Source organism: Oryctolagus cuniculus, chromosome 3, assembly GCF_964237555.1.
Source record: "Oryctolagus cuniculus chromosome 3, mOryCun1.1, whole genome shotgun sequence".
Classification (NCBI taxonomy): domain Eukaryota; kingdom Metazoa; phylum Chordata; class Mammalia; order Lagomorpha; family Leporidae; genus Oryctolagus; species Oryctolagus cuniculus.
Window position 1 is genome coordinate 7769175 of NC_091434.1, and position 68945 is coordinate 7838119.

The 68945-nt window shown below is 54.8% G+C and overlaps 1 protein-coding gene, 1 long non-coding RNA gene and 3 other non-coding genes across 7 annotated transcripts; all 5 read left to right on the forward strand.

The window, feature by feature from the left end:
* The first annotated feature begins 5137 nt into the window (after positions 1-5137).
* Positions 5138-29131, forward strand: LOC108176898 (uncharacterized). 3 transcript variants are annotated; one of them, XR_011387556.1, is made up of 6 exons: positions 5138-5548; positions 11070-11166; positions 11382-11456; positions 20365-20459; positions 22848-22934; positions 23035-29131. It is a non-coding gene; the product is annotated as an uncharacterized lncRNA (long non-coding RNA). The 3 variants fall into 3 exon arrangements; XR_011387557.1 differs by lacking the exon at positions 11070-11166 and having other exon boundaries at positions 23035-28671; positions 28836-29131; XR_011387555.1 differs by lacking the exon at positions 11070-11166.
* Positions 29132-49280: 20149 nt separating this feature from the next.
* On the forward strand, positions 49281-58653 carry NCL (nucleolin). Its single transcript, XM_017343189.3, has 14 exons — positions 49281-49509; positions 50429-50545; positions 51539-52043; positions 52242-52454; positions 52545-52631; positions 52816-52957; positions 53760-53884; positions 54733-54856; positions 55257-55414; positions 56637-56760; positions 56926-57059; positions 57346-57472; positions 57817-58040; positions 58177-58653. The coding sequence occupies exons 1-14, from the start codon at positions 49492-49494 to the stop codon at positions 58251-58253; spliced, it is 2175 nt and encodes a 724-aa protein (XP_017198678.3). The 5' UTR covers positions 49281-49491; the 3' UTR covers positions 58254-58653.
* On the forward strand, positions 52674-52742 carry LOC127491905 (small nucleolar RNA SNORD82). Its single transcript, XR_007920833.2, has one exon. It is a non-coding gene; the product is annotated as a small nucleolar RNA SNORD82 (small nucleolar RNA).
* On the forward strand, positions 57126-57204 carry LOC127491907 (small nucleolar RNA SNORD20). The gene has a single exon (XR_007920835.1). It is a non-coding gene; the product is annotated as a small nucleolar RNA SNORD20 (small nucleolar RNA).
* LOC127491901 (small nucleolar RNA SNORA75) lies at positions 57547-57682 on the forward strand. The gene has a single exon (XR_007920829.1). It is a non-coding gene; the product is annotated as a small nucleolar RNA SNORA75 (small nucleolar RNA).
* Positions 58654-68945: the final 10292 nt, after the last annotated feature.

Genomic DNA, 68945 nt, shown 5'->3' on the forward strand with positions numbered 1-68945 from the left:
GCAGCCAGGACTCAAACTGGTGCTCACGTGGGATGCCAGCATCGCAGGCAGTGGCTTAACCTGCTGGCCACAGCGCCAGCCCTAGGACTGGACTTTGTAAGGGACGCACGTGCAATGCCCCTGCACCCTGAGCCGCTGCAGTTCCCTCAACAGTGTCCAGGTTCCTGAGTCTGAAGATGGATCTGGCTCTCTAACGCAAATGTCCCTTAGTTTGGCCTCTTTAAGGCAACACCCAGCCTCAAGGTCTTTCAGGCTTCTGCACAGGGCTGGGCAGGAAGAGAGGGTGAGGCCCAGTGGAGGACAGTGGGGACGCAAGGAAGGCTGCACCTGCTGGGTGACGGTGCTCCTGGGAGCTGCATCCAAGCTATGTGCGGCATCTACGAGAGGCTCTGGGGCCTTTTACTCTAACGCTCAAGTCCCTTTGTGGGCAGCAGGCAGCATGGGCATGGCTCAGCTAACATCTGTCACACACCAACCACGCGGCAGGCACTGTACCAGGCAGGGGGTGGGGGCATGAGTGCTCTGACAGCTGGAACTCAGGCACCAGGAGAGGCAGTGCTGCTTACAGCCCACCAAGTCCTCAGCAAGGGCTCTGATTGGCCTCCGCGCTTTGGTGGGGGGAGCCTGGAGGTCTCTAACGACAGTTCCACTGAAATGGAATCCAGGGTGGGAGAGGGGAGACCCTCAGGAGAGTGGGGGGGGTTGCAGGAGGCGGAACGGACACTGGGCAGAGAAAAACAGCAGCAAAGCCAACTGCGGCCCACGTGCACTGCCGCCACCCTGCGTCCCCTTAGCTGACCCTCCTGGAGCCTGGACCCGGAACCTTCCTTCTAGTCTGTCTCCCTGTTAGACATGAACAGGCAGGATTTCTTTTGTTTCCATTTTGGGAAATTTGGGGAGGTGGGGGGAGGGAGAGGAAGAAAAAGTACAAGCAATGGAGAGAACTACTTCTGTTTCTAACACCCAAAAGACCACTGTTAAATTTTGGTCATTTGATGCCTCCCATTTGCCACTTAGCAACAAGCAGGCTGTTCCCACGTGCTGCGGTTCGCATACGCTCATCCCTTCCAAAACCATGGGATGTGACTGGGGCCGCTGCCTGCGACATCAGGATCCCCTGTGGGCACCAGTTCGAGTTCCAGCTGCTCTACTTCCCATCCAGCTCCCTGCTACTGCGCCTAGGAGAGCAGTGGAAGAGGGCCCAGGTGCTTGGGCCCCTGCACCCATGTGGGAGACCTAGAGGGAATTCCAGGCTACTGGCTTGGGCCTGGCCTAGTCCTGGCTGATGCAGCCATTGGGGAATGAGCCAGCAGATGAAACCTCTCTCTCTCTCCCTCCCTCTCTCTCTCCCTCTCTGTCACTCTGTGCCTCAAATAAATCAACCTTTAAAAAAGTATATAAAAAAGGCAATGTGATTGCCACTGACAGTGATGGGCGGGGCCTTTAAGAGATGATTAGATCTCTCAGAGGGCTCAAAACCTTCCCCCAGAGCAGGCTCAATCCCCGTGGGACTCAATCCCCGTGGGACTCAATCCCCGTGGGACTGAATCAGCTACAGGGGACAGTGGTTTAGTCTAAAGTGAGGCTGCCCTGGTGTTTTAATTTCTTTTTTTTTTTAAGATTTATTTCATGTATTTGAAAGGCAGAGTTACAGGAGAGGTGGAGAGAAAGAGTGAGAGATCTTTCTTCCATTGGCTCGTTCGCTCCCCAAACGGCTGCAATGGCTGGGGCTGGGCCAGGCTGAAGCCAGGATCCTGGAACTCCCTCCAGGTCTCCCACGTGTGTGCAGGGGCCCAAGGATTTGGCACTCATATGGGATGCCAGAGTCGCAGGTGGTGACAACCCGCTGTGCCACGATGCCTGCCCTGCCCTTGTGTTTGTCTCTCGCACAGGTACAGCACTCCCCACGAGCTGAAGCAGCCCAAGGCCTGCATCAGAAGCTGAGCCGACGGCAGCGCCAGGCTCTCTCGGCCTTCCCAACCTCCAGGACAGTGAGCTAAACAAACTCCATTCCTGTCTTAATTACCCAGTCTCGGGGCTGCTGTTACAGCAACAGAAAACAGACTAAAACCCAGCCATTCGCTTCATATTAAACAACACTGTCTACAACCATCCCGGTAGACGGTTGACGGCTACAGCGGTGACACCCAAACTGTCTGATTACAGTTTCCACATCACTGAGAGTGGCACAACCGGTTGGTGAGTGGTTTTGCGCCTCCTAGAGGGATGCAACAGAAATACACAGCACCAACCACGGAGCCTTGCCAAATAAAAGAACCTGAATTTAACCAAGCCTCCAGATCTACCAGTTACCAGAACACAGGATGCAGGAATTTGCCAAACACACCAGCAGGTGTCAGTCAACTCCAGAATAAGGACAAATTCCACAGGACAAACACCCTGGGTCTCTGTTACATATTTAAAAGGGCTCAAGAGGAACAGGTGGTTGGCCTAGCAGTCAAGACGCTGGTTAGGAAACATGTGTCCCCGTTTGGAGTGCCTGGTCTAACGGCCAGCTCCAGCTCCTGACGCTCCTGACGCCAGTGTCCTGCCAAGTGCATTCTAGGAGGCAGCCAGCACAGCAGAGAGACTGGGGTCCTTCCCCCAACGTGGGAGACTTGTACAGAGTTCCCAGGTCCTGGCTCCCAGCTCTGCCCAACCCTGGCTGTCAGGGATTGAGTCAGTACATGAGAGCTTTCTCTCTCTCTTTCTGTCATAAATATATATTTTTAAAAAGTCATGTACTGTGGGCAAGCACTGTAGAGTAGCGGGTAAAATCAACACCTGCAGTGCTGGCATCCCATATGGGTGCTGGCTCAAGTCCCAGCTGCTCCACTTCCAATCGGCTCTTTGCTGTGGCCTGGGAAAGCAGTAGAGGATGGTCCAAGTCCTTGGGCCCCTGCACCTGCATGGGAGCTTCTGGCTTCAGATCAGCCCAGCTCTGGCCGCTGCAGCCATTCAGGGAGTGAACCAGTGGATGAAAGAGCACTCTCTCTCTCTCTGTCAATCTGATGGATAAAAAATTCTTATTAAATTGCATCTCCCTGATGGTTGTATTGTCAGGTAACTCTTTACATGTTAGCAACATAATTTCATCTGAACATTGCTTTGACCTTTGTTTATTGATTTGTATTTTTGTATTTTTACAAAGTATTTGATCGCTTCTCAGCCTTTTGGCTAAGATCATGTGTGTGTAAAAAGTATTTGAGGGGCTGGTGCTGTGGCCCAGCAGGTAAGGCTGCTGCCTGCAGTGCTGGCATCCCACATGAGTGCCGGTTCGAGTCCTGGCTGCTCCACTTCCATTCCAGCTCTCTGCTGTGGCCTGGGAAAACAGCAGAGGATGGTCCAGGCATCCACTTGGGAGACCCAGAGGAAGCTCCTGGCTCCTGGCTTCGGGTTTTCGTAGCTCCGGCTGTTGTGGCCAGTTTGGGAGAGAACCAGCGGATGGAAGACTCTCTGCCTTTCCTTCTCTCTCTGTGTAACTTTTTTTTTTTTTTTAAGATTTATTTATTTTTTACTTGAGAGTCAAGAGTTACACAGAGAGAGGAGAGGCAGAGAGAGAGGTCTTCCATTCAATGGTTCACTCCCCAGTTGGCCGCAATGGCTGGAGCTGAGCTGATCCGAAGCCAGGAGCTTCTTCCGGGTCTCCCATGCGGGTCCAGGGGCCCAAAGAACTGGCCCATCTTCTACTGCCTTCCCAGGCCACAGCAGAGCTGGATCGGAAGTGGAGCAGCTGGGATTCGAACCACATGGGATACAGGCACTGCGGGCAGCAGCTTTACCTGCTACACCACAGCGCCGGCCCTGCCTCGCGTGTCTTAAGAATCACATTGTTTTTAATATTTATTTATTTTCATCCACTTGAAAGGCAGAGCAAAAAGAATCCAGATGAGGAGTGGAGGGGCTGGGGCCTGAACCAGGCACCCTGATCTGGATCTGAATCTCCAGTCAGTGGCTTTACTACTGCAACATTCTTGGGGCCACTTAAGTTGCTGCCTGCGACATCGAATTCCACGTGAGTGCTGGCTTGAGTCCGGCTGCTCCACTTGCCGTCCAGCTCCCGGCTAACACACCCAGGAAAAGCAGCAAGACGGCCCAAGTGCCGGACTCCTGCCATCCATGCCGGAGACCTACCCGAGTCCCAGGCTCCCGGCTTCCATCTGGCCCAGACCCCACAGCCGCCGTGGCCACGCAGGGAGCGAAACAGTGACTCGAGGATCCCTCTCCCTGTAACTCTGCCTTTCAGATAAATAGGATATGAAAATTATTATATTTTTTTTTAAAGAATGGCATTCTTGGGGCCAACGTTGTGTAAAGCCGCCACCTGCGCCACTGGCACCCCACATGAGCACCGGTTCGAGTCCCAGCTGCTCCACTTCAGATCCAGCTGCTGGCTAATGGCCTGGGAAAAGCAGCAGAAAATGGCCCAAGCCGGCCATCTGGAGAGTGAACCAGCAGATGGGAGCTCTCTCTCTTTGTGCCTTCCAAACAGAGTGAGAATTTTAAAAATTTAAGGAAAAAACAAACCAGGACACCAGTATTCAGTAACCGAGGAGGCAAGTCAATGAGCCTATTTCCTCCCACGTAAAATGAAAATTATACATGACATTTAAGTCCCGAGTTTGAGGAATCCAGTCAAAACCCTCGCACGCGACAACGCCAGCAGCACACCCCGCCGCTGGGTGTTCGGCCCGGGGCCCAGGCCCCGCTCAACCTCGCCTTGTTCCTGTGACCCTCGGCGGTCACCCGGGGTCTCCTCACCCAAAAATGGGGTCACAGGAACTCACCCCGAAACCTGGCAAGAGCGCAGCGCCGGGCGCCGGCCCTGGCACGGGAGCCCTCAGGGAGATGGCAGCTTGGATGGCCGCTGTTCACTCTCCGGCGGCTCAGCAGGCCCACGGGCAACCTGGCGGGTACACCCGGCCCGGCGCGGACCGGCACCAGGAGACCCGTGTCGCCGCTCCCCCGGTTCCGAGACGTACCCTCGGCGCGCATGCGCAGCCCGAGCTCCGCGCCGCGCCTCCGGGACTCCGCCCACAGGCTCGCGCAGGGCCCGCCCACCGCGGGGCCGCGGCTCCGGATTGGTCCAGGGGCGGCTTCCGGGCGGTCTTCCGGGCGGTCTTCCGAGCGCCCTGGGCGCTCCGGCCGGGCAGTAGAGGCGGACCGCTCCTGGCCCTCAGGAGCTTGGCTTCGCCCTGGTGCTACCGCTGGCGCCACTACGGCTCGAGTAGCCGGCAGTGGGGCTGCTTCTGAAACGCCACATTTACCGAAAACAATGATTAAGGGAGCCAGCAGTTCTGGAAATTTGCCTTTCTTTAGAATTCTGAGGACTGTCCGGTTTCTAGGCTGTGGCGAGAGAAGGGACCAGGGACCTAGGCTGAGCATCGGCTCGTGTTTCCGCGTCTTTTGGTGTTCGCTGCTGTGAGTGCAGCATTTCAGATGGAAACAGCGAGGCCGGCCGTGCCCAGCGGCAACAGGGCTCCTGCGGTGCTGACCCTTGTCCCGTTCGGGCGGGAGAGAAGTCCAGGTGGACGAAGAAATGGAGGAGGTAGGGGATGGACGAGGGCGGGAGATGAGGACAGTGGCGATGCAGTAACTGTACAGCCATCAGCACGCGGGGTAGGGGCGCAGGGGTGAAAGCCCCCTCCTGCGGCGCCGGCATCCCATTGGGCGCCTGTTCTGGTCCCGGCTGCTCCACTTCTGATCCAGCTCTCGGCTATGGCCTGGGAGGGCAGTGGAAGATGCCCAAGTTCTTGGGCCCCTGCACCCACGTGGGAGACCCGGAGAAGCTCCTGGCTCCTGGCTTCAGATCAGCGCAGCTCCAACCGTTACAGTCAATTGGGGAGTGAACCGGCGGATGGAAGACCCCTCTCTGTCTCTACCTCTCTCTGTAACTCTGTGTTTCAAATAAATAAAATAAATCTTTTTTAAAAATCCAGGGTACAATAGTTCAACTGCATCGTTTATTCTCAGTGATGTCATGAACACTTTCCAACTAGTTTTACAAGTCCACCGTAAACTTGATACCCAAATCTGACAAGATTCCTTTTTGAGAAAGGAATTCAAAGGTCCCTGGCTTTCAGCATAGATGGCAAAAATTGCAAGCAAAATCTTAGCGAGCTGAATGCCGAGGTTTTGTGAAGTAGTACATCCTGATACAGCATGACCAGGAGAGGTATACCCTGGGGATGCAAAGATGTTTTATGCTTGAAAAGTGGCATCAGCTGTTCAGAAATACTAGGTTCAGAGGAAATTTCTTCATTTTTTTTTTTTAAGATTTTATTTATTTGAGAGGTAGAGTCACAGAGGGTGAGAGGTGGAGACAGAGAGAAAGGTCTTCCTTCCATTGGTTCACCCCCGAAATGACTGCAGTGGCCGGAGCTGCGCCGATCCATAGCCAGGAGCTTCCTCCAGGTCTCCCACGCGGGTGCAGGGGCCCAAGGACTTGGGCCATCTTCCACTGCTTTCCCAGGCCACAGCAGAGAGCTGGACCGGAAGAGAGGCAGCTGGGATTCGAACTGACGCCCACATGGGATGCCCACTCTGCAGACAGATGATTAATCTGCGCCACAGCGCTGGCCCCAATCTCTTCATTCTTAAAATCACTTTATTCATTTGCCCCCAAAATGTGTTTCTGTATTTAGTTTTTTGACAAATATTTAAACCCCTAGAGGCTGGCGCCGCGGCTCACTAGGCTAATCCTCCGCCTTGCGACGCTGGCACACCGGGTTCTAGTCGCGGTCGGGGAGCCGGATTCTGTCCCGGTTGCCCCTCTTCCAGGCCAGCTCTCTGCTGTGGCCAGGGAGTGCAGTGGAGGATGGCCCAAGTGCTTGGGCCCTGCACCCCATGGGAGACCAGGATAAGTACCTGGCTCCTGCCATCGGATCGGCGGTGTGCCAGCCGTAGCACACCGGCCGCGGCGGCCATTGGAGGGTGAACCAACGGCAAAGGAAGACCTTTCTCTCTGTCTCTCTCTCACTGTCCACTCTGCCTGTCAAAAAAATAAAAAAAACCCTAGTGTGTTCCACTTTTGTCTAGGAGTCCAGCATTGATATTTGAATATAAATATAAGTAGATTTGGTATTTGAATATAAATATAAGTAGATTTAAGTAGAGAAACAAAAGGATTGAGGAGGATGAGTGGTTACACAGCTGATGAACACTGGGCGCTTCCTACCCGCGCTCTTACCTCATCCTCACGGCAGCCGTGTCCTGTAGCCGTCATTTAAAGCAGGAAAGCAGATGCAGCCATTATAGAACTTGTTCATGGTTTCAGAACCAGGATCAACATGGAGCTGCTGAGTCCAACACCCCTACTCCTTCCACTCACTTTTCAGTTTTCTTCCAAACAACTCATTAAAAACATTCTTTTTTTTTTTAATGTGATGTATTTGAAAGGCAGAATGACAGAGAGAGAGCTCTTCCATCTGCTGGTTCACTTCCCAAATGCCTGCAACAGCCAGGCCCGGGCCAGGCTGAAGCGAGGAACCATGAACTTCTTTCTGGGTGTCCCGTGTGGGTGGCAGGGACACAAGTACGTGAGCCATTGTCACCTACACATCAGCAGGAAGCTGGCTTGGAAGAGGAGGTGGGACCTGACCCAGGCTCTGGTAAGAGATGTCGGAGTCCCAAACAGCATTTTTTTTTTTAAAGATGTATTTATTTATTTGAAAGAGTTACACAGAAAGAGGAGAGGCAGAGAGAGAGAGGTCTTCCATCTGCTGGTTCACTCCCCAATTGGCTGCAATAGCCAGAGCTGTGCCGATCTGAAGCCAGGAGCTTCCTCCGGGTCTCCCACGTGGGTGCAGGGGCCCAAGGACTTGAGTCATCTTCGACTGCTTTCCCAGGCCATAGCAGAGAGCTGGGTCGGAAGAGGAGCAGCTGGGACTAGAACTGGTGCCCATATGGGATGCTGGCGCTTCAGGCCAGGGCGTCAACCCGCTGCGCCACAGCGCCGGCCCCCTAAACAGCACCCTAACCTGCTGCACCACAACACCCACCCCTCGAACAACTCATTTTGAGAGGCAGACGGCTTCTATTTATTGTCCACTTTGAACAGCTAATTATATTATGGAAGCTTTTTTCTTTTTAAGATTTATTTATTTATTTGAAAGAGTTACACAGAGAGAAGGAGAGGCAGAGAGAGAGAGAGAGAGAGAGAGGTCTTCCATCCGCCAGTTCACTCTGGAACAACCAGAGCTGTGCAGATGCGAAGCTAGAAGCCAGGAGCTTCTTGGGGTCTCCCATGAGGGTGCTGGGGCTTGGGCCATCCTCTGCTGCTTTCCTAGGCCATAGCAGAGTGCTGGATCAGCAGTGGAGCAGCCGGGACTCGAATCGGCGCCCACATTGAATGCCGGCACCGCAGGGGGTGGCTTTCCCCGCTATTCCATGGCACCAGCCCCATGACTACATTCTTTCAAGCTTTATTATTTCCAAAGTATTCAACTTTGTTTTCATAGACTTGAAATATTTGCAGTGATTTTCTTACTTTCTATGCTGTTCACTTAATTATGTAACTGAAACTGCAGATACAGAGGTTTGTGTACAATGCAGATGATTCTTTTTAAGGCTGTAATTCAGCTTGAGGGAACAGAAGTGCTGAGGTTACTGGGAGTGTGTGAAATAGCCCACCAGCCACTCACGCCTGACATTTTGTGAGCATCAAGTTGGTAAGCACTGTTTGAAACTGAGGCTGTCTTCTATTTTTGTTTTAATTTATTTATTTACTTATTTATTCAAAAGGCGGAGCAACTAGGAGGAAGAGACAAAGGGGTATCTTCCAACTGCTGGGTCACTCCCCAGGTGCCTGCAACAGCCAGGGCTGAGCTAGGCCAAAGCCAGGAACCAGGAGCTCCATCTGGGTCTCCCAGATGGGTGGCAAGGACCCAAGAACTTGGGCCATCTTCCACTGCCTCCCCAGGGGCTGACTGCTCCCATATGGGGTGGTCACGGTGCTCGTGGTGTCAGCCCCCGGAGCCCCAGCGCTGACCCTCCACTGCAGTGGTTTCCCATACCACTAACATTCTTAGTGACTGTAACTCTTGGTTTTGAACCCAAACTGTGTTGGCTTGGAGGGAGAAAGTATGGACAGTATATTTTCCTTAAGCTGAGAGGCATGTGATGTGGTTCTAGGTTGTTGACACTGGTAACTCTTGGTCATTCCTCTTTAAAATGTGGTGCCTAACATGGTTTACTCTGACTGCTACCTTTACAGAGAGATTGACTCTTAGGGTAACCATATGCAAGTGTTGACTCGTTGAAACTACTTAATTCAGACCCCCGTCTCCCTCTTGATCCCACATCACTCCCATGCCCGATGAGCTGCTCCCTCCTCTGTCTGCCTGTAACCCAGGCGCGCTAACCACTGCCTGTTACAGTTCCTGACCTCCTGCTGCGGCGTGTGTGCACTGCGCTGTGGATGCCAGCTGTGTGAGTCTGCGTGGATGACGGCTCAGGGTGATGGCTGGAGCAGCAGGCATGGCTCCCAGCCCTGGAGGCGGCAAGTCCAGTTGTTGGCAGCTTTGGTTTCTTCTGAGGCCTCTCTCCCTGGCTCTCCGGCCGTCACGTGGCTGTCCCTCCAGTCCACGTCCTAATCTCCTCTTAGAAGAGCCGCAGTGACACTGGATTAGGGCTCATCCTGACAGCAGCCCCGTTTAACTTAATCACCTCTTTATTGACCCTGTCTCCAAGCAGTCACATTCTGAGGTGCTGGGGGTTAGAACTTATTTTGGGGGACACAACTCAGCTCACAGTGCCAATGGCACCTTCCCTCCAAGGTGACCTTGAACCTTGTCAACGCTGGCAATGAAGACTCCCTCTCTGTTCATTTCTGCAGTTCTCGGCTAGTGGCTGTAAGAAAGCAGGAGCAAGCCTGTGAGCCGCCCACCTCCCATGTGACTGTGCCCTCCCCTTGTGTGGCCCCAGCCCTGGCTCGCTCTGCGGGCTGGGCCTCCCCTCATTGGTGGGGAGATTCAGGCAACGTCCGACCTCTGCTGACCACATGACCCACGTCAGAGGTTTTCTCTGGGTATTATACATTAATGCGTTCTGTCCATGCTTATGATCCAGGCAGGTAGGCTGTCCCGTAAACTTAATCCTCAGATTTGTTTTTGTCTTAAGGAATCTGTATAACATTTTAAATGATATTACTTCCAAAGCAGGAATTCTTCTCCGTTGTTATTCAAATGCAGCACCAACGCATTTCAAATTTTTTCAAAATAAAGCTAAATGATAGGGCAAACATTGGGGCACAGTGGGTTACACTTCTTAGGGTACCCACTTCCCATATCAGAGCGCTGGTTCAAATCCTGACCGCTCCAATTTCAGTCCAGCTTCCTGCTAATGCTCCTGGGAAGGCAGCAGATGATGGCCAAGTGCGTGGGTCCCTGACACCCACGTGGGAGACCTGGATGAAGGTCCTGGCTCCTGAATTTGGCACATTGGACCAGCTGCGGGAAGATCTCTTCCTCTCTCTCTCCCTCTTTATCATCACTCTGCCTTTCAAAGAAATAAATCTTTTTTAAAAAAAGAAAAACACTGCCGGCGCCGTGGCTCAATAGGCTAATCCTCCACCTTGCGGCGCCGGCACACCGGGTTCTAGTCCCGGTCGGGGCACCGGATTCTGTCCCGGTTGCCCCTCTTCCAGGCCAGCTCTCTGCTATGGCCAGGGAGTGCAGTGGAGGATGGCCCAGGTGCTTGGGCCCTGCACCCCATGGGAGACCAGGAAAAGCACCTGGCTCCTGGCTCCTGCCATCGGATCAGCGCGGTGCGCCGGCTGCAGCGGCGGCCATTGGAGGGTGAACCAACGGCAAAGGAAGACCTTTCTCTCTGTCTCTCTCTCTCACTGTCCACTCTGCCTGTCAAAAAAAAAAAAAAAAAGAAAAAAAAAAAAAAGAAAAACACTAAGTGACAGTAAATTTTTCTTAGGTGTTTTTATACATGGCCAGCATTGAGAGCAGTTCCTCTGAAGAGTGGTCCATGCTTCCTGTCCTGTCCCCAAAACACGTGACAGCAACTGATGAGGCGGGCTCTTGTTTAATGCTGAATGCAACCAACCGTGTGTCCTACAGGAACCAGAGAGGAGCCCTTCCCGCTGAGGGCTGGGGAAGACGAACAGGATGGCAGCAGCGATGGTGGAGACTGGGACGTGAGGAAGAGGGCAGGCAGGTCAGACAGTGCATTCCTTTATGAATGTGAAGGGCTGTGTAACGCATTCATAATGCCTTTAATTCACAACACCGTGACCAGCCCCAGCTCGGATTCCTGTGAAGGGCAGGCAGAGGGAAGGTGTGATGTTTGTGGGTGGTGTGCCAGCTTCCTGTTCCCTCGTCGGTGGGCACCGCGGATCATTAATGATGTGTGGTCCTGGCTTTTACCCGCAGGGCCTGCCAGGACAACAGAAGCAGGAAATGGCCAAACTGGAAGCTTCCCCTGGAGCCAGAAGACAGAGTTAGGAGGTAACGTCTCTGCTGTGTTCCGAGCACAGGACACACAAGAATGTCGTGTTGGCAAACTCGGAGCCTCTGCTAGCCCAGAGCAGCACTGGCTGACACTGGACGCTCCCCTGAGTATGACAACCCAGCATGTCTCCGGGCATTGATCCACCTGGGTGGGAAGCCCTGCTCTGTGGTTACTTGCTAGTACTGCCTGCCGGTTGGTGGAGCCTTGGTTTTACTGAATTGTTGGTCTTTTTTCTTTTTTTAAGAATTCTAAATTTATTTGAAAGAGCAACAGAGAAAGAGGAAGAGAGAGAAAGGGAAACCTTCCATGCACTGGTTCATTCCCCAGGTGGCCACAATGGCCCAGTGTGGGCCAAGCGGAAGCCAGGAGCCAAGAACTCCAACTGGGCCTCTCGCATGGTGGCCAGGGCCCAAGTATTTGGGCCTTCATCCTCTGTTTTCCCAGGTGTATTAGGTGGGAGCTGGATTGGGAACAGAGCAGATGGGGCTTCAACTGGTGCTCTGTTATGGCATGCTGGCATCACAGGCGGTGACTTAACCCTGTAGCCGAAGGCCTTGGTTTTAATTTGTAAATTGGGCAGCTGGTCTGACTTGGTGCTAATTGCCACTTATGTCCAGGGTAACGGACCAGACAGGCAAACGCTGTTAATCTTACCCATGCATGCATTTTCCTTTTCTCCTGCATCTCTGCAGGAGGTGTGATTATGAGATTTTTTTTTTTTTTTTTTTTGACAGGCAGAGTGGACAGTGAGAGAGAGAGAGAGAGAGAGAGAAAGGTCTTCCTTTGCCATTGGTTCACCCTCCAATGGCCGCCGCAGCTGGCGCGCTGCGGCCTGCGCACCACGCTGATCCGATGGCAGGAGCCAGGTACTTCTCCTGGTCTCCCATGGGGTGCAGGGCCCAAGCACCTGGGCCATCCTCCACTGCACTCCCTGGCCACAGCAGAGAGCTGGCCTGGAAGAGGGGCAACCGGGACAGAATCCGGCGCCCCGACCGGGACTAGAACCCGGTGTGCCAGCGCCGCAAGGCGGAGGATTAGCCTAGTGAGCCGCGGCGCCGGCCTGATTATGAGAATTTTAAAAATGCTGAGCTCTAGAACTTAGTGATGCCATGAAATTAAATTGAGGGACTGTCATTGTGGCAAAGCTGGTTAAACGGCTGCCTGTGATGCTGGCATCACATATGAACACCAATTTGAGTCCTGGTTGCTCCACTTCTGATCGGGTCCCTGCCTGGGAAAGCAGTGGAAGATGGCCCAAGTGCTTGGGCCCCTGCACCCACGTGGGAGACATGGAAGAAGCTCCTGGCTTTGGATCAGCACAGCTCCAGCCGTTGTGGCCATTAGAGAAGTAAACCAGCAGATAGAAGACCTCTCTCTCTCTCTCTCTCTCTCTGCCTCTGCTTCTCTATAACTCTGCCTTTCAAATAAATAAATAAATCTTTAAAAAAAGAAAAGCATATGGTGAACTCTGTGTGTTGGCCTGGGCAGCCATGGTAAATACAGGACAGCAAATGTGAAGGGATGCGTCCCCAGTATTCAGTGGGCTTTGCCGGGAGCAGATGGGCATTCTGCCGCGCATCCAGTAGGTGCTGTGGTGCAGCAGGTTAAGCCACTGCCTGCAGTGCTGGCGCTGCTCCGCTCTTGTTTTGTTTAAGATTTACTTATTTATTTTTAAAAGATTCATTTTATTTATTTGAAAGAGTTACACAGAGAGAGAAAGAGAGGCAGAGAGAGAGAGGTTTTCCATCCACTGGTTCACTCCCCAGTTGGTCACAATGGCCCGAGCTACACTGATCCAAAACCAGGAGCCAGGAGCTTCCTCCAGGTCTCCCATGTGGGTGCAGGGCCCAAGGACGTGGACCATCTTGCACTGCTTTCCCAGGCCATAGCAGACAGCTGGATGGGAAGTGGAGCTGCCGGGACTCAAACCAGTGCCCATATGGGATGCCGGCACTGCAGGCAGCGACTTTACCTGCTATGCCACAGTGCCAGCCCCTTAAGATTTATTTTATTTAACCCATTGCACCACAGCGCTGGCCCTCCCTCCCTATCCCTGCTGCTCCATTTCTGATCCAGCTTCCTGTTAATGTAGCTGGGAAAGCAACAGAAGATGGCCTAACTCCTTGGGCCCCTACACCCACATGGGAGACCAAGATGAACTGCCTGGCTCCTGGCTTCAGCCTGGCCCAGCCTTGGCCATTGCGGCCATTTGGGGAGTGAACCAGTAGATAGAAGATCTCGCTCTGTCTCTCCCTCCCTCTCTGTAACTCTGCCTTTTAAATTATAAAAAAAAAAAAATCTTAAAAAAAAAAAAAAAAAGAAACTCCCACCAAAAGCTATATAACGCCTCAAACTTTACCTCGTTAAGTTTTAATTAAGTACACTTAATCTTCAGACTTACTCCTTTCCATGAAGAATGGTTGCAAATGGGGCTGAGAGGATCCAGGGGAGCCGGGGCCCCGTGAGAGAAAGCACAGAAGGGAGGGGGTGCATTATCGGCAGGAACTGTCGAAGCCCACGGGTCTTCACGCCATGCCTTTCACCAAAATACGTTACAGGTTCATGAGTGATTTCATGTGAAGTCAAAACCATAAAGTCCTAGAGAGCGATGCAGAGCTGGCCCTGTTTTTGTCTTTAATCTGCAAGAGAGGAGATCCTTTCTAAGTTGGACACAAACCCAGGAAGTCCTAAAAGAAAGGTAGATAAATGACTGTGTAAATAACATCTTTTATGGGGGAAAGAATCAAATAAGCAAAGTCAAAAAACAAGTGACAAACCAGGAAAAAATATTAGTAATTCTTATCAAGACCGAAGGCTTATTTCACTAATATGTAAAGTGTACCTCACAAATCAATAAAAGACCAACAATATAGGGATTGGCATTGTGGCACAACAGGCTAATTTGCGATGCTGACTTCCTATTGAAGTGGGGGGGGGGGGGTGGGCAGCAGCTAATGGCCCAGTAGTTGGGTTCCTGCCAGTCATGTGGAAGACCTGGGTGGAGTTCTAGAAGACCTGGGCGGAGTTCTAGGCTCCTGGCTTCAGCCTGGCCCAGCCCTGGCTATGGCAGGCATTTGAGGAGTGAACCAGCAGGTGAGAGATCTCTGCCTGTCTCTATCTCTCTCTCTCCCTCTCCTCCCTCCCCTTTTCTCTCTGTCACTCTTCCTTCCAAGGAGATGAAACTAAATGAACATTAAAAAAAAAAAAACACTGGCCGGCGCCGCGGCTCACTAGGCTAATCCTCCGCCTTGCGGCGCCGGCACACCGGGTTCTAGTCCCGGTCGGGGCGCCGGATTCTGTCCCAGTTGCCCCTCTTCCAGGCCAGCTCTCTGCTGTGGCCAGGGAGTGCAGTGGAGGATGGCCCAGGTGCTTGGGCCCTGCACCCCATGGGAGACCAGAAGAAGTACCTGGCTCCTGCCTTCGGATCAGCGCGGTGCGCCGGCTGCAGCGGCGGCCATTGGAGGGTGAACCATCGGCAAAAGGAAGACCTTTCTCTCTGTCTCTCTCTCTCACTGTCCACTCTGCCTGTCAAAAAAAAAAAAAAAAAAAAAAAAAAAAACCACGTGATACATTAGAGTGGCTAGTGGCTGTAACAAAGAAGACAGAACAATCGGTGAAGATGCCGAGAAATCAGAAGCCTCGTGCACTGCTGGTGGGAATATACGATAGTGCAGTCAATTAGGAAAGCCGTTTAGCAGTTTCTTAAAATGTTAAACGGAGTTGCCATATGGTTCGGCAATTCCATTCCTCGGTAGCTACCCGATAGAAATGAGAGCATGTGTCTGGTGCCAGCACTGTGGTGGGTTAACCCACCATGTGGGCGCTGTTTCCAGTCCCAGGAGCTCCACTTCCTATCCAGCTCCCTGCAAATGCTCAGGGAAAGCAGCGGAAGATGGCCCAAGTACGTGGGCCCCTGCACCCATGAGGGAGACCCTGGTGAAGCACCTGGCTCCTGGTTTTCACCTGGCCCAGGCCCAGCGTTGTGGCCATTTGGGAGGTGAACAAGCAGATGGAAGATCAATCAACCGATTGATCTCTCTCTCTCTCTCTGTCCCCTTCTCCTTCTCTCTCTCTCTCTCTGTCTCTCCCTCTCATTGTAACTCTTTCAAATAAAATACATTAATTTTTAAAAAGCACAAACAAAAACAGAATGTATCTAGACATTTTTTTTTTTTTGACAGGCAGAGTGGATAGTGAGAGAAAGAGACAGAGAGAAAGGTCTTCCTTTGCCGTTGGTTCACCCCCCAATGGCCGCCACGGCCAGCGCGCTGAGGCCGGTGCACCGCGCTGATCCGATGGCAGGAGCCAGGTGCTTCTCCTGGTCTCCCATGGGGTGCAGGGCCCAAGGACTTGGGCCATCCTCCACTGCACTCCCTGGCCACAGCAGAGAGCTGGCCTGGAAGAGGGGCAACTGGGACAGAATCCGGCGCCCCGACCGGGACTAGAACCTGGTGTGCCAGAGCCACAAGGTGGAGGATTAGCCTGTTGAGCCACGGTGCCGGCCATATCTAGACATTTCTATAAACGTTCATGTCAGCATCATTCATAATAGTCAAAAAAGTGGAAGTAATCCCAAGCACCATCAGCTGAAGCATGGTGTGTCCCACATACACGAAGGGTCCAGAATGGGCACAGATGCAGGGCCAGGAGAGTTGGGGCTGCGAGGGCTGGCAGTGGGAGCGGGTTAGAGCATGGGGAGTGACTGTTGTGTTTGTGGCACTGATGAAAATTTTCTAAAATTAGATAACAGAGAAGGTTGTATAGTTCCACGCATGATAAGAACCCTTATAAGCGTTAGATGGGTGAATTTTGTGATAAATAAATTTTACCCCACTAAGGCTAAATGTGTACATGTGCTTGCTCTTGTGTGTACGGAATGTTGCCTCTGAGGTTAGAGGTTGGGTGGCCTGGGTAGGAGTAGAAGGAAGCCATCCCTGGATCCTTCTCTGCCTCCTGGATTCTTGTTTGTATAGTGCCGGCTCGAAACAGGGTTGATGAGCACCAGAAGATGTTACCAATAAAAGCACCCGGCTCTCAGGGCTGACTGCTCTTCCTTCTCTCGCCTGCCCCATGCCCACAAGTGCAGAACTGCCTGTATCGAATTCAGGTCACAAGCCGATGCGGGGAGAGCCTCGGAAGAGGAGCAGTGGGCAGAGATTGATGGGCTCGCCATAAATCTGGACTATAGTGGAGACACAAGCCAGGGCCGGGAAAGTAGGGCTGGGAAGGAGGGCACCCAGACAGGTAGGGGCCAGCCTCTGTATTGACAGTGTCGGCACCAGCGGGGTCAGCAGGGCCCCTGCGGGAGGTGAGGCTGGGGACACCGGACACCTCCAACTGCAGTTTTCCCTGCGTCAAAGTTGTAAATCATTCCTCACGTTTTCAAGCTATTGGGCATTGTCCTCGCTAACTGTAACCTTGATGTAACCTTGATGCATTTGAAATCCATCTTTTCCTTTCTGGGTACCCATTAGGATTCTATCGAACAAGCTCTTTTTTTAAGATTGATTTGTTTATTTTGAAAGAGAGAGGGAGAGACAGAGAGGTCTTCCGTCCTCTGGTTCCTCCCCAAACGGCCTCAACATCCAGGGCTGGGCCAGGCTGAAGCCGGGAGCCACCCTCATGGGTAACCGGGGACCAAACACTTGGGCCATCTCTTGGTGCTTTTCCCAGGTGCATTAGCAGGGAGCTGGAGAGGAAGTGGAGCAGCCAGGACATGAACCAGCGCCCATATGGGATGCCGGCATGGCAGGTGCTGTGCCCTGAACAAGCTCTTATACCCATAATTTCAGAATGCGATATTTCATTCTCCTCAGGCATTCATTCTCTCTCATAGTGTTCTTTGTTTGTTTGCTTTTAATTCGTATTCATTTTGTTTGAAAGGCAAAGAGCCAAAGGGAGAGAAACAGACAGAGACGTTTCCCATCCACAGTCCATTCCCCAAATGCCCACCACAGTCAGCACTGAGCCAAGCTGAAGCCAGGAGCTGGGAACTCAGTCCAGATCTCCTGTGTGGGTGGCGGGGGCGCAGCCAGATCTCCTGCGTGGGTGGCAGAGACCCAGCCAGATCTCCTGTGTGGGTGGCGGGAGCCCAGCCAGATCTCCTGCGTGGGTGGCGGAGGTGCAGCCAGATCTCCTGCGTGGGTGGTGGGGGCCCTGCCAGATCTCCTGCTTGGGTGGCGGGGGCCCAGCCAGATCTCCTGCGTGGGTGGTGGGGGCCCTGCCAGATCTCCTGCTTGGGTGGCGGGGGCCCAGCCAGATCTCCTGCATGGGTGGCGGAGGCCCAGCCAGATCTCCTGTGTGGGTGGTGGGGGCCCAGCCAGATCACCTGCGTGGGTGGTGGGGGCCCTGCCAGATCTCCTGCGTGGGTGGCGGGGGCCCAGCCAGATCTCCTGTGTTTTTGCAAGAGTGGGTTATTATAAAGGAGAAAAACTGGCTCTGCCCACTCTGGCTTCCTGTCTCACTGGGTACTCTTCCCTCTCACACAACACAGGATGCCAGTGTCCCCAGCGGCACCTTAACCACTGCACCAAGCGCCCGCCCCTTTAACAGTGCTGTTGTCAGGTTCCAGCCAACAGCCTCAAACCAGTGTTCTCCATCTGTCTAATCCAAGGGGCAGGCATGTTGGCTGACACAACAAAATACAGTTGAATTTGTTATGAAAATTTCAGAAAATTAAGAAATTTCATATAAAAGTTTGGATTTTCTTTTCTCTTTTTTTCTTTTTTTTTTTTAAAGAATTATTTTTATTTCTTTGAAAGACAGTTACAGAGAGAGGTAGAGCCAAAGAGAGAGAAGTCTTCCATCCGCTGGTTCATTCCCCAGATAACCGCAACGGTCAGAGCTGAGCTGATCCAAAGCCAGGAGCTTCCTTCTGGTCTCCCACGTGGGTGCAGGGGCCCAAGGACTTGGGCCATCTTCTACTGCTTTCCCAGGCCAAGGAGAGAGCTGGATCGGAAGAGGAGCAGCCAGGACTAGAACCGGTGCCCATATGGGATGCTGACGCTTTAGGCCAGGGCATTAACCCACTGCACCACAGCGCCGGCCCCATTTTCTTTTCTTTTCTTTTTTTTTTTTAAGCCTGGATTCTCTCTCTCTTTCTTTCTCTCAATATTTATTTATTTATTCGAAAGGCAGAGGGGCCATCTCTCTCTCTCTCTCTCTCTGTGCCTCTCTGTAACTCTGCCTTTTGAATAAATAAATAAATCTTACAAAAAAAAAAAAAAGAAGAAGAAGAAGAAGAAGAAGAAGAAGAAGAAAGAAAGGAAGAGAGAGAGAGAAGTCTTCCATCTGCTGCTTCACTCCCCAAATGGACACAATGGCCAAAGCTGGATCGATCTGAAGCCAGGAGCCAGGAACTTCTTCCTGGTCTGCCACACGGGTGCAAGGGCCCAAGGACTTGGGCCATCCTCTACTGCTTTCCCAGGCCACAGCAGAGAGCTGGATCAGAAGTAGAGAAGCTGGGTCTCGAACTGGTGCCCATATGAGATGCCGGCACTGCAAGCGGTGACTTTACTCGCTACGGCACAATGCCAGCCCCTAAAGCCTGGATTTGCAACTTCTCCTGATACCTCAGTCTGATGGCGCCAGGGCCACACCCTCGTGTGTCAGCAGTGGTAGAGGTGAGAGGTGGCCACTGCCTTTTAGGTGCGCATTGCTCTTGGCCGCTAGGATCCCGCCACCCCGAGGGCCTCCCTAGCACTTTTTAATAATAGAGTGAATACTTTTATTTCTTACAAAGTAATATGTTCATGGCAAATGTGTGCTGTGAGAAAAACCAGGCATAGATTTCCAATTGTTTTGGATCAAAATAAGCTTGTCTTTTAGTTTCATTTTTCTGTTAACTTGTTGAAGTACTCTGGTACTTTTTCCATATAGTGAAAGTGACATTTTAATATTTCTTACACATTTGTCTCAAAGGAAAGAACAAGAAAGCCACACTGTTCTAGAAAAATGGGAGAGAGTGTGTTCTTGACTTGCTTCCGAGCGGGAATAAAATAAATGCGTGAGGCTGCTATGAGGCGTCCTTGGGAATTAAGTGAGAAAAGTGCCTTTTATAGGTGGGAGTTTACTGAGGACGTCTGTCGAGTGTGGCGGCATTCACATGCGCTGGGCAAACACCGGACTCGCGGCGGCACTGCTGCCCAGCCTCATGTCTATGCTATGGCTGGGAACTTACCGGGACAATTTCAAGAAAAAGGCAACTCGGGGGCCGGTGTTGGGGTGCAGCCGGTAAAGCCGCCGCTTGTGACACGGACCTCCCATCTCAGAGCACCAAGCTGAGTCCTGGATGCTCTGCTTCCAGTCCAGCTCCCTGTCAATGCACCTGGGAAGGCGGCAGAAGGTGGCCCACGTCCTTGGAACCCTGCCGCAACGTGGGAGACCCAGATGGTGTTCCAGGCTCTTGGTTTCAGCCTCACCCAGCCCTAGCTGTTGTAAGCATTTAGGGGCTGAACCTCTAGATGAAACATTCTCTCTCTCTCTCTTTCTCTCTCCTTCTCTCTGTGTCACTTTGCCTTTCAAATAAATAAATCTTTAACAAAAAAATAAGGAAAGGAAGCAAAATTGTGTGTGGCCTTCTGTGTCCCAGCTCACGAACGCACTGACAGCAGTAATGCCCCAGCCTGCTGTGTTTATTTGTGCTGTAGAGGAACCCTTCGATGTGACTGAAGAATTTTTGGATGTCATACCCATGGCAGGCACAACTTCAGGAAATGACTTATTTCTATGTGTTGAGAAAAGTCTTAAAAATTTTCATGCAGACTGGTCGAAATTAGCAAGTGTTAGCACAGATGGTAGTTCTGTCGCGGTTGGTGTTAAACAGCTTGTTACAAAACTAAAATCTAAGCTGGCAGGTCTTTGCAAAGACGCCAGCATAAGTCTGTGCATGGCCTCATTCTCCAGGAATCCGTGTGTGCTGAGAAGTTAAAAATGGGTCCTGTCCTGGACGTAGACTGCATCGTGACTGGACACGTTCCCATGGCTGCAGCCACAGGAAGGTCAGTGCTTTGTCCCATGAATCAGGTGCACAGGGTGGAGGCCTGGGATGTCAGCAGCTGGGGTGTGGGATGGTGGGACGGTGCTAAAGCAGCTCTCTGTGCCAGTGGGAGGGGCTGACTTGTTCATTCTTCCAGGGCTGAGTGTGTGCCTCAGCTTTCTGGGGTTGTTTGTTTATTTGTTTATTTTTAAGATTTGTTTATTTATTTGAAAGGCAGAGCTAGAGAGAGGCAGAGGCAGAGAGAGACAGAGGTCTTCTGTCTACTGCTTCACTCCCTCAATGGCCGTTGAGTTGAGCCAATCCAAAGCCAGGAGCCAGGAGCTTCTTCTGGGTCTCCCACTTAGGTGCAGGGGCCCAAGGACTTGGACCATCTTCTACTGCTGTCCCAGGCCACAGCAGAGAGCTGGACCGGGGGTGGAGCAGCCGGGATTTGAACCGGTGCCCATATGGGATGCTGGCACTGCAGATGGCAGCTTTATCCACTATGCCACAGCACCTGCCCCCTTTTAAAGATTTATTTATTTAAAAGGCAGAATTACAGAGAGACAGAGGGAGAGCGAGATCTTCCATCTGCTGCTTCACTCCCTAAATGGCAGCCACATCCAGGGCTGAGCCAAGCTGAAGCCAGGAGCCTGGAGCGTCCTCCAGGTCTCCCATGTGGGTGCAGGGGCCCAAGGACTTGGGCCATCTTCTGCTGCTTTCCCAGGCCACAGCAGAGAGCTGGATCAGAGGTGGAGCAGCTGGGACTTGAACCAGTGCCCATAAGGGATGCCAGTGCAGTACCTTACTGCGCCACAGCGCCGGCCCCTGTGCCTCAGCCTTCTAGCAAAGTCTGGATCAAATACTGAGCCCTTTGGCTGACGTTACAACCCCTCTCGAATCACATTGGACAGTTCTCTGCCAGGACGTTCACAATGGATACAGGAATGTATGGTTTGATTCGCTCATTCCTTGCAAAATCATGTTTTTGGGAACCATTCACTTGATGGAGAACAGGCTGGCCCCCTTCCCTGCACTGAAATTAGTTTCTGAAAATGAAAGTGACAGCCTGAACTACATTCCGAAAGTTAAAGGATTGAAAGCTGAATTCCCAAAACACACTGATTTCAAACGAATGTGCAGTTCACCTGCACGCGTCATCACGTGCGCGGAGCAGCAGGGCCGCACCACACTGCGAGTCCAGTAGACCGCGCTGGAATCCCAGGATCCTGCAGATGCTTTGGGGACGGCTACCCTAAATAGAAAAGCCGTTGCGCAACGGCCCATGTTTGGAACTGCTTGTGCTTGTGAGCAGCTATTTTCTGTTGTAAAAATAAATACTCCCGAGGCCGGCGCTGTGGCGCAGCAGGTTAAGCCGCTGTCTGCAGCGCCAGCATCCCACGTGGGCGTTGGTTCAAGTCCAACTGCCCCATTTCCGGTCCAGCTCCCTGCTAATGCACCTGGGAAAGCAGCAAAGGATGGCCCAGGTCCCTGGGCCCCTGCACCCATGTAGGAGATCCCATGAATCTCCTGGCTCCTGGCTTTGATCTGGCCCAGCCCTGGCCACTGCAGCCATTTGGAGAGTGGACCAGCAGATGGAAGACCTCTCTCTCTCTCTGCCTCTGTCTCTCCCTCTCTTTAACTGTGCCTTTCAAATAAATAAATCAATCTTTAATAAACAAACAAAAACTCCCAGCTAAAGCTTTCTAGGGTGACTCCTCTGCCGCCTGTTGCTATACAAGATTCGCAGCCTAACACTGACTGACACCTTGGGGCACAAGAAAGAAGTGTCTGATTTTGAACTTGAGCAGTAATACAAATTAGGGAACTTCGAATAGTTACTTTAGTTATTCCTATTTTCTTTCTTTTTTTTTTTTTTTTTATTTTTTGACAGGCAGAGTGGACAGTGAGAGAGAGAGAGAGAGAGAAAGGTCTTCCTTTGCCGTTGGTTCACCCTCCAATGGCCGCCGCTGCAGCCGGTGCACCGCGCTGATCCGATGGCAGGAGCCAGGAGCCAAGTGCTTCTCCTGGTCTCCCATGGGGTGCAGGGCCCAAGCACTTGGGCCATCCTCCACTGCACTCCCTGGCCACAGCAGAGGGTTGGCCTGGAAGAGGGGCAACCGGGACAGAATCCGGCGCCCCGACCGGGACTAGAACCCGGTGTGCCGGCGCCGCAAGGCGGAGGATTAGCTTAGTGAGCCGCGGCGCCGGCCTTTATTCCTATTTTCTAATCAGATTTTTTCAGTGTCAAATTGGGAGTACTGTGGCATCATATGTGTTGCACTGCATACCATATAAAGTTTGATTATACTCGTGGCGGGTGTTTTCTTTCTATACAGTGTCTTTCTGACCTTTGGAGATCTCAGGTTTGTAAACCTCTGTCCTAAAAGAGACCACATTTTCCTTCAAGGCATTTGTGAGCCTGGGACGGGATCTGAGGAGTCAGCTGGGTGGATCAACGCTCAGGCACCTCGTGGGACCCCATCCCCTCACCAGGGTAACCAGCTCCCTCCCTGGGCAGGGCTGGGCAGCACAGCCAGCACTGGCCTCTGCGCTGCTTTTCTGGGGCTTCCGTTTTGAGTTCACTCATTTCTTAGGAAAATGTAGCCGTGGCTGGTCGGCGTGGCTGGCCCAGGAGCACTGCACTCTTCCGGGCAGGATGGGTGTTGCCTGGCGCCCAGCACGCCCCCGGGGAATGCAGAACGGAGTCCTTTCCCAGGGAGAAGCCTGGGGACAACAGGAGGCTTTGCTCTACCACCTGGACCTGGACCTGACCGCTGCACTGCAGACCGCGGACCTTACAGAGTCAGCCTGAGGGCACAAGTCACTCATGCTCGGTGTAGGACACTGGAAATTGTAAAAATATCGGGGAAGGAGAGACCCTGTAATCTTGGGGTAGGGGGAAGAGAGGCACAAAGAGATGGATCTTCCATCCACTGCTTCACTCCCCAAATGACCACAACAGCCAGGTCTGGGCCAAGCCAAAGCCAGGAGCCCAGAATTCCATGCAGGTGTCCCACATGGGTGGCAGGGGCCCAGGACTCGGGCCATCCTCTGCTGCCTTCTCAGGCACATGAGCAGGGAGCTGCACCAGACGGAAACAGCCAGGGCTCAAACTGCGGGCCGGCGCCACAAGCTATGGCTTAACCTGCTGAAACATGGTCCCCAAACCTGCAGTCTTTCTTTAAAGATTTTTTATTTATTTGAAAGCTGGAGTGACAGAGAGAGGGATCTTCCATCCACTAGTTCACTCCCCAAATGGCCTCAAAGGCCAGGGCTCAGCCAGGCCAAAGCCAGGAGTCAGGAGCTGCTTCCGGGTCTCCCGCGTGGGTGCAGGGGCCCAAGCCCTTGCACCACCCTCTGCTGCTTTCCCAGGTTGTATTAACAGGGAGCTGGATCGGAAGTGGAACAGCAGGGACTGGAACTGGCGGCCATATGGGATGCCAGCATCGCAGGCAGTGGCTTAACCCAGTACACCACAATGCCAGCTCCAAAACCTGTCATCTTGACAAGCCGAGGCGACTCCTATAAACAAATACAAGGGGCTTCAAAACGTTCCTGGGAAACGCAGGTTATCTTCGAGTTCCACTTGTGCGTGAATGTGTTGACGCCCCTCACGTGCGGGTATGTGTTCTTTCCGTCGGCGTTCCCGGATGATCCACGGCATCGTGTACGGTCCACTTTGTATCCGTTCCCCTCCCCCAAAGGCCCCACTCAACAATAGGTCCTCAGTGCCCCAGTCTTCCAGGCTCAGGTTGTGTTTATTTGGTTGTCAGGGGCACCCCCGTGGGCCTTTGCCTGCCATTCCCTAGGTGTGGCCAGGACCGCGGCTGGGGTTTTTCCCAGGTGTGGGACCCTCTTCCTCTCTGCCGGTGTTGAGGGGTTGGAGAGAAACGCTGGCGGCAAGGGGAAGGAGAGGCGATGGTCTCTGATGCTCCGGGCCCTGGGGGTGAGCAGGGAGAAGCCAGCCAGAACTTGGGCAGCAGAGAGCAAGGTATGCGGCAGAACCAGGGAGGCTGGGGGCTGTGGCACTGGGACCAGGAAGAACAAGCCCAGCCAGCAAACCCAGGGGCAGTTCCCTTGGCTAGCAAGACGGAGACTCCACGGGAAGGGTAGGGTGGGGAGGGTCACGAGGGGAGAAATGAGGGAGGTTGGGGAGGGGTGACCGTGCCAGGCTGCTCTGTCCCAGGTGACCAGAGATGCAGAGGCCAGGCCAGGGTGTGAGAGGCAGGGCTGCGAACCAGGGCCCAGGAACAGAGGTTAAGGCAGGGGAGACTGCTGGGCAGATGGCAGGTCACTGCATGGAGCCTCCTCCCAAGGCCCAGGGGAGCAAGGGGAGGCCCCAGCTCTGCTTTCAGCCTCCGTTTGTCCTTGAGCGTGGGCAGCCGCGGTTCCAAGGGCTGCACCTGGCCCAGCTGACGCTGGACTCCCCTGGGGGCCGTGCCCTCTACTCCACCCCCTGCCTGGACCTGTGACTTGGGTCTTCTCTCGTCCCCTGGCTCCTGGGACCTTCACCTCTGGGCTGATCCCCGGACTTGGGCCCCACATCCTGCAGGTGGCCCTCCACCTGGGAAATGTGGCCTGAACGCCAGCTCATGTCTCAGCAGCATCCCCGCCCCTAAGTCCTCCACTTTCTCCCAGATCTACCCATCCCTTTCCAGAGCTGCTTTGCTTTCTGATGCGTCCTGTCCCACGTGGGCCCACCTAACAGTCTCACCGGCACCCCTAAAGCTTCGTCTCTCCAAAGCCTGGTCACCTGCTCCCCAGAAACTTCTACCTTGGGCCAGTTCACCCGTCTTGTGCCCCTCACTTTACCTGGGTTCCGGAGAAACCCCTGGCGTGGTTCTCCCGACAGGCTCCTCTGGCCCTGGTCCTCCCCAGGGTCAAGTCCACCTCCTCTCATTCTCATTGGGAAATGCCAGCTCCTGATAACTGCCACTCAGGAAGCATGCCCCTTGACCCTTCCTTCTCCCAGAGGCACAGCCTGCACGCTGGCCTGGTCCCACACGCCGGAGCTCCCTCCCCCGCTCCCTCTGCACCCCCCGCCCCCACCAGGGCTTCCCTCCATCCCCTCTCTGCTCTCTCCCTGAGGGTCCGCCATTTCTGTTTCACTTGGCTCTCCCATCACTGTTCAAAAACGCTGTGTCTCTGGCTTGTTCCCTTAGATTTTCTATTGTAAAAGAATTCACCAGGAAATGCATCCACTCTCCAAAACTCAACAGATAGAAGCAGGCGTCTCTCGTTCATCCCTTGGCCACCCAGCGCCTTTGTGTGGATGTAACCTGTATCATCGCTATTATTATTTTGTTCTTGAATGTCTTCCGCTGTTGTGTCACACAAGGAATTATGTATACACTCTTTCTACTGATTTTTTACACAAAATGTAGCGAGCTGCATGCACACTCCTGTACCTTGCTGTTTTTCATGTAAGGTGCAGTTAAGTGTAGCATAATAACGTTTTGGGGGTTAGGGGGTTGGCACTATGATGTAGTGAGTAAAGCCGCTGCCTGTGAAGCCGGCATCTCGTATGGGCACCGGTTCCAGTCCTGGCTGCTCCACTGCCCATCCAACTCCTTGTTGGTGGTCTGGGAACAGCAGTGGAGGGTGGCCCAGGTGCTTGGACCCCTGCCACCCAGCGGCCATCTGGGGAGTGAACCAGCAAATAGAAAATCTCTCTCTTTCTCTTTCTCTCTCTGTAACTCTTGACTTCCAAATAAATAAACAAATGTTTTATTTAAAAAAAAAAAGGGGGAGGGGGGAGGACAGCATTGTGGCTTAGTTTGTAAAGCTGCCGCACCCCGTATGGGTACTAGTTCCTGTTCCGGCTGCTCTGCTTCCAGTCAGAAGATGGCCCAACCAGCCCTCTGCTGTGGCCAGGGAGTGCAGTGGAGGATGGCCCAGGTGCTTGGGCCCTGCACCCCATGGGAGACCAGGAAAAGCACCTGGCTCCTGGCTCCTGCCATCAGATCAGCGCGGTGCGCCGGCCGCAGCGCGCCGGCCGCGGCGGCCATTGGAGGGTGAACCAACGGCAAAAGGAAGACCTTTCTCTCTGTCTCTCTCTCTCTCTCACTGTCCACTCTGCCTGTCAAAAAAAAAAAAAAAAAAAAAAAAGATGGCCCAAGTGGTTCAGTCCCTGCCACCCATGTGGGAGACCTGTATAAAGCTCCCGGCTCCTGGCTGCAGTTGGCCCAGCCCCAGAAGTGGGGCCATTTGGAGAGTGAACCAGCAAATGGAAGATTCTCTCTCTGTAACTCCGCCTTTCAAATAAATAAATCTTAAAAAAAAAAAATGATTGATTTGAAGGGTAGAGTTACAGAGTGAGAGGGAGAGACAGAGATCTTCCATCTGCTGGTTCACTCTCTAAATGGCTGCAATGGCCAGACCTGAACTGGTCTGAAGCCAGGAGTCAGGAGCTGCTTCCGGGTCTCCCATGTGGGTGCAGGGGCCCAAGGACTTGGGCCATCTTCCACTGCTTTCCCAGGTACATTAGCTGGGAGCTGGGTTGGAAGTGGAGCAGCCGGAACTTGAACCAGTGCCCATATGGGATGCTGGCATGTAGACAGTAGCTTTATCCGCTATGCCACAGTGCCGGCCCCTATATCTTTTTTTAAAAAATCAGAATTAACAATGGACCGCATGTATGATGGTGATTCCAGTGATGTGACAGCCATCCTAGTTTGTGTAGTACACTCGGTGGCATTTGCACGATGATGAAATCACCCGAAGACGAAGCTCTCAGAACACATCCCTGTTGTTGAGGGTGATCATGTCCTGGAGGTCATTCCATATTTGTCACAAAAGAGCTGCCTCTGGGCAGTGGGTTAACCTCCTGGCCTGAAGGGCCGGCATCCCATATGGGCGCCGGTTCGAGACGTGGCAGCTCCTCTTCCTATCCAGCTCTCTGCTGTGGCCTGGGAAAGCAGGAGAAGATGGCCCAAGTGCTTGGGCCCCTGCACCCACGTGGGAGACCCAGAAGAAGCTCCTGGCTCCTGGCTTCGGATCGGCGCATCTCCGGCCATTGCAGCCAACGGGGGAGTGAACCAGTGGATGGAAGACCTCTCTCTCTCGCTCTCTCTCTCTCTCTCTCTCTCTCTGCCTCTCCTTCTATGTAACTCTTTCTGCCCCTGCTTGTTTTAACAGCTGTAGTGTTGCACTGGTTGGATGCACATGGATTTCCTTAGCCAGGGCAAGAGGTGGACTCCTGCTGCTATCACGGGTGACCGCCCCTTCTTAGAAGCTCAGCACACCAAGCATTTGTCTCCCACTCAGGCCACTGTCCAGGGGGAGTTCCTTCTGTGTGATGACTCAGGGGTCCAGGATCCCTCCATTTTGTGCGTTTATCCTGTTCTGGGTCACTAGAAATCTCCTTATTTGGGACCGGCGTTGTGGCATAGCCAGGAAAGCCACTGCTTGTGACACCAGCATAGCATAAGGGTGCCGGTTCGTGTCCCAGATGCTCCACTTCCATCCAGCTCCCTGCTAACGACCTGGGAAAAGCTCCTGGCTTTGGCCTGGCCCAGCCCCAGCCATTGCAGCCACTTGGGAAGTAAACCGGCAGATGGAAGATCTCTCTCCCTCTCTAACTCTGTCTTTGAAAAAAATAAATAAGTCTTGTGAGGAAGGAAGGTCCCCACTTAGCACGTAGGTAGGAAAGAGCCAGGGAGACCCCATCAACCAGGCCCAGGTACACTCACTAATCCCTTTGGCTAGGCCTCGGCCACACAACCACTCCTGCAGTCCCACGGGGGACTGACGGATGCACCAGGGAGAAGGAATGGGCCGAGGAGCGGCCAGCAGCTCTCCACGGCCGCTCGGCCACTGTCTGTAGAAGAATCCAGAAGAGAGTCTTGCCCTCAGCCCAAGTCTCCCTTCAAATCCTGCTTACTGTCACAGCCAAGCGCCGCCCAGGCACTCTCTCCCTCTGCTGTCTGTGGTCCTGGTGGGACTGCTCTGCGCCCGCCCCGCTCCACCTCGGGGGTCCTTCTCCCAAGGATGGGGTTCAGCTCTGCTCTTCACCTCCCCCACACCTGACACGCCGCCCACCGCTCCCCTTGGACCTTCCCTCACCCCCCAGCCCGAATGCCTCTGCCCAGGCCCCCTTCCTCTGCCGTCCTTACAGGCTGCTGTTCCACAGGCGGCACATCCCATGACTTAATGGCTCCACCTTTCGGCACCACAAGAGGTAGGAGGGTCAACTTTTCCGTCCAGAAACACCTATTTCTCCAGGAATCATGGTGCGTTAAAACCCAGGCCTGGTGCAGGGTTAAGTTCACTGGTATTGGACATGGTTCCTTTTCAACTTCTCGGTACATAGGAAGCATGAACAAATGCATGCATGTTGAAATAGACATAGTGGGGCTGGCGCTATGGGCATTGTAGGCCAAACCTCTGCCTGCAGTGCCAGCACCCCACGTGGGTACCAGTTCGAGTCCCAGTGGCTCCACTTCTGATCCTGCTCCCTGATAATGTGTGTGGGAAAGCAGTAGAAGACGCTGCAAGTCCTTGGGCCCCTGCACCCACATGGGAGACCCGGAAGAAGCTCCTGGCTCCTGGCTTCAGAGTGACCTACTTCCGACCATTGCGGCCATTTGAGGAGTGAAACAGCAGATGGAAGATCTCCCGCTCTCTTTCTCTCTCTCTGCCTCTGTAACTCTGCCTTTCAGATAAATAAATAAATCTTAAAGAAAAAAAAAAGTCCACAGTGATGCCTCCAATTCCACTCTGACAGCATCGCGTGCATTCCAGCCTTGCCCCTTATTTTTAACTCGTTTATCTGACAGTGAGAAATGATTCCCCTTAATCACAGGATATGTGCTTATCTGCTCCATGCCAAAATACATGTAGTTTCTGCATTTCTAACTTGCACGTCTGTGAAAAGCAAACCTACTGCTTAGAGTGCGCTGTCACCCAGTTTTCCCGCTTGAAAGTATAGAGTGACAATACCTGGGGCAGGGGTTTGGCACAGCAGTTAAGAGGCCCGCATCCTGTATCAGAGATCCTGGTTCCAGTCCTGGCTCCTCCACTTCTGATGCAGCTTCTGCTTTGTGCACCCTGGGCGGCAGCAGGTGCTGCCTTAAGTACTTGGGTCCACCCACCCTTGTGGGAGACCTGCGTGGAGCTCTGGGTTCCTGGCTTCAGTCGGGTCCAAACCTGGCTGTTTGTGGGCAATTGAGGAAATAACCCAGTGGATGGAAAATTTGTCTCTGTCTCTCTCTGATTTGCATATAAAATGAAAAGATTTAAAAAAAAATTGGGAGGGAGCTAGCATTGCAGTGTAGTGTGGATGCCGACATCCCAAATGCATGCCGGTTGCAGTCCCAGTGTAGGAGCTGGAGTGCTGGAGTCTTCTGTACTCTGGCTGCTTGCTTGCCTGCTGTGCTCCCCTGGAGTCTGTGACCCCCTGACCCCCACCAGCTCCCCTGGGGTTTATGGCCCAATGCTTCCCGCCAGTGCCTCCCCGTGCCATCTCCTTTGTGTGGCCTTCCCGCCACATAACCTATATAGCCCATACGTTTAAATGAACCAATGAACATGTTAGGTCCCAATACCTTGCCATATAGAGAGTAAGAAGGTAACCTACGTAGGAGATGACCTGCACCCTTGCAAGTGTGAGGCTATAAAAACCTCTCTTATGCAAACGAAGGGGCCTTTTGCCTGTGCAAGGCTAAAGGGCTGTGTGCGGGTAGGGGGTCCCAGCCGGCTGATAACAAGTAGACCTCTGCTTTTGCATCGCGACTGTGCCTTGTGCATTGCCTGGGAAATTCGGGCACAACACCAGCTGCTCCACTTCCCATCCAGCTCCCTGCTAATGCGCCTGGGAAAGCCGTGGACAATGGCTTGCATCCTTGTGCCTCTGCACCCACGTGGGAGACCGAACGGAGCTCCAGGCTTCTGGCTTTAAACTGGTCTGGGCCCAGATGTTGTGGCCATCTGGAGAGTGAACCAGCAGGTAGAAGATCCCTCTCTCTCTAATTCCACCTTTCCTTTCTCATAAGCAAATCTTTAAAAAAAAAAAAAAAGTTTAAATGCCCTTTATGAAGCCCCCTGGGTTAGTGCTCAGTCTGTTTGCTCTGTGCCGTGGTGCCCACCCTTAGCAAGCTGCGCGACTGGGTCTCCTGGTCTCTGTTTCTGATCCACTTGGGTCCTCTCCACCACTCTTCTCTAGTTCCTTGTTGATGTTGCCTTTTTAACCACATGAAACAGAAGACGATCCAGAAAGAACCGTCCAGGGACGTCCTCTGGGCAGCGTAAGCTAAGCCCCTGTGCCTCCGTGAGGGAGGAAGCTGGGAATTAGGGGCCTGGGAAAACAAAGCACCTGCAGCAGTCCTGCCCGCACCCTGGTAACTTTAGAGGTGGTCTCAGCCCTCGCCCCAAGGGAAGCTGCCCAGGCCAATCCTCCCTCCTCAGCACCAAACCTGGCCTGAAAACACGGAGCAATGAAACCATGGCCGTCCCTCCTCCAAGGCTCCTCTGCCGGTGGCGGTGGTGCCAGGTGGGCCCCCAGCCTGATGGCACTGAGCAGTGAACCCTTGGGAGAAATTTCACCTGATTCACACTCAGCAAACCCTTTGTCCAGGAGGAGGAGGAGGAGGTCAAGGAGAAACAGCAGGAAGAACTGGACCCCTTTCCCTCATAAGCCCCAGTCTGAACACAGACCGCACGCCCAGCTCTCAGCTCTCTGCTGAGCCGCCCACCTGGCCTGCCGGGTGTATTCTCTCCATTGAACCATGTGACCTTGCCTTCCCCAGTTTGGGTCAGACTTTCTCCCTCTCTCTCTCTCTCTCTCTCTCTCTCTCTCTCTCTCTTTCTCTCTCTCTCTCAGATTCTGTCCCATTCATTCTGACGGATGCCCTACCCCCAATAAACCTTGCTTACCACCATTCTCTGTCTCACTCATGAATTCTTTCTCGCACAAAGACAAGAACCTAACCCCACCCATCTCTGCCAACATCCCCATTCTCCATCCTCGGCAATCTGCTGTCCCCAGCCCCTCCCCACTGGTTCCTGGTTTATCCCTGGGTCTTTCTGCACACCTGTGTTTCCTAGGCGTGCAGAAATACCGGCTGCCTTTTTTTTTTTTTTTTTTTTTTTTTTTTTTTTTTTGGACAGGCAGAGTGGACAGTGAGAGAGAGAGAGAGACAGAGAAAGGTCTTCCTTTGCCATTGGTTCACCCCCCAGTGGCTGCTGCGGCCAACACACTGCGCCGATCCGAAGCCAGGAGCCAGGTGCTTCCTCCTGGTCTCCCATGGGGTGCAGGGCCCAAGCACTTGGGCCATCCTCCACTGCACTCCCGGGCCACAGCAGAGAGCTGGATAGGAAGAGGAGCAGCCAGGACAGAATCCGGCGCCCCGACCAGGACTAGAACCCGGTGTGCCGGCGCCGCAGGCGGAGGATTAGCCTAGTGAGCCGCGGCGCCAGCCAATACCTGCTTTCTTACGCCTACTGTAGATGTGTCTCTGCCTTCCGCTTTCTCCACTTAACGGTATCTTGGAAAATCGTTAATAAACACTGAGCCGTGATGTCGTAACCTCTGGCCTCCTGTGCTTGAGAGACAGCTGGGATGTCGCTGGCCATGAGAGGCTGCCTTCCGGCCAGTGCGGAGGCCCCTAGGTGCGGGCACTGATCCGACAGGCAGGTCTCCGGGGCTGGAGAAGCAGCCACAGCCTCAGTGGCTGCTGGGGAGGCAGAGTCAAGTCCCCTTGCTTGGGGACCATGGCAGGAGCTGGCTGAAGGCACGGGAGGGACCCGTTCGCAGAGCAAGGCTACAGAGAGCCCTGGAAATGAACTTGAGAACAGACACGAGGCCGTCAGCAGAGAGCCTGAGCGTGGGCTAAAGAGTGTGGATCCGGAAGACTGGAGATGGCCTGAGGGTAACTCCGGGGTGATTCGGTTTACGGAACATTCTGGAGAAGGTGGAACCCTAGAGACAGGAAATGGGTGGGGGGTGCCAGGGGCGGGAGTGGGGGAGCAAATGGACTGCAAGGGGGCAGGAGGGGGTTGAGGGGTGGGAACAGCCGACTGTGTAGGACCCGTGCACCTGACACAGGCGTTTCCCCAACTCTAAGTCACACCGCGAAGAACAGCTGCTTGCTGAATGTTTCTGAGAAGCGGAGTCTCCTCTGGCCCCGGGAAGTAGTGGCTTCTGCCCTGTCCCTGTGGCCGCTGGCTGCCTGTCCAGGGACATCCGGCCCGGCACCTGTGTGGGGTCCCCTCCTCCCCCTCCGGCTCTCCCACGAAAGGCCTTACCCCTCCCCGTCCCCTTCCCCAGCAGTGGCCAGGGGTGAGCTGCGGGGGCAGCAGGGAGCCCCCGGGAGGCCATGGGGGAGGCTCAGAGCCCTCCTGGGAACTGACCCGGGACAGGGTCCCGAGCAGAGCGAGTCTGGCCACTCAGGGCCCAGTGCAAAACTAGATCGCAGGCTCCCTTTCAACTGCGACTAAGATTTCAGGACGGAGACGGCGGAGCACTAAACCCAGCCCGGGACCCTTGTGCGTGCAGGTCGCGGGCCCCTGAAGTTGGCGGGGTCGCCGCGCCGGGCGCGCCTCTGTGCTGCCACCTGCTGGCCACCTCGGGCCCCTGCACCTGCCTTCAGAGGGTAGGACGAGGGTGGCCGATGACCTCCCCTTCACAGAAGAGAAGGCAGCTGGGGAGGAGAGGACATTGTGCCCGAGGTCACACCGGCCCCAGCACCCAGGGGTGGCAGCGCTGAAGTGAGCACAGGCGCCGCTCTGTGCTGTCAGCCTTACAGGTAGGGACAGACGCCGCCCCCGCCACAGAAAAGGAAACCAGTTAAGGATCCGAGTGTTCTGGCTGCGGCTGCACTTGGTGGCCTCTTTTGGCTTCCTCTGTTCTCTTGGTTGTCCAGATCCTTCTCTGGGTGTCCACCTCTCCCTCTTCCCCGGCCTGGGGATGGGGCAGCTGGCCCCGGGAACACCCTGGACCATGGCAAGAGGCATTTTGCCTCCATGAGAACTGGATGAAGCCGACTGGGAGCAGCTGGGACAGACAGACAAGGGGACGGCTACAAGCTGGTGGCGGGCTGCTGGATCCAGCCAGGCCTGAGAGCCAGCGGTTCAGTCACTGTAAGCAGCTGTTTGCATGGAAATGTGTTCTAACCAATACTTTGCCCAAGACCTATAACGGGACCCAAGACTGAAGGCTTCCGTAGCCATGTTCTTTCTTCCATACCACCGCTGTGTGGCTAGGGAGCTGCTGTCTGGGAAGGCGGAGGGAAACTGAGGCAGGAACAGGGCCAGGGACTCACGGAGGCTTCAGAACAGCTCCATGCAGAACTGATTGCCCTGAGGGTTAAGAGGGTTAAGACGCCTGCATTGCGGGGCTGGCGCTGGGGCATAGCAGGTAAAGCCACTGCCTGAAGCGCCGGCATCCATTATGGGCATAAGTTCAAGTCCCGGCTGCTCCACTTCCGATCCAGCTCTCTGCTATGGCCTGGGAGAGCAGTAGAAGATGGCCCAAGTGCTTGGGCCCCTGCACCCTCTTGGGAGACCAGAAGGAAGCTCCTGGCTCCTGGCTTCGGATTGCCTCAGCCCCAGCTGTTGGAGTCATCTGGGGAGTGAACCAGCAGATGGAAGACTTCTCTCTCTCTCTCTTTCTCTCTGTAACTCTGCCTTTCAAGTAAATATATAAATCTTTAAAAAAAAAAAATGCCTGCATTGCATCTCGGAGTGCCTGCTCCAGCTCCTGCCTCCAGCTTCCTGCTAATGCAGACCCTGGGAGGCAGCAGGTGGGGGCTCAATGCTTGGGTCCCTGACACCCATGTGGGAGACCCGGATGGAGTTCTGGGCTCCCGGCGTGAGCCTTGGGCGGGTCCCAGCTGTTGAGGGCATGGCGGGAGTGAACCAGCAGATGGCAGATCTCTGTCTGTCTCTGCCTCTCAAATGAATAAAGAATCAGTTATTGTGAAGGGAGCGAGGCTGTCTTCACCCCCCTCCCTACCGTGGGGTCCTTCCGTGGGCCTTTGTTCCCAGTGCCACCGCTGAGAGAGGTGAACTGGCTGCACGTTTTGGGTGGCTCAGCAGGTGAGGGACAAAGTAGCCGACACCAGGTTCGCCTCCCTGTCTAACCAAACCTGCGGCCACGGTCAGTTTACTCCTTGGACAAAGGAAGTAACACCTGGGTGGAGCGGCCCGCTGGGAAGCCGAGGCGCAGAGAGAGCACTTTGTAGACGCCCCGTCCTGCTGGGGCCACAGCCCCCGCTGCCCCCCGCTCGCCCTCCCTGCAGCCTCGTTGGGGCGTCCCAAGGGGCTGCTCCAGGTCTCAGATAGGATCGCAGCTTCCCTGTCTCCCTGGAGTCCGGGAAGCACCGCCCCCCCCCACCCCAGCTCCCCAGCTCATCCCAAGTGACATTCCTCCACGAGGCTCTCCTTCGTGTTCAAAGTCCACTCCAGAAATGCTTCCTGAGCTCCAGCGCGGACTGGACCCAGCCACGCCGCTGTCCCCAGAGGAAGAGACACCGGAGTGTGGCTGCAGACCTAAAGCCAGCGAGGCTGGGGGCAGTCAGCAGAGCTGGGGGCGGATCGAGCTGTCCTGGGAGGTGCCGAGGTGCAGAGTGCTGGCTCGCTGTGTGTGCGGTCCTGAGGCTGTGAGAAGAACAGTGTTCTCTTGGAAGGTTTTGTAGTGCGACCATGGCAACTATCCAATGCCAGAACATGTTCTTCACTCAAAAAGAGGCCCCGCGCCCATCAGCCGTCCCCCGCTGCCCCTCCATCCCAGCCTGTCTCTGTCGAAGTGCTGGCCCTGGAATCGTGCAGTGTGTGGTGTTTGCATCTGGCTCCTTTACTTCGTGGAAAGTGTTCAAAGTCCACCTGTGTTGCAGCACAGAGCAGCGCCGCCCGTCTGTTGCCGAGTGATATTCCACGGTACGGGGGCACCACTCAGCCGCTGACTGGCGTTTAGATTGCTTCGCTTTTTTTGATTATAAATAATGCTGCGAGGAACCTCTGGGACCAAGTTTCCCTTTGAACATGCACTTCCATGTCTCTTGGGGTGAATCTGCTGGGTTGGATGATAACTCCGTGTTTAACTGAAGATTTTGCCGGACGGTTTTCCAAAGCAGCTGCGCCATTGCCCATTCCCACCAGCAGGGGGCGGATGCTTCCAGCTTCTCTCTTCTTACCAACCCTAGTCTGATTTTTGGTTGTAGCGATCCTAGGAGTACGAAGCCGTAGCACGTTGTGGTTTGGGTTTGTACTCCCCAATTGCCTCTTTGTGTGTGTTTATTCACTGTTTGTAGATCACCTTTGGAGAAAAGTCTATACAAATCCTTTGCCTATTTTTTGTACATAAATGTCCATAGCAGCTTTATTCAGAATGGCACAAAGAATCTCAATGTCCAAGGACAGCCGAAGAAATGGTGCTGTACCCGTACAATGGTGTATATTGGAATACAATGTATACAATGGTATACTTCTCAGAAATTAAAATATAACATGTATGAACCTCAAAAAACATGTGCAGCAAAACACAAGAATATACGACATAGAGTACACCCACAACAAATTCTAGAGCAGCAAAACCCATCTGCTTCTGTATTAGCAGAAAGCACTTCAGTGGTCACCCAGGCCGAGAGGTAAGGGTCAGGGGCCCAAGGAACTTCTCGAAGAGAAATGTTTTAACTCTCAGCCGTGACAGTGAGTGTTTACGATTGCCAACAACTCACCAAGGCTTTGCCCATTTTTAAAAGTGGGGATTTTTTCTCATTAAGTTGCAGAGGTTCTCTATCTATTGTGGATGTTAATCCCTTAACAGATACATGATTTGCAAATATTTTCCCCTGCCATGTAGATTATCTCCTACTTTCTTCATAATGCTCTTTGTGGCAGCAAAGTGTTTCATTTTGCTGAAGTTCAAGGTACCTATTTTCCTTTTGTCCCTTCTGCTTTGTTTGTATCTAGGATGCCATGGCCTGGCCCAAAGTCAGGAAGATCCCCCCCCCCCATAGTTTCTTCCAACAGTTTTATAGTTAGTTTTAGCTGTCATAGGTGGGTCCTCGATCCATTCTGACTTCATTTTTCTGGATTTTCAATTCTATTCCATTTGTTTATATGTCTAATGCCGATACCACAGTCTTGATTGTTGTAGTTTTTATTTTGAAATCAGAAAGTTTTATTCTCTGAATTTGTTCTTTTTCAAAATTGTTTTGGGTAGTCAGGGTCTCTTGAATTTTTACTCCTAAATTTTTATTTATTTATTTAAGATTTATTTATTTTTTTAAAGACTTATTTATTTATCTGATAGTCAGAGTTACACACAGAGAGAAGGAGAGGCAGAGAGAGAGAGAGGTCTTCCATCTGCTGGTTCACTCCCCAGTTGGCCGCAATGGCCGGAGCTGCGCCGATCCGAAGCCAGGAGCCAGGAGCTTCTTCTAGGTCTCCCATGTGGGTGCAGGGGCCCAAGGACTTGGGCCATCTTCTACTGCTTTCCCAGGCCATAGCAGAGAGCTGGATTGGAAGTGGAGCAGCTGGGACTCGAACCAGTGCCTATAAAGGATGCCAGCGCTGCGGGTGGCAGTTTTACCTGCTAGGCCACAGCGCCGGCCCCTATTTATTTTTAATTGTATTTGAGAGACCGAGAGTGACAGACAGGATGTCTCTGCTGATTTACTCCCCAAATGGCCACAATAGCCAGGGCTGGGCCAGGCCAAAGCTAGGAATCAGGAACTGTCGCATGCAGGGACCCAAGTACTTGAGCCCTCATCTGCCGTCTCCTGGGTGTGCACTTGCAGGAACTGGCTGGGAAGAAGAGGTGGGACTTGATCCCAGGCCTTCCTATATGGATGTGGTCTAACCCACTGTGCCACAAGGCAGCCCCTTGAATTTTTATAAGAATCTTGGAATAAACTCGTCAACCCCCATAAAACAAGCTTTTGGAATTCTGATGGTGATCGCGTTGACTCCATCTGTCAGTTTGGGGAGTGCCATCAGCTTAACAGAGAGAACACAGAATGTGGTTTTACTTACAGGTATTTAGCTTTGTTCCATGATGTTTTGGGGTTACTGGTGTCTACGCCTTGGGCTTCTTGTGTTAAATTTGTTCCCAAGGATAACATTTCCTTGGGATGCGGCCGTAAGTGGAACTGTGTTCTTGGTTCCACGTCTGCGTGCTCAGTGCTGTTGGACAGAGGCACAGATCTCTGTGTCGACTTTGAGTCCTGTGTTTCCCTGGTTTTATAGGCACCACCAGAGCTCCGTGACTCCTATTGGGTTTTCTACATCCGAGAGCATGTCATTTGCAAACAGAAATAGCTTTACTGTTTTATTTCCTTTTGCTTCCCTAGTTGCCCTGGACAGCACCTCCAGTACGATTTGAACAGAGGTGGGGAGAGCGGCTGGCTTTGCTGTGCTCCTGGTCTGGAAGGCAGCCGCGTCCGGCCGCTTCTGCACTCGAGTGGGGCCGGGGGCGGTCCTGCCGGTGCTCAGGTCGCAGGCGTCCCCGCTGCCCCCACGCACAAAGTTTCCTATCTTCAGAGCTTGTTGGCTTTTGTGAAATGCTTTTATTTCCTTCACATTTACTGTGATTAAAGTATGACTTTTTTCCTTTTTGGTTACTGTTTTTAAAAGCAGTTACCTGGCTGGTGCCGCGGCTCACTAGGCTAATCCTCGGCCTTGCGGCGCCGGCACACCGGGTTCTGTCCCGGTTGCCCCTCTTCCAGGCCAGCTCTCTGCTGTGGCCCAGGAGTGCAGTGGAGGATGGCCCAAGTGCTTGGGCCCTGCACCCCATGGGAGACCAGGAGAAGCACCTGGCTCCTGCCATCGGATCAGCGCGGTGCGCCGGCCATGGTGGCCATTGGAGGGTGAACCAACGGCAAAGGAAGACCTTTCTCTCTGTCTCTTTCTCACTGTCCACTCTGCCTGTCAAATAAATAAATAAATAAATAAATAAAAGCAGTTACCTGGTAGAGGGGAGAAACCAGAAAAGCAGGAAACAGGTGTGTAGAAGGAAATTGGAGCTGCCATCTAATATTTTTTGTTTTCTTGAATATATATTTTAAATATGTATTTATTTTATTTGAAAGACAGAGTGACAGCAGGAGGGAGAGAGAGAGAGAGAGAGAGAGAGAGAAAGGAAGAGAGTCTTCCATCCGTTGGTTCACTCCCCGGATGCTCATAACAGCCAGGGCTGGGCCATGCTGAAACCAGGAGCCGGGAGCTCCATCTGGGGGGTGGGGGGGCCTGGGTGGCGGGAACCCAGGCACTTGGGCCATCTCCACCACCCCCAGGGTGCAATTGCAGGAGGCTGGACCGGAACACGGAACAGCTGGGACTCAGCCCAGGCGCTCTGACAGGAGCTGTGGGTGCCCCAAGTGATGGCTTCATCCGCTCTGCCGCAGCCACCACCCTTGGATGTATTTCTGCTTCACAACATTATCCTTTAAAAATTGGGATAAAATACCCGTAACATAGAATGTTCTGTCTTAACCTTTAAAGTGTGCAGCTCAGTAGTCAGGGAGTGTGTTCACACTGCTGTGCACTCAAGGAGCACATCTCCAACCAACCATGCAAATGCTTCATCTTGTAAACTGCCAACTCCAAACCCATGGACCAATGGCTCCCCTGTCAGCCCGGCCCTGGCACCTCTCTCTCTTTTTTAAGATTTATTTATTTATTTGAGGGCAGTTACAGAGCGAAAGGTCCTCCATCCACTGGTTCACTCCCCAAATGGCTTCAATGGCCAAAGGTGGGCTGATCCAAAGCCAGGAGCCAGGAGCCTCTTCCAGGTCTCCCATGTAGATGCAGGAGCCCAAGGACTCGGGCCATCCTCTGCTGCTTTCCCAGGAGCATTAGCAAGGAGCTGGATCAGACGTGGAGCAGCCGGGACTGGAACTGGTGCCCATATGGGATGCTGGCATCGCAGACAGTAGCTTTACCCAGTGTGTCACACACTGCTTTCCCAAGTGCATTAGCAAGAAGCTGGATTGGAAGTGGAATAGCTGGGACTGGAATCAGCACTCGTATGGGATGCCAACACTGCAGGCAGAGGCCCATTTGAAGCACCGCCCCCAGGCCCCACCTCCCTATAGGGCAGCCTGCGCCAGGAGAGGCCAGGGTGGAGTCAAGCAGCTGCCTGGGAGAAATCTCAAGGTGGGACGAGAGAAGCAGTGAGACCCCACAGCGGCGACTGTGGCCCTGGGGTGCAGCGGCTATGGGAGCTGCAGTCTCCACGTCCATGTCTCCCACGCCCACGTGTTGAACTTCAAACCCGGGATGTGGAGAGGCTCAGCACTTAGGCCCTGAGTGCCCCCGGAGAGCTCCACCTGGGCTGGCCTCAGTGCCCTGATGGAAGCGGGCAGACAGGCGGGGTCGGGGTGCAGGTGAGCGAGGCCATCTAGGAGCCCAGCCAGTCCTCCAGGGCCTTGACCTTGACCCTCACAGCCTCCAGGACCATGAATAATAAACTTACCCAGTATCACCCACGTGAGGGCATCTCATGATCAAACTGAGCCAGACACCCAACAGCCAGTAGAGCAGCTGTCTTAGTGATGGACTAGGAAGAGCAGTTCAGGGGTGCAGGTGTAGTGTGGGACACCAGACCCAAAGAGTCACAGGGCACAGGAGGCAGAGGTCTGGAGCCCGGCGAGGAAAGACCCTGATGTGAGCGCCCTCAGATGCAGCCCTTGTCTGGGACGTGGAACCACCGCAGAGGGGCTGCTCCTGCCACCAGAGCAGGGAAGCTGCAGGGTCGGGTTGTGGCACCGCGGGTTAAACTGCCACCCGTGACACCAGCATTCCTCATGGGCGCCTGTTCAAGTCCCGGCTGCTCCACTTCAGGTTCGGCTCCTTGCTAATGCACCTGGGAAAGCAGTGGAAGATGGCCCCTGCACCCACGTGGAAGACCTGGAAGAAGCTCCTGGCTCCCATCTGGGCGAGCCCTGGCTGTTGCAGCCATTTGAAGAGTGAACCAGCGGACGGGAGCTCTGACTCTCCCTTGCTCTCTATATAAACACTGCCCTTTCAAATAAATTTTAAAAAAAATTGCCTTTTAAGTGAGAAGCTACAGAAGGGACCGGAGGTGAGGGCTAGGACAGTCCTCGTCCTTTGGGCCAGCAGTGGAGGCCACTGGGGGCCCTCTGCGGGGGGCAGGGTCGAGGGCTGGCAGCAGTGCTGTGCACACACCTTGTGGTTGCTTCTAGAAGGGCAACAGATGGGAAATGCAATGGGATGGCAGGTGGCTGGACTGCAGGAGGAAGTCCCTGGGGGGAGGGGGCTCCCTGGCACGGCGGGGGTGGGGGTGAGCATGTTTTAGAAGCTTGCGTTTCCCTGGGGATTTGGGGGGTTGTCGCTCCCCCTCTTCGTGGAGGAACGACACAGGACCCTGCGCTGTTCTTTCGTCTGCTCGGCCCTCCCCGGGTTTGCTGCTGGTTCTTCCCGGGTTGGCTACTGTCCCTTCCACCTCCGTGGAAGGGCGGTTCCCCCGGCCACATTCCCCACTTCCGCAGGGGAGCGGCACACCGCCGGCCGGCTCTCTCGGGGACTGCACAGGTGTTCCCCTTAGGTGTTCCCCTTAGATGTTCCCTGGTGCATGCCGTCTCTCTCCTCCTTTATAATCCTCCTCCGCCAATCCTAACTCGGCTGCCCACACGCCGAGCACGCTGCTCTCCTCCAATCAGGAGCAAGTCCTACAGTTTGTTGGCTGAACTGGAGGCAGCTGTGTAGAAGCTGTTTTCTTCTCTCCCAGCGCCATATTGTGGGAGAGCAGATGCATAGAATAAGTCTTAATTCCAGTAACTCAGTCCAGTCCGGGTTGCTCCCCACAGGGGGTGAGCTAAGGGTGCCTGGGGCTGTACGTGAATCAGAGGTGGGAGGTCTGCTTCCCTGAGGAGTGGTGAGGGCCCTGCAGGGAGAGGGTGGGGTGGGGCTGGGGCTGGGGCAGCAGAGCTCCACACAGCTGTGTCTTCAGGCGTCTATCCGACAGGAAGCAACTTCCAGTGGAGGGGGGAGTTGGCCATGCGGGCACCGGGAAGTGCGGTGGGCAAGTCAAGGCCAATGAGGACCTCTTACAGCCTCCTGCAGCGGGCTCAGTGGCCTCCCAGCCTCCGGCGGCAATGAACTCGGGCTGCCTTGGGGACAAAGGCTGGGCTCCTGGGCTCTATCCTCACCCAGAAGACGGGCTCAACCGCCCAACAAGGCCGGGCAAGGGAGGGGGCTTGGGCTCTTCCCCTGGCAGCCGCTCGAGGTTCTGGGGAAGTCCAGGCAGCATCTGCAGGCCTCAGGGAACCCCGACACAGAGGCTGGCCTGTGTCAAGGGGGCTGAGGCTGCAACCCTCAGCCCGTGAGCGCCCACCCAGTCCCTGCTCAGCCTGCAGGCTATCCGCTGGAACACCCCCCTCCCGAGCCTGTGGTTGGGACAGCCTCCCTGGTGGTGGCCTGGCCCCTTCAACCCCACTCCACCTTCATGGTTAGGAACTGCAGCCTGGGGCTGGCACTGTGGCATAGCGGGCTAAGCCTCTGCCAGCAGTGCCAGCATCCCTTATGGGTGCCGTTTCGACTCCCGGCTGCTCCATTTCTGATCCAGCTCCCTGCTGGGAAAGGAGCAGATGATGGCTCAACTGCTTGGGCCCCTGAACCCACGTGGGAGACTCAGAAGAAGCTCCAGGCTCATGGCTTTGGATAGGCCTGGCTCCAGCCATAGCAGCCATTTGGGGGAGTGAGCCAGTGGATAGAAGACCTCTCTAGCTCGCTCTCTCTTTTTAAGATTTATTTATTTACTTGAAAGGCAGAGTTAGGCAGAGAGAGAGGTCTTCCATCCACTGGTTCACTCCTCAATTGGTCAGAATGGCCAGGGTTGGGCCAGGCTGAAGCCAGGAGCCAGGAGTTTCTTCTGGGTCTCCCACATGGGTGCAGGGGCCCAGGCACTTGGGCCATCTTCCACTGCTTTCCCAGGCACATTAGCAGGGAGTTGGATTGGAAGTGGAGCAGCCAAGACTTGAACTGGTGCCTTTATGGGATGCCAGCATTGCAGGTGGCAGCTCAACCCACCTGTGCCACAGCAGTAGCTCCAGGATTGTTATCTTGGAAGCCCCTCCAGACCCGTGCGTGGCAGTGAGGCCACTGTGACCACTGGGTCTCAGGCTCTGAAAGTGCCAGGAGCTGTTCAAGGCAGCACCCCTGTCCCTTAGGCTGGTGGCAGAGACTGACCAACTCTCCACAAATTAAGACCTAAGCCCAGGGGCTGGTGCTGTGGCGTAGTGGGCTAGGCCTCCACCTGTGGCACTAAAATCCCATATGGGTGCCAGTTCTGGTCCTGGCTGCTCCTCATCCAATTTGGCTCTCTGCTGTGGCCTGGGAGGGCAGTGGCCCAAGTGCGTGGGCCCCTGCACCCGCATGGGAGACCCAGAAGAGGCTCCTGGCTTTGGATCGGCCCAGTTCCATCTGTTGCAGCCATTTGGTGGTGAACCAGTGGATGGAGGATCTCCCCTCCCCCAATCTGTAACTCTTCCTCTCAAGTAAATAATCCTTAAAAAAAAAAAAAAAAGAAGAAGAAAGGAAAGAAAGAAAGCTATGCCCAGAGCCCCCAACTTCTCCTCTACCAAAACATATAGTGCTACAGTGCTGCCTCCCAGCCTGGTGCTCTGCGGCCAGCGGAAGCCCCACCCAGCCAGGGCAGGTGAGACTGCCACCAAAAACCCCAACCAAGGGTCTGGTGTTGTGGCATGGTGGATTAAGCCACCACCAGCATCCCATTTTGGTGCCAGTTTGAGGTCCCAGCTGCTCTACTTCTGATCCAGCTCCCTGCTGGCGCACCTTGGAAAGCAGTGGAGGAGGGCCCAGGTGCTTGGGCCCCTGTACTCAGGAGGGAGACCTGGAAGAAGTTCCTGGTTCCTGGCTTCAGTCTGGCCCAGCTACAGCCAATGCAGCCGTCTGAAGAGTGAACCAGTGGGAGAAAAATCTCTGTTTCTTCTTCCCTCTCTCTCTGTAACACTGACTTTCAAATAAATATCTTTTTTTTTAAAAAAAAGATTCTATTCATTTATTTGAGAGGCAGAATTACAGACAGTGAGAGGGAGAGACAGAGAGAGAGGCCTTTCATCTGCTGGTTCACTCCTCAAATGGCCACAGTGGCTGGAGCTGGGCTGATCCGAAGCCAGGAGCCAGGAGCTTCTCCTGGTCTCCCATGTGGGCGCAGGGGCTCAAGCACTTGGGCCATCCTCCACTGCTTTCCCAGGCTACCGCAGAGAGCTGGATTGGAAGAGGAGCAGCTGGGACTAGAACCGGTGCCCATATGGGATGTCGGTGCCTCAGCGTTGGCCCCTAAAATAAATAAATCTTAGACAAAAACAACCCACCCAGAAGCAGCACTTGGAAAACCTCTCTCTCAACATGAGGGCCAGCCTCCCGCCACCCCAGCTGTTCTACTTCAGCACCCCACATACGGGATTTGCGTACGTGTGACATACAGGGAAACAGCGGATGACGACAGCAGACACAGGCCATGACCCGCAATGCCCAGCATGGCGACTGGCTAAGTAAACCACTGTCACTCCTCACGAGGGACACTGTGTCTGTTAAAAAAGAACAAGGCAGCTCTACAGGTACTCACGCGGGAAGGAAGATCAATACAGCTGGTAAGGAAGGCTGAGTTCTGACTGTGTACCTGTTTTTGTGGCATTTACGTTATGTGCCAACATCTGCCGCCTCCCAGGCACGTTAGCAGGAAGCTGGATGGGAAGCAGAGGAGCCGGGACTTGAACTTCTGATACGGGACGCCTGAGTTGCAAGCAGTGGCCTAAACTACTGTGCCTCAGCTCCAGCCCCTGTGCTTTCTGAAGCTGGGAGATACACAAGATAGTTCTGGCACCGACCCGGCAGTGAGTGGCCAGCGCGGGAGGCAGGCTTCGTTTACTGCACAGCACTGTGCTGTGCGCACTTTGTCATTCAATAAATAAAAAATTCATGCTTTCAAAACATAAAAAAACCAAAGCATTTGGAAGCCCACAGAGCCCCTTGCGCCCAGTCTGTGGCTGTTTGGTTCCGGGTTGAGGGTGGGGGGAAACATTCAATTCTCCGGCTGGAGGTGGCCCTCCTTGTTCCTGGCCCTTTGGGAAGCCCGCCCTGGTTTCCCCGGCAGGATCTTAGGTGCAGAACGTGGCCCTGACCCCTCTGCCTTACTTGACACTTAAGCGTACCGTGGAAAACCCAACAGGAGTCGCTGCCTCCATTCAATAGACCAAGGCCCGTGTGAGCGCACCCACTACAGACCAGACAGGGTCTGATTTCACAATTCCCATCCAACCAAGGCCTCTGGACCTTGCTAGTGCGCCTCCTCACCCCCCAGGGCATTACCTTGTTCAAAGCAGTAATGGGTTCTTCCTCTTTCTTGCTATAGGTAACTTGCTTATCTGCTTCCTAATCACCTTTAAACTCCATCCTTTCACATTGTAGACTGCTTATTAGACTATCCAGCCTTCCTTTCTTTCTTGAAGACAGCTTATCTTTTCAGCAGGCTGGACCGCCTCACTGAGCATCTACTATGCCTGACCTGGGTAAGCGGAAGGCAGAGACGGAGCGGCCTGCCCGCCCTGCCCCCAGAGCCTCCATCCTGTCCACTACACAGATGGGTACACGATGCCCACTGCGGCCTTCATGCTCAGGTCAGGAGGAGGTGGCCCTTCACTCAAGACCCTTTCGTCACTTGATTGCCTGCGACTTCTCTGCTGCCCTTCCAACTCTCCCTCTGCTCATTCCTTCCCCACCTGCCGGTAAGATCCTTCGTGGGGGCCAGTGTCGCCGTGCAGTGGGTGAAGCGCCTATCTGAGGGCCTGGTTTGAGTCCCGGCTCTTCTGCTTCTGATCAGGCTCCCTGCTAATGTGCGGAGGGGAGCGGGCGGACAGATGATATGACAGCACCAAGTACTTGGGTTTCTGCCACCCACTTGGGAGACTGCAATGGAGTTCCCGGCTGCCACCTGGCCCAGCCCTAGCGGTTGGGAAGTTAATAGTAGATAAACATATTTGTCTCTGTTGGTTTTTCAAACAAACAAATAAATCCTACAAAGTATGTAGTTTTGGGGTGTTTAGGGGTGCAGTGGAGTGGGTTGCCTGCACTGTGTATCGGAGTACGGGTTCAAGTCCTGGCTCCTCTGCTTCCACTCCAGCCTCCTGCTAATAAGCGCCTGGGAGCTAGATCACAGCTCAAGCACTCGGCCCCTGCCACCCCTGTGGGAGACTCAGATGCTGCCCCAGGCCCCTGCCACCCTGTGGGAGACTCAGATGCTGTCCCAGGCCCCTGCCACCCTGTGGGAGACTCAGATGCTGTCCCAGGCCCCTGCCACCCCTGTGGGAGACTCAGATGCTGTTCCAGGCTCCTGCCTGTGGCCCGGCCCAGCCCTAGCCGTCATGGGCATTTTGAGAGTGAACCAGAGGATAGAGGAGCCATCTCGGGTGCTCTGCTTTTCATGTAGATGAAAATAAGCATTTTTTAAAGATTTATTTATTTGAAAGGCAGAGTTAGAGAGAGGTAGAGGCAGAAAGCAAGGTCTTCCACCTGCTGGTTCACTCCCTAAACGGCTGCCAACAGCTGAAGCTGAGCCAATCCAAAGCCAGGAGCCGGGAGCCAGGAGCTTCTTCTGGGTCTCCCACGTGGGTGCAGGGGCCCAAGGACCTGGGCCATCTTCCTGCTTTCCCAGGCCATAGCAGAGAGCTGGATGGGAAGTAGAGCAGCTGGGACTTGAACTGGTGCCCATATGGGATGCTGGCACTACAGGCAGCAGCTTTTACCCTCTACTCCATAGCACCAGCCTGCCCCCCCCCCGCCTTTTTTAAAGAATATTAACCCTTCCTCTTAGGCTTATTATGTGCAGTCCAAAAAAAGTAGTTCCTCACTTACTACTCATAAACCCAAAGGCAGATACTGTTGTAATCCTCATTCGACAGCTGAATAAGCCAGGCTAACAGAACCAGGCCTCAACCTGAACCCCACCTCCTCCACTTCCCAGCTCTGAGGTCCTGATTCACCCCTCCTCTGCCAGTTCCTATAAACTGTTAAGAATACTGTAAGGTGGGGCTGGCGGTGCGGTACAGTGTGTAAGGACGCCGCCTGCCGTACTGGCATCTCACATGGGTGCCAGTTCCAGTCCCGGCTGCTCCACTTCTGATCCAGCTCCCTGCTAATGTGTGTGGGAAAGCAGCAGCAGATGGCCGAAGTGCTTGGGCCCCTGCACCCACATGGGAGGCCCAGAAGCAACTCCAGGCTCCTGGCTTCGGATCAGCCCAGCTCCAGCCGATGCGGCCACTGGAGGAGTGAATCAGCAGATGGAACACCTCTCTCTCTGCCTTTGCCTCTAACTCTGCCTTTCAAATAAATAAATAAATCTTTAAAAAAAAAAAGGAATATTGTAAGGTGATTTTGAATAATAAATGAATAAATAAACAGCTGGAACACTGCCTACACTTAACAAGCATTACCATTTTCCACATTTTTAAGGATTTGACAGGCAGGGCAACAGAGAGAGCTGCTGGTTTGCTCCTGAAATGGCCGCACAGCCAGGGCTGGGCCAGGCTGAAGCTGGGAGCTCAGCACTCCCTCGGGGTTTCCCATGCTGGGTGTGGGGGCCAAGTACTCGGGTCACTTCCCGTTGTCTTCCCAGGGAACTGGATCAGAAATGGAGTAGCCAAGCCCTGAGCAGGCACGCTGACACGGGATGCAGGCGTCGCCCACAGTGGCTTAACATGCTGCACACGAGGCCCGCCCCCACCCCTTTTCAAGTCTCCTCCCGTGAGTGCTGTTTCGCTGACTCCACGTGAACACTGCGTGACGTTGGCTCTCTGCTGTTTCTGCTTGAACACTTGGTTCATTCCACAAGTACAGCGTGTGCAAAGCAATGCTTAGGCACCAGGAATACAGCACAGAACCAGATCTGTGTCCCCATGCCTGGGAAGGTGGCGACAGAGCCGTGAGCAGCCCGGAAAAATACCAGGCAGTGACAAGTACCCGCCCGGGACTCAACTAGGGGGTTCAGAGGCACTTTCCACTTAGGGTGCGAAGGGCCCTAAGGAGGTGACAAGGAGCCAGCCAGGCCAACACATTTTTATTTATTTATTTGAGAGGCAGACAGGCAGCGCAATGAGCTCCCATTCACTGGGTGACGCTCCAAACGCACATAACAGCTGGCGTTGGGCTGGGTCAAAGCCGGGCACTCAATCCAGGTCTTCCCCATGTGCAGGAACCCAGGGTCTCGCGGCCAGAGCCAGAGGCTGGGACTAGCTCGCTCCTCTGATGTCGGACACAGGAAACCCACCCAGCTGGCTACACACCTGCTTCTTAAAATCCACCCGGTCCCCTGGTCATGCCCACCAGACATCTCTCCAGCCTCTTTCCACGAGTGCCTGAAGCCCGCTCTGCTTGGAAATCCACAGGGTCCTATCCCACCATGTCTCGGCTCATGCCGTTCCCTCTCCACCCCACCCCTGTCACCCAGATGGGATCCCCCGGCCCCCATTCCCTGCGCTTCGAAGCACGACCCCCTCAGAGCATCAGATAAAGGGGGCAGACCTCTCAACTGGTCTGAGCGCCCCAGTGAGTGGCCTGGGCTTCCTATCGCCGCAGGTGTGCTAGCAAGAACTAAAATAACTCGGCCGCCCCGAAGAATGCTCCTAGGCCTTTAGTGCAAAATCCCAGGTGGGCAGCTGGGGCGCCGCAGGCTGAGCTGCCGCGTGGGCCGGACCGAGTGCCTAGGATGTGGCACCACCTCCACTTCCGACCACATGGGAGACAGCAAGGGACGCTGGAGTCCCGGGGTCCCTGGCCCTCAGCTCCCGGGGAGGCCTGCATGGAGCCCCTGGCTTCGATCCGGCCCAGCCCTGGCTGTTTTGGGCATCTGGGCAGGTCTGCCACTCTGCCTCTCCAACAGAAACAGAGCGACCCCGGGCCCCCCCAGACCTCCTCAACTTTGAACCTTCAGAGGCGACTTTTATCAAAGGTTCTGCTGGGGCAGCTGGTTACCAGAAGCCTGGGGGGCATCCGAGGCCGGCTCCGGTTGGTTCGCTAAGCCTGGCGCCCATCTGAGCCGCCGCAGGAGCACACAACGCCAAGCCCACCTTCCGAGCCCCCGCCCGGGGCGCCGGGTCCACTGCTGGGCCACGTGTGCCGCTGCCCGCCCAGCCGCCACACTGACGGCAGAGGAAGCGCGGCGGGCGGCCCAGGTCCCGCTGCCCACCCCACCATGACCAAGCCCCTCGCGGGCGCGACCTCCAAGCTGCTGGACCGCGGGGACAAACACCTGCCGCGTGGTTACGGGGGACTAACCGAGCGCTTGTGCACGGCTCACAACTCTACCCGCAGCCCTCGGGAGGCACGTGGGCCGGAGGGCGCTCCAGCGGCCAGGGAGTCTGGGGCCCCTGGCTGGCCGGCGGGCCCCCGAAAGGGCCACTCGGAACTTGGCCGAACCTCAACTTCCGGCGCCCTCGGGCTGACCCGCAGGAAACCGCCGCGACCCCTCGCTCCAGAGCCGCAAGCAGGCTCAGCGAGGAGCGCGCACCGGCGCCCTCCCGCGCACACGTCTACCGGACCCGGCTACTTTCTGGAAACCGAGACCACCGCCCCGCGTTCGCTCAGTTCGCCGCGCCACTCGCTCGCTCGCCCCGCGCCAAAAGAGCCCGTCGCATGACGCATGCGCCGGGACGACCGGCCGCGGAGGAACACTCTGCGACCCGCGCACCCCCGGGCCAATCAGCGCCGGCCTTGCACAAAGCAAATCCCGCCTCCAGGACGCGGCCGCCAGACCCCCTTCCCCTCCTTGGCCGCCTGGGCCCGCCCACTCCGGCCCAATCCCCGCCCCACGCCGCGCACAGTTAGCGGCTTGCGATTGGCTCGCGCGACGGACGCGAGCTCTGATTGGTAGAGGAGGAGTCACGAGGGCGCCGTCGTCGCCTTTCCAGAGGCGATTACTGGGCAGGCTCAGTCTTTCGCCTCAGTCTCTAGCTCTCGCTGGCAGCCCGGCGTACGTGCTCCGGCATCTTCAGTCACCCGCGGCCGCCATCGACGCCGCTCGGGTTCCTCTAGGCTCGTCTGCGCCACAGCCGCCGCCGTCGTAAGCCGCCATCATGGTGAAGCTGGCCAAGGTAAGCGCTGAGGGCGCGCGAGCGCGAGCGCCGAGGCCTGCTGCTCAGGAGCGCGCGCGGCGTCGCGGGGAGGAGGGCCTGCGCGCCGTCCCGGGCGCGTTCGAGGGCGCCATGCTGTGGGAAGTCTCGCGCGACTGGCGGGCAGTTCTCGCGTGTCTTGGCTGCTTGGCGGCGAGGTGCGGCGCGCTCCGGCAGGTGCTGAGGGCGGCGTGGAAGGCTGCGGCGCGGGGCGCGGGGCGGCGGGAGGAAGTGAGATCCAACTCGTGCGCCGCGCGCGGGCCGGGCCCCGCCTCCGGCCGCACGTGCGCCGGCTCGCGGCCCGCCACGTGGGCCCCGCCGCGTGGGCCGCGGGGTGGCCGGGGCCCGCCGGCGCGAACCCGCGGCCCTGGCCCAGCTGCCCGGGGCCCCCCGGCCGCCGCCACGTGCGCCGGCCCCGGAAGGAGGCGCCGGGGTGCGTGCACATGGTGGCCGCCGGGCACCCCCACGTGGCCGCGGCCAGGTGAGAGGGGCAGGCCGGTTGGGGTCCGAGGTGGCTTTGTTACTTTTATGCTTTTGCGACGCTGGTGCTGCCCGGAGTTCCGACGAGGGCGCTGGTGGTGTGCGTCGGAGGCTGGGGGGGGTCCTCCCTGGAAGAGTGGCCGCTGGCTACTAAGAAGGGTGCCTGGTGCTAGGGTTGAACCCAGGGGTGAATTAAGTGGTTGAGGGTAAAAAAAGGCAGATGGGTTATTTCATCACCTTGGACTTGTTTTTTAGGTTTTGTCAAGATTGACAGGGAAACTCTGATGGGCCGTACTGTTGGTCAGTTTCAGGATCGGTTATGTTTAATGCTGAAAGTGCGTTGAGGAGGGTGATGGTTGTATTTTATTGTGGGCCGTGGAATCGATGAGGGGTGTTCATGTCCTCATTGTGTGCGTTTTAGGCTGGTAAAAACCAAGGTGAGCCCAAGAAAATGGCTCCTCCTCCCAAGGAGGTAGAAGAAGATAGTGAAGACGAGGAGATGTCGGAAGATGACGAGGATGACAGCAGTGGAGAAGAGGTAACTGGGTCGCGATCGAGGAGAAATTGGGTTGCACTTACACAGTGGACAGAATGGTGTTGGGTGTCTGAAAAGGATATGAAAAGTAGTGTGTTATTCACGTGACCCGGGGTGGGGGGTGCTTAGATGGCAGGAGACCGTTGGGTGAGTACCTGAGTGTGAGCATCTGGGATCTGTGCCCTCTGCACGGCTGGAGTGAGGTTGATACACTTCTCCTGCTCAGCATAAAGGACCAGGTGGATTCTGTCCCCCCCCTGTATGTAAGGTTTGTAGCGATTGGGTGGGTTGAAGGTGCCACCTGAGCATTCACGTTCATTGCTTGCATGGAAAGTCGGTTTTTTAGAATTCAGCAAAGACTTTACTCTTAAGTGAACTATCTGATAAACTAGGAAGTTAATGAAAATAGCTTTGAATAGGAGTTAAAATGTAGGTAAATAATGGTTCTTACAGATACAGTGTTTATTTGATGTGCTGTAATTTGTAAGGGTTGCTCAGCCAATTTAAGGCTGATTTTTATCTCAGGTCCTGTCTCAGGACAAGAATCCTGTACCACTACCCACTGTATGATCCCCAGATGATTTTTAATATTCAGATTTATTTATTTGCAAAGAGAGTTATAGAGAGGCAGAGTTCTCCCATCCACTGGTTCACTCCCCAAGTGGCTGCAACGTCCAGAGCTGGACCTATCCGAAGCCAGGATCTTCTGGGTCTTCACGTGGGTGCAGGGGCCCAAGCGCCTGGGCCATCTTCTGCTTTCCAGGCCACAGCGGAGAGCAGGATGGAAGTAGAGCAGCTGGGGCTTGAATTGGCTCCCATATGGGCTGCCGGCAGCAGTTTTATGTGCTACGCCACAGCACTTTACTTACTGTTGAACCTAACATGTTAACATGGAACATATGCAGTCTTGAACCAGAGGCAGTGCCAGAATCCACCACTGGGACCAGGGCTGCCTTTCGGATGTAGCAGAACTAACTGTTGGTGTTTGCTGTTTAGATAGTCATCCCACAGAAGAAAGGCAAGAAAGCTGCTGCGGCTCCAGCCAAGAAGGCGGTGGCTTCCCCGACAAAAAAGCCTGCGGCTGCCACTCCTGCCAAGAAAGCAGTTGTCACTCCAGGTAAAAAGGGAGCCGCCACCACGCCAGCGAAGAAGGCCGCTACCCCAGCCAAAGCGGTGGTGGCGTCGGGCAAGAAGGGGGCCGCGCTGGGCAAAGCAGTGGTAGCGGCCTCGGGAAAGAAGGGAGCGGTCCTCCCCGCCAAGGGGGCCAAGAATGGTAAGAACGCCAAGAAGGAAGACAGCGACGACGAGGAGGAGGAGGAGGACAGCGAGGAGGACGACGACGACGAGGATGAAGATGACGAGGAGGACGAGGAGGATGAGTTTGAGCCGGCGGTCATGAAGGCAGCAGCGGTGGCCCCCGCCTCCGAGGATGAGGACGAGGAGGACGAGGATGAAGACGACGATGAGGACGAGGACGACGACGAGGAGGACGAGGAAGACGGTAAGGAAGTCATGGTGGCTCCTGGCTCTGGGAGGTTTCCACGTAGCCACGTGGGGTTGGATTAGAGTCCTTCCTGGGGTCCTCTGGGCTCTTCCTGTGGCCTTGAGTGTGGGGGTAGGGCGTTCTTTCCTCCAGAGCATCCCAGAGCCAGAGTTGGTGTGGGAGATCCTTCCAGACTGACTAGACGGCTCCTTTCAGACTCTGAAGAAGAAGCCATGGTGACCACACCAGCCAAAGGGAAGAAAGCGCCGGCGAAAGCTGCCCCCGTAAAGGCGAAGAGCGTGGCTGAGGAGGAGGAGGAGGACGACGACGACGACGAAGAGGATGAGGATGAGGAAGATGACGATGAAGAGGAGGAGGAAGACGAGGACGAGGAGGATGAAGAGGAGGAGGAGGAAGAAGAGGAGGAAGGTAATCTCTACAATGAGCCTGTTTCTCTGTGAACTTGTGAAGCAGCCTTGCGTGTGACTGCTCACAGGTGACACTGTTAACCTTGTCCAGAGCCTGTCAAAGAAGCACCTGGAAAACGGAAGAAGGAAATGACCAAACAGAAGTCAGCTCCAGAAGCCAAGAAGCAGAAAGTGGAAGGTACCTGGGAGAACTGGGGTGTTGGGTGGGGTGACTTCTGATAGCACAAGTGATGAACGACAAGGGGACTTAATGCTGAAGCCTGATGGTACATGTGATACACTGATGTGCTGTGTGGGCATTTTGTACTGGAAGCTGATTTTTTACCATATTTTAGAGACTGATAAGTAATTTTTTTGTACAGCCACAGAACCAACCACATCTTTCAATCTGTTTGTTGGAAACCTGAATTCTAGCAAATCTGCTCCTGAATTAAAAACTGGTATCAGTGATGTTTTTGCTAAAAACGATCTTGCTGTTGTGGATGTCAGAATTGGCACAACCAGGTAGGTGCTTTCCCTTCCTGTTGACATCCATGGGTCTGTTAATAGCTCCTCTAGCTGCCTTCACCTGTGTGGTTTCCTTAAACATAGATGTGTGAACGTGTTCAGTAATTTGACAATGTTGAATGAAGTCATTGGATTTTTAGAATCTAGAACCCCGAAATCCCTAATCAACCCTAATGTTATCGGACAGACTAATTCATAACATTTGGGTAATTTGGTGTTGAGTTCTTAGAAATCCCTTTTAGAAGATTTAATTTATTTGAGAGGTAGTTACAGACAGAAAGGTCTTCCATCTGCTGGATCATTCCCCAAATGACTGCAGCAGCTAGAACTGGGCTAATCAGGAGCTTCTTCCAAGTCTCCCACATGGATGCAGGGGCCCAAGCACTTGGGAAATCTAGTGTTCTCCCAGCTCATAGCAGAGAGCTGGATCAGAAGACCAGCCTGAACTCGGGGATCGAACTGGCACTCAGGTGTGTTTGCCTGCATTATAAGAGAATTAAGATGCCATGCCAGTCCTACTTCTGTCAGCTGTGTAGTCTGAGTGGTTATCAGTGTTTTTGCTGCTACTGTCTTGATTCTTAAATGGGTGTGTCAGCAAGTCTGAGTTGTGACTGGCCCATCCAGAGTTAACTGAACTTGAAAATCATGTCTTGGAACTTCAGTCTGCTCCTCAGCCATTTGTGGAGGCAAGGTGGTGGTTTTTGTCTTGTTTATTTTACTTAATTGCAGTAGTGCCGTTGCTGCTCAGAATACGGTCTGTGCCTTTTCCTCTGAGAAATGTCCCTCTTTCATCTTAAAGGAAGTTTGGCTATGTGGATTTTGAATCTGCTGAGGACCTAGAAAAAGCCTTGGAATTGACTGGTTTGAAAGTCTTTGGCAATGAAATTAAACTGGAGAAACCGAAAGGAAAAGACAGCAAGAAGGGTATGTGTGGCTTTCACAGATGACGGCACCAGCGTGTCCAAGGTAGAAGGGTTGCAAGTTGCCATTCTCATCCAAAATGCTTGGGACCAAAAGAGTCTCCATGCTTCAGGTTTTTCTTTGAAGATTTTGGGATATTTTCCATATATAAACAAATAGCTTGGGGATGAGACCCTATCTTAAACACGTTTTACACACAGCCTGAAGGTAATTTGACATTTTTAGTCTACCTGCGTTTTAACTTCTAAAGGAGGGAGAGACTAGATTCCATTTACTGGGTTATTCCTCAGAGGTTCACGAGTGCTGAGGCCTGGCTGGAGCCACAACCACAATCCAGGCCTTGTACCTGGGTGGTAGGGACCCTGCCGACTGTCATGCAGGGTCTGTATCAAGGAACTGGGGATACCCAGGTACTCCAGAAGGGGTGCAGCTGTCTCAGTGCTAGACCAAGTGCCCAGTGCAGTCCTGACACGATGAGCTGTGGAACTTCCCACTCGAGGTGTGTATTGGGGGCTCAGAAAGTTGGGTGTGTTTTTATTATTAGAGATGCTCAGTGCTCAACCTGAAATAATGGACACGAGCTTGCCTCCACTTGCATCTTTCAGCTCTATTTTTTATATGCTTAGATTGTTTTCTGTTGCTCAAAGGTACTGACCACCTTCTATAGATCGATTTCTCTGTTCTAGATGCCCATTTGACAGTATGCAATGTGGGAGACCCACTTGGTTCTCCCTACAAAGTCTTGGACATCGTTGGATTCAAATTTTGAATAGAACTGGGGCTTTGTGTGTGCGTGCACATTTATCCCTGTTATTCATTAAGGTTACAGAGTTGGTGTTGTATTTTTCTAGATCGAGATGCAAGAACACTTTTGGCCAAAAATCTCCCTTACAAAGTCACTCAGGATGAATTAAAGGAAGTGTTTGAAGATGCTGTGGAGATCAGACTGGTCAGCAAGGATGGAAAGAGTAAAGGGTATGTTTGAGGATGGTTACCGTCAGTACAGTTCTTGACCTGATACCAGGAGTGCCGCTCCGGTCTCATGGGTGCGTGATGGCTTAGAAGTGCCTGGTGGGGCTGCATGGTGGTATTTCACATGGTGACAGACTGCTTGTGTGACAGTGGGCCTGTGAGCCTACATCGCCTAGTGCTGTCATGGCTGTCGCAGTTTGTGTAGACAGGCTCCACAAGAACACACCCCTGTCACTAAGGGACATGTGACTGACACAGTGGGTGGGGTGTCAAGAGTAGAAATAGGGGGAGGTCAAGAGAAGTTGGCAGTGGAGAAATGGGTGTTTGCCAGATCTGTGTGGCGAAGTTTGAAACATTGGTGTTAATGCTTTTAAATCCGTAAGTACTTTGTCCCTTTTTGCAGGATTGCTTATATTGAATTTAAAACAGAAGCTGACGCAGAGAAAACCTTTGAGGAGAAGCAGGGAACAGAGATCGACGGGCGGTCTGTTTCCCTGTATTACACTGGAGAGAAAGGTCAAAATCAAGACCATAGAGGGGGAAAGAACAGCACCTGGAGCGGTAAGAGTTCGTAGGCTTCTTACAGGGAACTCTTTGAGTAAATTAGCATTACTGAGACATAAATAAAGATCAGGCAGGTTCATGCTGCTCATTGTGCTGGGAAATCATTCCCATCAGAACACGGGGAAGCTGGGGTGGCAGTGTGGCGTGGTGGTTACCCTGCCACCCGGCACCGGCAGCCCACGCTGGAGCGCTGCTTCAGGTCGTGTCAGCTCTGCCTCATTCCAGCTTTCTGTTGATGCACATGAGAAGGAAGCCATTCATGGCACAAGTGCTTCCTACCCATGTGGGAGAGCTGGGTGGAGTCCCTGCTCCTGGCTGTGGCCTTTCCAGCCCTGGCTGTTTCAGGCATTTGGGAAGTGAGCTGGCAGTTGGAAGAACAGTTTCTCTCTTTCTGCCTTTTGAATAAATAAATCTTAAGAGCATAGGCAAGGCCGGCGCCGCGGCTCACTAGGCTAATCCTCCGCATAGCGGTGCCGGCACACCGGGTTCTAGTCCCGGTCGGGGCGCCGGATTCTGTCCCGGTTGCCCCTCTTCCAGGCCAGCTCTCTGCTGTGGCCAGGGAGTGCAGTGGAGGATGGCCCAAGTGCTTGGGCCCTGCACCCCATGGGAGACCAGGAAAAGCACCTGGCTCCTGGCTCTTGCCTTCGGATCAATGCGGTGCGCTGGCTGCAGCACACCGGCCGCAGCGGCCATTGAGGGTGAACCAACGGCAAAAGGAAGACCTTTCTCTCTGTCTCTCACTGTCCACTCTGCCTGTCAAAAAAAAAAAAAAAAAAAAAAAAAAAGCATAGGCCAATGTTATTTTACTTTGTTTAAAAGGCAGAGCTCTTTAGTCTGCTTCATCCCCCAAGTGCCCACAACAGCCAGGAGCCAGGGAATCCATCCGGGTCTCCCATGTGGATAGCAGGGGCCCAAGGACTTGTGCCAAACACTGCTGCCGTTAATCAGCTCACGCAGCGTCCAGAGTGCTGCCTTAGCCGTCGAGCCACACTCCTGTCCCCGCAGCTGTTCCGGGAAGACACCAGTAGTCAGCTTCCACGTGTGAGAAAGGACAGAGTGCACGGTGCTTGCACGTGGTGACTGGGCCGTGTGTTGAGGAAGGGAGGTGGGGCTTCCTCAACGTCAGTAGGGCAACTTTTTCAGGTAAAAAATCTTAAGAACAAGAAACTACACCTAGGAACCGCTGATTCAGAGTCTTAAGGGTGGCGTCTATTTGCAGGTGAATCAAAAACTCTGGTGCTGAGCAATCTCTCCTACAGTGCAACAGAAGAAACTCTGCAGGAAGTCTTTGAAAAGGCAACGTTCATCAAAGTGCCACAGAACCAAAATGGCAAATCTAAAGGGTAAGTGTTGTGTCTGTAGGGGTAAAGGGCACAGCCACTCTCCTGGCAGAAGCCGAGGGGGTTGACAGCACACGCAGGTGGAAAAGCATTTCCGTATCTGCTGGCGGGAAAAGGCCTGGCGTCACGTGAGCCTGGTAACGCTCTGTATTGATGGTTGATTCCCAGGTATGCGTTTATAGAGTTTGCCTCATTTGAAGATGCGAAAGAAGCTTTAAATTCCTGCAATAAAAGGGAAATTGAGGGCAGAGCCATCCGGCTGGAGTTACAGGCACCCAGAGGGTCACCCAACGCAAGAAACCGTAAGTTCCTGTGGGCGGGATGTGGTGGCTGGGGCGGACGCTCTGTTGTGCTGAGTGAATGGCAGCTGGATATGATGACAGACGGCCTGAGAAGGAATGATGAAATCTCGAGAGAATTCCTCTAGATAGTCAAGTTCTGATCTGGCTGTCAGCTCAGCGGCGGCTTTGGCAGTGGCGGATCTTACTGCAGCCGATGGCTGGAGTTGGCAGTTCACTGGGTCGCTCTGCTCCAGCGTGGAGACGTCATGTGGGAACTTATATCACAGGCAAGCTTTCTTCCCCCCAGAGCCAACCAAGACCTTGTTTGTCAAGGGTTTGTCTGAGGAGACCACCGAGGAGACGTTAAAGGAATCATTCGACGGCTCTGTCCGGGCGAGGATAGTGACGGACCGGGAGACGGGATCCTCCAAAGGGTAAGGTGCAGGGAGCGTGCGTGCAGTGCGGCTTCCGCTCGGCTGCGCTCCTGGGCGGAGCGGGGCTAAACCAAGTCTTCTCACTGAGCTCCTTTCTGTCAATTGGTGGCAGCTTACGGATTCGCAAGAGAAGAAGAGACAATTCACAGAACTAGCATTATCTTACCTTCTGTCTTTACAGAGGTATGTTTGCTGTTTTGTGAGACATCTGCCATGCACACCATCACTTAGCCGGTTTCCACAGGGAGCTGTGCTGTCACTTGGGTCTTTTCTCACCGACAGGCAAAGCTGCTTGCAGTGGGCTCGCTGGGCACTGCTTACCACGTGGTTTCGTTCTGTTTCAGGTTTGGCTTCGTAGACTTCAACAGTGAGGAGGACGCCAAAGCCGCCAAGGAGGCCATGGAGGATGGGGAGATTGACGGCAACAAAGTCACTTTGGACTGGGCCAAGCCGAAGGGTGAAGGTGGCTTTGGGGGCCGTGGCGGAGGCAGAGGCGGCTTTGGAGGCCGAGGTGGTGGCAGAGGAGGCCGTGGCGGATTTGGTGGCCGAGGCCGGGGAGGCTTCGGAGGTAAGGCTGGTGGGGCTGCCTCGGGGCCTCTGCTGGACACTGCGTGGCGCTGAGTGCCAGGGCCGAGTTCCTGGACCACTGTGGGGGGACTGAGTGGGTCGGCGCCATTCCCTGATCTCGTCTTACCTTCCCGCAGGGAGAGGAGGGTTCCGAGGCGGCAGAGGAGGAGGCGGAGACCACAAGCCACAAGGAAAGAAGACGAAGTTTGAATAATTTCTTCTGTCCCTGTCTTTCCCTCTTCCATTTGAAAGCAAGGACTCTGGGGTTTTTACTCTGTTAACCTGCACAGTGACAGAGCCTTCTGAGGACATTCCAAGACAGTGTGTCTGCACACAGTCCTGTGTCTGCTTGGAAGTCGTAGAGATAACATTTCAAGGGCGATACCTGTCGGTTTTGACTGGATATTCATATAAACTTTTTAAAGAGATGAGTGATAGAGCTAACCCTATCTGTAAGTTTTGAATTTATATTGTTTCATCCCATGTACAAAACTTTTTTTTCCTACAAATAGTTGGGTTTTTTTTCCCGTTGAGGGCTTGTAAAGGAAAACAGAATGTTTTATCATGATTTTTGCTTCAGTGACTTTAGGACAAATTAAAGGTCCTAAACTCTGGTCCCAGGCTTGTACCTTCCTAAAGACATCACTGATCATCGTGTCAGAGCCAGCTCTGCCACTCAGCGCCCACCCCACCCAGTGGAAAGGCTGGGTGCTCCAGTGCCAGGCATCCCAGCAGGGAGTCCTCCACGGATTGTCCCCAGCAGTTGTTGGGGGCCACTGCAGCTTCTCTGTTTGCAGGTGCTCTAGAAAGAGGCCCAAGAGCACTTTCCAGGGGTTCTGGGATTTGGAATTGAGAACACGGTGAGGGTCGGAATCTGAGGGGGAGCGGCAGCCCAGTGGACCAGGTCCTGGCACCGTGCAGAATGCTGGTGTTCTGTGGGCGGAGCTAAAGGACAGGCCTGGGCCAAGGGACCATTGTGGGCACAACTGAAAAGCTGCCCCAGAGTAGCTAGACAGCCTGGTCAAAGGTCAGTTGTGATTGGGCCGAAGAATGAAGCTGACGCAATACTGAGATGCGGTAGACTCAGGAAGCAGCCTGAAGAATCCGTTTTGCCCAGGTTGTCTTGCTGTGGGACGAGAAAATGAAGTGCCCAGGGCTTCTAGCCACCACGTGTCCCCCCTCCCTAGGGTGGCTGGTGTGGGCAGTGACCACCTCCAGGGGAGGTTCTGTGGCTGCGAGGGAAGAGCAGGTGAGCCCAAGAAGAGGAAGGAGGTCTAGTGCTTCACGTTCAGCTGCCGTGGGGTTTATGTGCTGTAGGTGGAAGCCTAGGAAGATGTTGAAAATGAGGCTGGTCGGCTGAACACTTCTATTCTGTTCAGCGATACCTGTGTCACAGTGGCTTCCATCGCTGGTTGCCTCTGAGGGGCATGTCGGGGCTGGTTTCTGAGGTGCTCGTGGGCCTAGAGCCATCCATCAGCCTCCATCCATCAGCAGGAGTCCGTTCCCCAAGCTCAGGCATAGCCCAGCCACTCCTGTGCTTGGGGAGGGTAGGGGGCAGGAGGACTCACCTCACAAGAAGCTACAAAGCGTGGCTCCTAGGCTTGGAAGGGCTTGGATTCATTGGCCTTAGGTTTTGAAAAAACAGCTGGTGTTGGCTGCCTGGGCATTTGCACCTGTTGTCCAAAGAGCAAGCGGGGCTGTGCTTCCCACAGGGGGAGTAGGCGGGGGGCGCCAGTGGCCGAGCTCTGCTCAGTGCTGGGTCACTCAGGTGTGCTGGCCCCGTGGGATGAAGCTGAAGCTGCAGGTGTGGGGAGGAGGCCTGAGGTGGTGTCCCTGCCTGGTGCTCTATTGCTGGTTTGGTGGCTTGGGCCAGGGCTTTGCAGCCATTTTAGGAAAATGAAAGTTTCCCTTTTGGCAAATGGTTGTGGGCACTTCCGTGGTTCTCCCAGCAGGTGGCAGCAGCAGCCTGTGGGGAAGGGGAAGTCCCTGGTAGAGGCTGTGAGAAGCTGGGGGAGGCCTGGCTTCAGGCCAGTGAGTCACCCTCAGGCTAGGGCCGAGGAGCCTGGGAGCTCAGCCAAGACACCTGGGGAAGTGTCTCTAGGACAACTGGGGAGCTTCATCCTGTGCCCACTGCCACCACTGATGGTGTCACCCACACGTTGGGAATGGTGCCCACTAGGGATGCCAAGGACGAAAGGCAGCCAAGTCCAGTGGTCGGGTGGCTCCTCCTTCCTACACCCCCCACCCCAAGGCAGACTGTAGGGGGTGGCACTGGGGTAGGAGGGACAAAGAGTCCCAGGACTTGTGGAGTCTCCATCCAGTTAACAGGGTCACCAGCTGGTGGCCCCTGCCAGCCCTAGGAGCCCAGGGACTCACCTGGGAAGTGGTGAAGGGACCTTGGGGAAGCCACACATGGGGGGGGGCGGGGGGGGGCTGGGCCAAGGTGAAGATAGGAACTCAGGTACTAGGGTTGCCACTGCCTCCATGGATCCAGCACAGTAACCAGCGCTCTAGGACACACGTGTTCAAGGGTCGCCTAAGCAGCTGCCCCAGGAGCATATGGGAGTATGCTGTGCCCACCACAAGTCTCCACACTGCACAGGGCAGGAACACCTCTGGTCTATTCCACGTTACAGTGCCACTTAGGGCCCAGCTACTGTGCTTCCAGGTCAGTGTAACGGCCTTTCAAATGCCATTTCATATCTGGGTTTCATTCCCACCCAACTGCTCTGTGCTAAGGAGCAGTGCGATGGGATTCCTGCCACCTGTGTGGGAGAAAGGACTTCAGAGGTTGGAGAGCTCTTTGAACCACTGACTCACTCATGGCTACAAAGGCCAGGGCTGGGACAGGCCGAAGCCAAGGAGCCTGAAACTCCACCTGGGTCCTGGGTCTCACGCGGGTAGCAGGGGCCCAAGCACTTGAGCCATCTTCTGGCACCTTCGCAGGCGTGTTACGGGGTAGCTGGGATTCTAGCCGGAGCTCACGTGAGATGTGCGAGTCCCACCACTGGGGTGATTTCTATCCCCTGTGACCCCCGAGGTTAGCACTGAGAAGCTGTCTGGTGTCTTTGGGGGAAAAATGGGTTAGGTCAGCTTTGTTCAGGCAGTTCAAGGTTAATGGGGCCACAGTCTGGGACGAGGCTGTGTGTGGGTCACTTGATGCAGCTGTTGTGGGCCAGGGCCTCGCCGGCACTGAGCTGGCTCCCTCCTAGGAGCCACACATCAGTGTTTGCCAGGCCAGGGCCTGGGCCGATCCCGATCCGCTGGAACAGGACGTCAATGGTCCCGACATCAGGAGGGGGCACCAGCTTCGTCCCGGTGCCCACACCGCGCTGGCTGACCACCAAGGTGAGTGCCCGGACACTGGTCTGCTGCCTACACTTGCACTTCAAGGGTGGTTGGGGGTTCATCAAAGAGGTCTCTTCCCACCCAAGTTTATAGATCCCTGAATTCTCTTGGTGGACACCGTGGGGCTTTGGATCGCAGCTTAAGATCTCGTGTGATGGGGCCGGTGCTGTGGTGTAGGTTAAACTTCCCTGTGTGGGCAGCGGTTTGAGTCCAAGCTGCTCCAGTTCCATCCAGGTCCCTGCTAATTCTCCAGGGAAAGCAGTAGAGATGGCCCAAGTGTCTGGGCCCTGCACCTGTGTAGGAGACCCGCAAGAAGCTCCTGGCTTTGGGTCCGCCCAGCTCCGATTGTTGGCCATCTGGGGAGTGAACCAGCTGATGGGAGAGTCTGTAACTCTGCCTCTCAAATATTTTTATAGAGATTTTATTTGAGAGAGTGAGACAGGGAGAGACAGAAAGGTCTCCATCTGCAGGTTCACTCCTCAAATGGCCACAACAGCCGGAGCTTGCTCCAGGTCTCCCACGTGGGTGCAGAGACCCAAGGACTTGGGCCATCTTTTTTTTTTTTTTTTTTTTTTTGACAGGCAGAATGGACAGTGAGAGAGAGAAAGGTCTTCCTTTGCCGTTGGTTCACCCTCCAATGGCTGCTGCGGCTGGCGCTGCGCTGATCCTAAGCCAGGAGCCAGGTGCTTCTCCTGGTCTCCCATGGGGTGCAGGGCCCAAGGACCTGGGCCATCCTCCACTGCACTTCCAGGCCACAGCAGAGAGCTGGACTGAAAGAGGAGCAACCGGGACAGAATCCAGCGCCCCAACCCGGACTAGAACCTGGTGTGCCGGCGCTGCAGGCGGAGGATTAGCCTATTGAGCCACGATGCTGGCCTACTTGGGCCATCTTCTGCTTTCTCAGGCCACAGCAGAGAGCTGGACCCCGGATAGTGGAGCAGCCGAGACTAACTGGGGCCCACATGGGATGCTGGCACTAAGACCTCGTGTGAAGACGAACAGAGGAGCCTACAGAAGGACCCCTAGCACTGGGGGTGGGCTGCAGGCAGCGAGGCTCCCACACTCCCAGAAGACAGGGAGGCCTGGGTGTGCTCTGTGGCCAGCCGATGGCCTCAAGCTGCGGTTGTGGGATCCGTCCTGTAGGGGCCAGGGAGGGGTTGGCTCCCAGAGCCCCTCCCTGTGTACCGCCCTCAGACCTCGGGGCTGGGCTTGGACCCCTCTAACCCCTCTGCTGGGCTCCTGTCACCTGCAGTCTCTGGTGCTTCCGGAAGCCTGGTCCCAGGGACCCCACACACCACCGCCTGACAGAGTCCCCTCTCTGTAGCTGAGAACTGGACCTCACATGCAAGCCTGGCTGAGCTGCCCGTGGCCGGCCTTGGCGATGGTCAGGTCTCGGCTTTGCCAGCACCAGCTCTTCTGCTCTGGTAAGGCCCTGGCCTGAGTTAGCCCGGGGTGCCCCATCATCCCTGGCATGGCGTGGCGTGGAGGACCCCGCTCTGGCTCGCCCTGGGGAGAGGCCGACCCAGCGCTTGGAACTGCCCGGCCTCTGCGCAGGGCCACGCCCTCGTCTCACCCCACAGGGCTCCTGGGAGGCTTCAGGGGTCTCAGTCGGCCTCACTGCCAGGTGCCACGGCCCAGGCGGGGACAAAGGGCAAGTGCTTCTCCTGACAAGCATTCGAGAATCGTGGGCTTTGCCCAGCGTGAAGGTGGCAGGGCAGATGGCGGACACATCACAGGCTGTGGGGACAGATGGGTGGGCAAGGTGAGGGCACAGTGTCCCTTTAGGCACCACCCTCAAGTTCAGGGTCCCGGGACCACCTTACTTGACAGCAGCCGGTGATGCAGTTGGGAGTCTGCCGTGTGGAGACTTGGAGACAGGGCTCCCTGGAACCCATCACGCTCACGGCCATGGTTACCCCAGGGAAGCCAAAGGAAGAGGCCCGGCGTGGACCTTGGGCATTTCTCCCCACAAGGTCACAGATGGCAGTGCCAGGACAATGCACACTCTCAGCGCGGCCAGCCAGGGGTGGGGGCCTGGGCACCGGAGCCCAGAGTTTGCCCAGCAGTGTAGTTACGTGGGCAGGACGGCCTGCCTGCCCCCACCAGAGGGGTTGAGCTCGGGCTCAGTCCGCCTCACCCCAGGGTGTTTTGTCCGTGTTGAGTGTCCTCGTTGGGGCAAGCTCTCAGGCTGATGATAACTCCCCCTGGGCCACCTCCCCGCTCCAGGACAAGGGACAAAGGCCAGTCTCTCTGGGGGAGACCCAGTACCTCAGCCCCTGACCTCTGCCCTCGAGCTGGGTGTGCACCCCAGTTCTGGGGCGCCTTCTGCTCAGCAGGTGCCCACAGCCCTCCCAGCCGGGGAGCTGGCAGAGCAGGCTGAGGCCGCGGGCAGATCCCCATGCCTGGCTCACTGAGCTGCCCTCCCCTGCCCCAGGGGCAGACTCCACCAGTGGTTCCGAGGAAACTGACTTTCCCAGCACCTGTGGACAAACCCGGACTCCTGACTGGTCACCCGCCGAAGAGCAGCAAGAGTTCCCTGGTGACCACAGGGCGGCCCTTTGGTTCCCCCTTGTGGATTCTTGTGGAAGTGGCTCCCCTGAGCCCCGTGCTGTCTGTCCAGCCTGAATTCCAGCTGAGGTTGCCAGAGGGTGGAGCGCCCCCGTTGGGAGGACAGACTGGATCCGAGAGCTGCCATTCCCCCTGGTGCTGGGCTGACAGGGGTGCAAGCAGACTGCAGGGACTTGAGCAACTGGGGACGGGACGGCAGAGACGGTGGCCAGCACTGTGCGGACTTGGGCTGTGCGGGCAGTAGCTGGAGAGCTTCCTGGGATGCAGGGAGCTCTGGTTCTGCTCCTTTCTTGATATGTGAGCGCCCTGAGCCCCTTGGAAAGGCCAGGGAGAGGGGCAGGTGCAGCAGAGGGCGTGGTCCCTCGGGGCCTGGGGAGGGGCCAGCCCAGGAGAGGAAGGCAGTGAGCCCCACTCCTCCCCCCAGAAGAGAGGCCAGGGGTTGGAGGAGAGCGGAGCTCTCCGGTGCGCCCGGGAAACGTGGAGCTGCAGGCGGGATGGAGCGGTGCTGGCACAGCCGATGATGCCTACCGGATGGCACACATTTAAGGTGGGCCGAAGACATCAAGGTGAACGGTGGAAATAAAAGTACCAAAAGAAAATATGGGAGAATTTATTACTTTGAAGGTTTATTTATCTATTTGAAAGAGTGACAAAGAGAAAGCCAGGAAGAGACTGAGACAGATCTCCCATCTGCTGGTTCACTCCCCAAATTCCTGCAACAGCCAGGGCTGGGCCAAGATGAAGGAGGGAGCCGGGGGTGCAATCCAGGTCTCCCACGTGGGTGGCGGAGACCAGAATACTCGGTCCGGCTCCTGCTGCCAGCCACAGTGCCCATCAGGGGGTGCAGGAAGCCTGACTGGAGGCAGAGGAGCCAGGTGCCCCTCTATGGGACGGGGCGTCCCACGCAGAGGCTTAACCATTGTGCCAAATGCCCAACCCTGCAACGGGGCTAACACAGGGAGTTAGGGACCTGCAGAAACGCTCGGGGAGGTGGGAGAGGAAAAGGTCAGGGAGGTTCTGGAAGTGAAGGGATGTCGGGGAAGGCTCTGCCAAAGATCCCTGGCCGTGGTAGAAGCAAAGCAGACGGTCCCAGGAGGGCAGCTGGGGCGCGGGGCGCTGTCGCCAGCATCTCAGCCGCTCACAGCTCCGCAGTGGGGGTCCTCAGGGGGGCTGCCTGGAAGCCGAGGAGAGCCGGGATCCACTGTTCACCCAGAGTTGCTGCCGGGTGCAGGAGAGCCATGACTTGTACCGCCTCTGCCGGCCGAGTCTGCTGAGGTGGCCCTCGCGGCCCGAATGCAGCCTGGAACCTCGTGGAAAGGGGTTCTGGAACAGGGAGGGGTGGGAGGAGGCCCCACCAGCAGAGCTGTGCACCAGCGGGGGCGGGGTCAGCACAGGCTGGTGCACTCATCCACACCGGGCAGCTCCCCGCGGGTGGGCGGCGCAAGCTGACCTCTCAGATCCCCGCAGAGAGAAAGCAGACGGCGGACAGCCCGGCCCGTGCCCCTCTGTGCCAAGTGCACGGATGCCTGCACACGCGTGGCATGGAAGTCGGGGCTGACGTCACTATATTCTCTCCTGGGATTTTTTTTTTAAAGATTTATTTATTTATTTGAAAGGCCTTTCAAATAAGCAAAACCTTTTTAAAAGTTTTTTTTTTAATATTTATTTATTTGAAAGGCAGAGTTACAAAGAGAAGTAGAGAGAGAGAGAGGTCTTCCAACTGCTGGTTCACTCCCCAAATGGCTGTAATGGCTGGAATTGAGCTGATCCGAAGCCAAGAGCCAGGAGCTTCTTCCAGGTCTCCCAAGTGGGTACAGGGGCCCAAGGACCTGGGCCATCTTCTACTGCTTTCCCAGGCCATAGCAGAGAGCTGGATCGGAAGTGGAGCAGCTGGAACTTGAACCAGTGCCCATGTGGGATGCCGGCACTGCAGGCTGTGACTTAACCTACCGCACAGCGCCAGCCCCTTTTCTGTGATTTCATACGATGGGCATGGGCAGGTACGCATTCTAAATGTCAGGAACAAACTTCACAGAGGAGGACAGACCCTTGTCCAGTGCCCCGGCTGTGCCCAAAGAGTTCCTTCTGGTTTCTTCTGCGGGTTGTGGCCTTTAAGGGGTGGCCCATGTCCTCGAAGGAGGCCCAGCATGGTCGTGAGCACAGATCTGCGTCCGGGGGCAGAGCCGTCTCTCTGACTGCAGCCCCCGGGGCCAAGGGGCACCATGGTTTAGTAGGCTTAGCCTCCACCTGCAGTGCCAGCGGGGAGGGCGGGGGCGGGCCCAGAGCTCGCTCCGCCCCCAGGGGGCCGGCTCCGCAGGCGGGCTTCTCCGGGCTCCTCCTCCTCCTCACCCTCTACCCTCCCGCCTCCCTTCCCGTTTCCAGCCCAGCTGTTCATCCTCCTAATTCCTGGGCACCTGTTCTCTAAACCGAATGGCTCATCTCGGTCAAGGGTCACGGGTCGCAGGGACCACGATCCCCGCCCCCCACCGCCTCCCCGGGGGTCCCCCAGTCAGCAGGAGGGAGTCAGGGTCTCCAGCCATCGTGTGGGGTGAAGGGCATGACCTCACGGGCTCCAGGGGTCGCCGGCACTGGTCTCCCACCCCCACCCTCGCCGCTCGTGTTCTGCCCCTGCGCAGGTGCCTCCCTCTTCGGCCCTGTGCCCAGGGGCTCTTGAAGCACTGGTCCCCGCCCTGCGCCTCCGGCGGACAGTGATGGAGCCCCGCCCCGCCCCGCCCCACTGCGCTGGCGCGGGCCTCACGGCCTCTCAGGCTTCTCTGGATTCCGTTAGTTCTCGGCTCTCCACCATGTGTGTCTTGCAGGCGTCTGTCGCGCGAACCGTCTCCGTGTTACTGACGGCCGTCCTGCACGTGCCAGGGTCTGTTCCCGAGCTATTAAGCGTCATGAATCTGACCGCGTATGGATGCGGCGGACGAGATTCACTTAGCTGCCGCCGCGGTCTGTCTGTAATGGGTTTTTAATCTGGCTGGGCCAGTGTCTTTCCTCTGCAAATGTTCTTAACTCGCCTTGATTGCTTTCTTCCAGGTGGCTGTCAAAGGGGCCGTGTGGGATTCTCAAACAAAAAACAAACACACACACACACAACACACACACACACACAAAAAACACAGAGAAAGTTAAGCGGAATGTCGCAGGGGCGTTTAGCCTAGTGGTTAGGACACAAGGTTAGGAGCTGGGTTTAGGGGTCAGCTCCGCTCCTGACCCAGCCTCCTGCCAGTGACGGCGCAGGTGACCGGTTCCTGTCGCCCTCGGGGAGGTGGCGTTGCATTCCCAGCGCCTGGCTCTGGTCCTGGCCGGGCAGCTTTTGCCGGAGACATCTGGGGAGCGAACCAGTGGGGGCGGGAGCCTTCTCTCTGTCTCTTCGTTAAAGCAAATAATTTTAATACTGAACATCACTGTTCAGACGTCATCCTGAAGCGTTGTCAAATTCCTGCATCACTAAGAAAAAAAATGTTTCCTCATACACCTCTTATGATTATTTCTAAACATTTTTAAAAAGATGTATTTATTTGAAAGGCGGAGTTACACAGAGAGAAGGAGAGAAAGAGCAGCAGGAGCCAGGAGCTTCTTCTGGGTCTCCCACATGGGTGCAGGGGCCCAAGTGCATGGACCATCTCCTCTTACTTTCCCAGAAGTGGAACTGGAGCAGCCGGGACTCAACCCGGAGCCCCTGTGGGATGCGGCGTCGCAGGCGGCGGCTTTACCTGCAATGCCACAGTGCCGGCTCTGACATCAACATAATTAAGATGCCACTTCGCCCCAGCGTGGAGCCCTGGTATGACCCACTCCTCCTGGGATCGCCCACGAGCGGCTGAGATCGTCAGTGGTCGCTCCCACCCTCGGGAGCACACAGGAAGCGCAGTGCTGCTTTGCTCTCTTTGGACGTTGCAGCCTGTGCCTCCGCGTCTGGGGGTATTGCCAGCTCCTCTCTGTCCCCCGACCCTCAGAAGTGATTTTCCCACCACACCGGTGCAGACTGGCAATTGTGGCAGAAGCCCACGAGCGCCACCTGGTGGTGGCCGCTGGGAGTTTGGCGAAGCACCATGGAGATGCTGCCTCAATGACCAGAGGAATGTGGGCTGTCCATCAGGTCTGGGATGCTGTCGAAGAAACTCTTAGTAAGAAAGGCAGAGCCGAGAAGAGGCCGTGAGAAACTGCACCCAGGAATCCCCTCTTAGCTCCTCCCAGTTTAACATGCCTGCATCTCTTCCTCTTTTTCTTATTTACTTATTCAAAATTTTTCATTTTATTTGAAACACAGAGAAAGAGAGAGAGGGAGACCTTGCACCTGCTGGCTCATTCCCTAAATGTCCAAATCAGCAAGGGTCGGGCAGGCTGGAGCCAGGAGCCCGGAACTCCATCCAGGTCTCCCCATGGACGGCAGGAGCCCAAGTACTTGGACGGTCACCAGCTGCCTGCTAGGGTGGGCGTTAGCAGGAAGCTGCAACCAGAGGCAGTGCTGGGGCTTGAACCCTGACCCTCTGGTATGGGATGCTGGCCTTTCAAGTGGTGTATTTTTTTTTAATTTATTTTATTTATTTGAAAGGCAGAGTTACACAGAGAGGTAGACACAGAGAAAGAGAGTGATCTTCCATCTGCTGGTTCACTCCCCAAATGGCTGTAATGGCTGGGTTGGGCCAGGCTGAAGGCAGGAGCCTAAAACTCCATCTGGGTCTCCCACATGGGTGCAGGGGCCCAGGGACTTGGGCCATCTTCTGTTGCTTTCCCAGGTACATTAGTGGGGAGCTGGATAGGAAGTGGAGCAGCCGGGACTCAAGCCGGTGCCCATATGGGATGCTGGTGCTGCAGGTCATGGCTTAACCTTCTATGCCACAGCATCATCCCCTACAATTCTGCCTTTCAAAGAAAATAGATAGATAGATGATAGATAGATGCCATTTTGGAAGGGGAAGATTTATTTTATTTGAAAGGCAGAATTACAGAGAGAGAGGGAGACAGAGAGCTCTTCCAT

Excerpts from the sequence above, each read along its gene's own strand:
- NCL (XM_017343189.3), top strand. Across the intron at positions 52,455-52,544 it reads GGAGGAAGAAGAGGAGGAAG|AGCCTGTCAAAGAAGCACCT; the intron begins GTAATCTCTACA and ends AACCTTGTCCAG. Across the intron at positions 57,473-57,816 it reads GAGACGGGATCCTCCAAAGG|GTTTGGCTTCGTAGACTTCA; the intron begins GTAAGGTGCAGG and ends GTTCTGTTTCAG.